The sequence below is a fragment of the Patiria miniata genome, unplaced genomic scaffold (assembly GCF_015706575.1).
Source record: "Patiria miniata isolate m_02_andy unplaced genomic scaffold, ASM1570657v1 HiC_scaffold_7, whole genome shotgun sequence".
NCBI lineage: Eukaryota > Metazoa > Echinodermata > Asteroidea > Valvatida > Asterinidae > Patiria > Patiria miniata.
Genome location: NW_024037074.1, coordinates 14,917,379 through 14,989,467, shown reverse-complemented (window position 1 = coordinate 14,989,467; position 72,089 = coordinate 14,917,379). Strand labels below are relative to the sequence as shown.

Sequence of the window (72,089 nt, the reverse complement as noted above, 5' to 3'; positions counted from 1 at the left end):
GGATGGCGTCCTCGCTTTGATATTAGAGAAGAAAATTATCCTCTTCATTATATTCACGAGATTTGGCTGTATTTTTTTGTAAATAGACATAGAACCCTTCGAAAACAAAACAGTATTAAAATATTGTTTGAGGCATTAAAACGATGTTAAGACAATGGCGTTGGAAGGAAGTTTTGTATAAGATTTGGACTTTGAAAACGAATGAAATATGACGGTTGGACAATTTCCGCATTTGTAAACCAAACATATCACTTCAGTTCAAAGCTCTAGATAGCTCAATATAGAAACACACATTGACGGAGGCACTTTTTCCCAGCAATTATCGGGGGGAAAAAACACTTGAAACTATTAGTTTTCTAAATTTAAGCAAAATCGGAAGTGTGTCTGTTTACTCTTTGGACGAGTGTACTAACAATAATGTATACGAAACGAAATCGTATACCGAGATAATACTAAGCACAATTGACATTTTCTTATTCAGCCTTAAAAAATTCTCCTTTTTTTTCTTGTGTCCTATTTACTTCAAGGGAAAATACAACATTTGCAAACATCGAAAAAAATAAAACTACCAAGTTGTTACGAAATACCTTACTAGGATGTTGGTAAATGACATGCTTAAGCATCCTGTAAAATTATGGCACCTGGTGTGAAGCAATTTTCAAGAAAAATGGTATATTTGTATACATTTCCAACGCTGGTCGGCCGACCACCGTTGGAAAAACCTAACTATTTTTCAATTACTGCACCAAATTTACCATTTTTTTTTATTCTAAATTTTGTTTTGCTAGCTATTGGTTCCATGCTCATGAACGGGTGCAGGCCAGCTAGACTGGTTCCCTTACCTTACAATTTTCCGGTATGTTTGATCTATTTCATCTTTAGTGGAGTCAGGGAACCAGACTACTTGAATATTTTAGTTTTTCTTGGTTTTTCTAGCATTTTCGAACACAAAACTTCAAACATGTCAGTGTAACAATATTTGATCTATTATACTAACCTCTCAAATAGTTCATTTCTGAAAATTACAGCAAAAGCCAATGATGTACATTCCCTTTAAGTACGTACACTCACCCACATGTTTGTATATGACGGATTTCGCTTTCAACGCAAAGCCCGGGAACTGTTTTTGTATGACTCAGATATTGAAACAACCATGTTTATTTCTCTTGGCTTGTTTATGTGTCGGTTGAAAAAGAATCTCGAAATGTATAGCGACTTTTCAGTCTTGAAACAATGGCACCTACAGCGCTATGGGTTCTTGGTTTATCGTTTCCCGTACGCGGTGTTTTTATTTGCAGCACGCATCGTCAACTGATCATGATTATTCAGTTAGTTTGAAGTTTATTCATAAGACGTCACACCATCGCTATCACTCAGTCATGCATGTACATTAAAGCACGTCAAAGAACGGCTACAGTGGCCTAGTGGATAGGGAAATGATCTGTGGATCGCCAGATATGTGGTTCGATCCCATGTCCATTTTCATCAAATGTTTTTGTTGGTTGCAAGGTATAAGTCAAATTGAAGGGAAACACTACCGGTACGAGATCTAACGTCTTCCTTTCACACAGTGTGATAAATATTCATGTTATGGTGCTTGATGTGATTGTTTAAAATACGATGTATGCTGCAAAAAAAAACGCTTCCCGTACCGTACGAGTCATTTTCATTTGAGTCTGGGCAAGTTGGTATTTACCCACGGAACTAGATTATATCAGCGAGAGAGGAACCGCGCGTTTTACCTGTAACCAATTATCACGTGGATTGTCCAGAAGATAGAATCTACTGGGTGAATCGGCCAATAGGGGGCAGTGATAGCGATACCCATGTACTGACATTCTGCTCCGACCTTCGCATAGACATCGACATCGAAAAATATTCAGAGTCTCTTAAACACACCGAAAACGACAAGTGTAAGAGGTACACCTTAAGTCATTTCTCAAGTCCCGCTCCACTCACCGTGACAAACACCCCTCAGTATGCCTGTCAGTGTCAGTCTAAGCAAAGAACTGGGGGCCGGTGGTTAGGGAGAGTTTGGCTGTGATGTTGACCCCCTTCCAGACTCATCTACGTACGTTCTGATGGCTCATGAAGGGAGCAGGCAACCACACCATTTCAATCAACGACGCGGATAGATTCGCAACTTCAGCTAATCGACTAATCATCTCTCCACTCTTCACCTTAGACAACCAATGTCAAATAAGATGCGAGGTTTACCTGTTCCCAAGACTGTGACCTTTTTCACTCGTTGTCACCAGAATTACTTGGTTTCAACCAGTCACATGCGCATGAATATGGACTTTGATTATGGGATCCCTAGGAAATTGAAATACAGAGACTGGTAACGAAAGAAACTTGACGGAACACTTAAAGTCCGCTTTTATTCGAGGTTTTGAGTGTCATTTAGTCTTGCGGGTAGTATCCAATGCAAACACAGCTAACACCCTGTGAGTTTAAATAATACTCCGTCAAAAATGACACTCCAGGCGTTCAAAATGAATACAATAATTACAAAATAAAAAACACCAAACCCTTAAAACAAGTTGTTACAAGAAAAATATTTTATAGTAACAAATTACGAGACTAGTACAAAATGAGGAATTCCTCCAAAAGTTTAAAACTGCAATATTTTGAACTTTGTTTTTAGCTTAAAGCACACACAGGTTTTCAATATTTACCTTCAAATGAGCTTAGATGTACCTGTTTATTGCCTGTTTATTGCATGGGATGGTTTAAATAAATAAGCATTTTAAAAATAGACATAAAGAAAATGTATAGATTTTTCTATATAATCATCAATCTACTTTCATTTTCAATGAAGCATTAAAAGTAATCAATTTCTGAGTGTTGATATTCTGAAAGGTATACACCTGACTCAATTCTTAAACAATTAGGTCTACTTCTTTATATGGATAAACTTGCATATAAAGAGAAATCTAAAACCTGCAGTGGGTATCATGTTTCATTCGGACGGTTTGATGGCAACAATGGCTGTAGTCGGTCTTGCGTTGTGTGTGTGCATTTTCCTGCAAGTGTCATCTGCATCGGATTGGGGGCATTTTAGCCTGAATCCCCAGGACCAGAGTGTGATTGAGGGTGGCTCGGCGACATTCACTTGCCACACCAACTATTCCATTGATTGCCCAAATAATAAGATCTACTGGGCAACACGGCAAAGCGATGGCCTGAAGCCACTGGCCCGTTGTACTGATATCCCCTATTCATCTGATCCTGAGAAATATTCAGTGTACCTGAATAGTACTAACAATGCAACGTTTTACACGCTGATAATAAACAACGTAACATCAGCTGACAGTGTGCATTACTTGTGCTATATCTTATTGTCTTCTTCAGCACAGGTCCTCTTTTCCAGCATCGCAACTCTCAATGCGCCCCGTCATCAACCAATCTGTCGAACACCCCTTAACATATCCATCCGAGTTACTCAAAGCAAATATGAACTCGTTTTAAACGATGTAGGGGATTTTCGCTGTGATATTGACCCTCATCTACACTCAAATTTAACGATTGCATGGACCATGAAGAGAGCAGACAACGAGATTATTTCACTCAAGGACAGAGACAGAGTCGTTACTTCACTCAATCGACTGATCATCTTCCCGCTCCTGGCCTCAGACAACCAAAGACAAATAAGATGCGAGGTTTCTTATTCCCAAGACTGTGAGCTCTACAGTCCTTGGCACCAGATACTGCTGGTCTTGCAGACGGTGGATTCAGCAACCGAACCATCTTGGAGCAATTCGGCAGTGAACTATCCCACACTAAGCTTCTTAAGCAGCACATACGAGCCGACGCAACCTCCTACCAACACACATCAGTCTGTTGGACTCTGGCTGACTTGCGGCATCCTCATCTTTCTAATCCTTGTAGCTACGGTCGTTGCCGTCGCTGTCTACCTACTCAAGAGCAGGAAGCCTCCCACTGTCCGTCAGCGAAGGGTCCGTACTCGGCCAAGACCTGAAGGCTTCCCTACGCTCCGACCATCACCTTCCATCTCAACCAGTCGAAGAGTATCTCCCGTGTACTTTCACACCATTGAATCAGGCACCACACAACCAGTGGGTCATCATTACGCGGAAATCCCCCTCCACGATCTAACGCATACCCGAGCCGAGATTGCCCCCCGGGAGACCCAAGAAAACTTCGCCCATCTGATAGACTAAAGTCGCTGGAAGCAAGTGGTGAGATGAGAGAAGGACTGAATGTAGCCCCTCGTAGCACCACGATGGTTGAAGAGGATCCGTACCTGATATCAAATAGGAGTAAATGTCAACATGTGAACATTTGATCGGTCCTAAACGATATAGGCCCTATATGCTTCGTAATTGTCGTCGTCATCGTTATCGTCGCTTTGTCGTCGTGGTCGTCGTATTTTCGTCGTTTTCGTCATCGTCGCTATTTACGTCATGTTCGTCATTATTGCCGTTGTTGATGCCTGCCCGGGCCAATCCATGTCGAGTATCCACAATTGATGTCACCCCGAATTTATATATAAAAATTTTCAACTTGTTTGTAAAATAGTGTCGACTCTAAGAGCCGTTTTATATTCCCAGCATGCATTGCAAGTAAAAAAAGTCAACGATATGAAGGTTTCTCTGAATTGTATTATCTGGGCTAAACTCTTCCAATTGTGAATAGTTCCTTATTGTCATCGACTGAGTGTGTATATACATGTAAATACAGGTTGTTTTCGGGTTTTGATGTAATAATTCCAAGGACTTTTTTATCACTGGTTCCTCGTTTTGTTGTGTGCTCCACTAGAGAAACTTTCTCAGCACACATTGTCAGATAAGAACTTAGAGATATCGGTAATGTACCTCTGATAATATTCCATTAATATTGCAACATATATTCGCTGTCTCCGTAGGGAACTGGGAGACAGAGTTGTTTTGTTGAAAAAAAAATCAAACGGGAATTTTGGTTGTGGTCGTTTTGCTTATAGTGCCCTATGTATGTGGTGACGGTTCACTTTAAAATTATTGTAAAAAGAAAAAATCACGTTTCGAAATGGTCGGGGTATTCAGTTTAAACTTAAAAGACTACCGGTATCTCAGCATTTTCATGTTCCCTGTAAATATGTGGAATCAAATTAAATTTAACAAGATCCACAATTTACCAAAGGGTTAAATAAAAGGTTTGACTTAGCAAATTTCTTCCAGATTTGGTAAAATAGATTTAATGTAAGGATGGCGCCTTTGCTCTATATTTTTTTGGAAATAGACATAGAACCCAAAAGGAAAAAAACCAGTAATAAAATATTTTTGAGTCATTAAAGCGATGTAAAGACAATGGCGTTGGAAGGAAGTTCTGTTAACAAAAATTGGTTTATGTGTCGACTTTGAAAACGAATGAAATTTTATGATTGGACAATTTCCACATTTGTAAACCAAACATATCACTTCAGAAGCTCTTAATCATAGAAATATACATTGACGGAGGCACTTTTTCCCAGCAATTATCGGGGGAAAACACTTAATACTATTAGTTTTCTAAATTTAAGCAAAATATCAAGTGTGTCCGTTTACTCTTTGGACGAATTTACTAACAAAACAGTGTACGAAACTAAAACAATTGACAATTTCTTATTTAGCTTTTAAAAAATTCTTCTTTTGTTTCTTGTGTCATATTTACTTTAGTAAACACTCACCTACATGTTTGTATATGACTGATTTTACTTCCAAGACCTGGGAACTGTTTTTGTATGACTCAAATATTGAAACAACCATGTTTATTTCTCTTGGCTTGTTTTTCGTGCATAAGTCCATGGGCCAAAGGCCAAAATTTGACTTATTGGTACCACCTGAGGTGGCAAAATCTTAATACAGTTTTTTGAAAGGTTTATGTCAAGGATGATAAATTGATGTGATTGCAATCCCAGGGCGGTAGCTTAGTGGTAGTAAATGCCCACTGTTTAAGCCTAGTCAGAATGAGCTAACTATTTCAATCAGCGACGCAGACAGATTCGCAACAATTTCAGCTAATCGACTGATCATCTTTCCACTCCTCACCTTAGACAACCAATGTCAAATAAGATGCAAGGTTTACCTGTTCCCAAGACTGTGACCTTTTCACTCGTTGTCACCAGAATTACTTGGTTTTAACCAGTCACATGCACATGAATATGGAATTTGAATACGAGATCCCTAGGAATTTGAAATATATGCAGAGACTGGAAACGAAAGAAGCTTGACGGAACACTTAAAGTCCGTTTTATTCGAGGTTTTGAATGTCATTTGTAGAATCTAATGCAAACACAGCTAACACCCTGCGAGTTTAAATAATACTCCGTCATAATTGACACTCAAGTGGTTCAAAATGATGACAATAATTACAAAAAAACCCTTAAAACAAGTTGTTACAAGAAAAATATTTTATAGTAACAAATTACGAGACTAGTACAAAATGAGGAATTCCTCTTAAAGTTTAAAACTGCAATATTTTGAACTTGTTTTTAGCTTAAAGCACACACAGGTTTTCAATATTTACCTTCAAAAGAGCTTAGATGTGCCTGTTTATTGCCTGTTTATTGCATGGGATGGTTTAAATAAATAAGCATTTTAAAATTAGAAATAAAGAAAATTATACATTATTCTATATAATCACCAATCTACTTTCATTTTCAATTTAGCATTTAAAATAATCAATCTCTGAGTGTTGATATTCTGAAAGGTACACACCTGACTGAATTCTTAAACAATTAGGCCTACTTCTTTATCTGGATAAACTTGCATATAAAGTGAAATCTAAAACCTTCAGTGGGTATCATTTGTCATTCGGACAGTTTGATGGCAACAATGGCTGTAGTCGGTCTTGTGTTGTGTGTGTGCATTTTCCTGCAAGTGTCATCTGCATCGGATTGGGAGCATTTTAGCCTGAATCCCCAGGACCAGAGTGTGATTGAGGGTGGGACGGCGACATTCACTTGCCACACCAACTATTTCATTGATTGCTCAAATGATTGGATCTACTGGATAAAAATGCTACGAAATTATGGCGAGATAAAACTGGCCCGCTGTACTGATATCCCCAATCCATTTGATCCTGAGAAATATTCAGTGTACTTGAATAGCACTAGCGATGGAACGTTTTACATGCTGATAATGAACAACATAACATCAGCTGACAGCGGGCAGTACTTGTGCTCAATCTTTTCCTCTTCAGCACAGGTCCTCTTTTCCAGCTTCGCAACTCTCAATGTGATCCGCCATCAACCAATCTGTCGAACCCCCCTTAACATATCCATCCGAGTTACCCAAAGCAAAGAACTCATTGTAAACGATGAAGGGGATTTTCGCTGTGATATTGACCCTCATGACGACTCAAATTTTACGATTGCTTGGACCATGAAGAGAGCAGGCAACCAGACTATTGACATTAATGCCACTGGAAGGATTGCAACTTCAGCCAATCACCTGATCATCTCTTTGCTCCTCGCCTCAGACAACCAAAGCCAAATAAGATGCGAGGTTTCTTATTCCCAAGACTGTGAGCTCTTCAGTCCTTGGCACCAGGTACTGCTGGTCATGCAGATGGTGGATTCAGTAACCGAACAATCTTGGAGCAATTCGACAGTGAACTATCCCACAATAAGCTTTCGCCCAACACGGATCAACACTGATACCAACACGCATCAGTCTGTGGAACTGTGGCCGATCATTAATGGTGTCATTGCCGCGCTAACCCTTGTAGCTTTTGTTGCCATCGTTGTCTACCTACTCAAGATCAGAAAGCCTCCCACAGTCCGTCAGCAGAGGGTCCGTACTCCGCCAAGACCCGAAGAGTCCCCTACGTGTACGCTCCGACCCTCACCTTCCATCCAAACCAGTCGAAGAGTATCCCCCGTGTACTTTCACACCATTGAATCAGGCACCACACAACCAGAGGGTCATCATTACGCGGAAATCCCCCTCGACGATCTAACGCATACCCGAGCCGAAATTGCACACTTGGGAGCACCAAGAAAACTTCGCCCATCTGATAGACTGAAGTCGCTGGAAGCAAGTGGTGAGATGAGAGGAGGACCGAATGTAGCCTCTCGTAGCACCACGATGGCTGAAGAGGATCCGTACCTGATACCAAATAGGAGTAATGTCAACCTGTGAAAAAGGCCACAAGTACTTAAGAGTTGCAGAGATATAACTTATCCAATTTGTATGCTGGTAGCACGCCTCATTTTCTGGAGGGGGCTCTCAATATGTTGAAGCATACCTTCTTTGCCGTCCCCACATTCTGAGTGAAACCAAGACCGTGCTCCCTGTCCCCCCTTCAGTTACGTCACAGCTGAAGAGTTTCACGTGACTGCAGACTCGTAGAAACCTACAGTTCCTCCACACGATGTGAAGGTGTAGTCGATCCGGTGTTGAATGTTTTGACTTTAGTTGCTGCTTTGTATCGATTCTTTTAATTTCTTTTCTCTCTTTTTCGTGTACTTTCCAAAAATCCTTTGCTTATTCAATACTTTATTGTATCCGTAGAGTTCTTTTATCTCTTTCCCCCTCCCCACTCCTCCCCTCCCCTCCCCTCCCCTTGACTGAGAAAGACAACCCTCGCCAACTTTTACATATAAAAGAGTTTTTATTATTGAAGAGGTTGTACTATTTCAGTACTACCATATACTAGCTCCAAACTGTTTATAGTACGGCGGCATGTTAATAATGCAGATTCTGACGGCCTCAATGCTTTGATAAAATCTAAATCTACTGAACATGAGTGTGTGACTGAGGCTAAAACTGTGACATTATTGTAATTACATTGTATACTGAATACTTGATATTGATAAAGCTATCGGATATATAGATTTTGTCGGACACGACCAAATTTCCCAGTTGTTTGTATGAACTATATACATGTATATTAATTCTTATCACGTGACAGTATAGGGTAATGCCGTTGCGTATACACTTTCAGTATAATTTCTTTTGGATAAGATATATTTTGAAACTGTGACTCATTAAAATAGTATGCAGGCCTATTGTAATGTGTGTGTTTCAATGTTGATACACTTTCACATATACTTATGTAGTTTGAAGTGCTTATCATAGTGAAGTAAACTTAGTCTGTGGAAATATCAGATAGAAAACAGCCCTAGACACAAGATAGCGACTGTCTTAAAAAAAGAAGAAGTTGTTAATTAATACGTTTTGTGGACACCAATGTGGATATCTGTTTTATATTCATTCTTATGGATGCGCGTTAATTGTAAAAGTAGGCTGATAAGAATTATTGTACACTCCAAACTCTTTGGAAAAAAAGATTCAAGTAGACATTCTATTAAGTAACCACTTGTGAGGTAGTGGTGCAAAGCTTCGCTTATTTTTGTTTAAGTGCGCCATCTGCTGGCGAGATTTGTACATTCTAAAAATACATTTGGCAACTGTGTTGAATCGGGAAATATGACTGGACACTAAGAGATGTTCCAAAGCGTTTTATATTTGACAGATGTATTATTGGTATTTTTTTCCCGACGGGGCGACATTTTAAATGTAATGTAAAGCATACAAGTGCTTTGATGATGAGTTTTGGCTATTTTGTAATTCGGTAAAAGGGCCACCAATCGTAACTAAAATAATTTCTAAAAGTCCTGCAAAATGTTATCGTCCTGTTAGAGGAAATAGGGAGATACAATTGCATAAAATGCACCCCACAATGAAACGAATGAATCCATGGCTGACGTTTATCAATATTGAATCGAACGTGATATCCTGACTTTGGTTTGTTTTCAGAAGGCCTACGCGTACATATTTACTTTATTTACATATCAATTGGCCATTGTGTAGTGCTGCATGACTGAAATCAAATGAAACTCATTGGAGTTTGCGCCAAGGGTAAGGAATATCTGCACAATCACAATTTTCAAAATTGACTTTATGCATGGTTTCGTAGTTATCAGACGGATACCTTTTGGGGGTCACGCTGAACATCACGTTTAGAAATGGTCGGGTTATTCCATTTGTAGAGTATCTCTGCATTATCATGTTTCTTGTAAATATTTATAATCAAAAACAGTAATCAAAAATATTCCTTTAAAGGGAATATACAACATTTGCAAACATCCAAAAGCAACACTACCATTTTTTTACGAAATACCTTACTAGGATGTTGGTAAACGACAGTCTAAAGCATCCTGTAAAATTATGGCACCATGTGTGAAGTCATTTTTAAGAAAAGTGGTATTTTGTATAAATTTCCAACGGTGGTCGGCCGACCACCGTTGGAAAAACCTAACTATTTTTCAACTACTGCTCCAAATTTACCAATTTTTTTTTCAGTCCAAATTTTGTTTGCTATTGGTTACATGTTCATGAACGGATGCAGGCCAGTTAGACTGGTTCCATTATCTTACAATTTTCCGGCATCTATAAATGATCCATTTTATCTTTAGTGGAGTCAGGGAACCAGACTACTTGAAATTTTTGTTTTTCTTCGTTTTTCCAGTATTTTCGAACACAAAACTTCACACATGTCAGTGTAACAATATTTGATCTGTTATACTAACCCCTCAAAATAGTTCATTTCTGAAAATTACAGCAAAAGCCAATGATGTACATTCCCTTTAATGCATTAAGGCAATGTAAAGACAATGGCTTTGGAAGGACGTTCTGTAACAAAAAAATATAGGCATATATATCGACTTCGAAAAGGAATGAAATATGACAATGTAACAATGTCCACAATTGTTTACCCAAACGTATAAGTTGAGGAGTGCACAGCTGTTAATTAAAGAAATAAACCTTGATGGATGCATTTGTTTAGTAATTATCAAAAACAAAGTTATCAACTTCAAACTAGTGTTCTAAATTTGAGCAAAATCTCAAGTGTTTCTGTTTACTCTTTGGACGAATATATTAACAGAAATGTGTACCAAACTAATTCGTATACCGAGATAACTTACTAGAACAATTGACATTTTCTTTATTTAGTCTGTATAAATTATTATTCTTCATGTCATTTATTTTGCTTACGGTGTCCTATTTACTTAAGTACGTACACTCACCCACATGTTTGTAGACGACTATTTTCACTTTCAATGCAAAGCCTGGAAACTGTTTTTGTATGACTCGAATATTGAAATAACCATGTTTATTTCTCTCGACTTGTCATTCCTGTCTGTGGTATTTATCGGTTAAAAGAGAAATCGAAATGTGTAACGATCATTGTTTCTTTTCTGATCTCAATCTTGAAACAATGGCTCCTACAGCTCTATGGATTCTTGATTTATCGTTTCCGTACAGTACGAGTCATTGTCATTGGAGTCAGGGCAAGTTGGTATTCAGCCAAGGAACCAGACTATCAGCGAGTTTTACCTGTCGAACCAATTATCACGTGGATTGTCCAGAAGATAGAATCTACTGGGTGAATCGGCCAGTAGGGGGCAGTGATAGCGATACCCATGCATTGACATTCTGCTCCAAGTTCTCCCAGACATCGACATCCAGAAATATTCAGTGTCTTTGAAAAGGACCGAAAACGACACGATCTACACGTCAAAAAGCAGAAAAGTGATACTAAAGTAAAGATAACAGCTGCTATTATTATTTGTTTTTACGAAGACGCGCATTGAGCAAGTCTTGCTCCTCTCACCGTCATGACAAACCGCATCAAATACCTCTGAACATGTCTTCCAGCGTCAGTCAAGTTAAGGAACTAATCGTGGGTGACTAAGGCTCATCTTCGTTGAGACATGGCTAATGAAGGGAGCAATCAACCAGAAGCAGACAGATTCGCAACCTCAGCCAATCGACTGATCATCTTCCTGGTCTCAGACAATCGAAGCCAAATAAGATGCGAGGGTCCTTATTCCCAAGACTGTGAGCTTTTAAGTCATTGCCACCAGATGTTTGTATAGTTGCAACCAATCACATGCACCCGAATATGGAATTTTATCCTGAGATACAATTAGAAAATTGAACTATATAAAGACTGAAAACGAAAGGAGATTAACGGGACTCTTAAAGTCCGCTTTTGTTTCAAGGTTTTGGGCGATCAGTTAGTCTTGTGGGTAGTATCCATTGCAAACACAGCTAACACCATGTCAGTTTAATTATCTGCCAAAAAGGACGCGCAAGGCGTTCAGAAGTAACTACAACCGAAAAATAAAAATAACTCCAACAACTTGGTATTTTTTTTCTGAATGTACCTGAATATTGTCTGCGACGGTTTTTCACAGCGCTGTCTTACCCTAAACTAAATAAATAGGCATTTTCAAATTAAAAAAAAAGGAAAACCAAATGCATTTTTTTGTATTACTCAATAATCAACTTTCATTTCCAAACTTCAACGATTACTTCCTTATCTGGATAAGCTTACATGAAAAGAGAAATGTAACCTGCCGTGGGTATCATGTTTCATTCGGACGGGTTGATGGCAACAATGGCTGTAGTCGGTCTTGCGTTGTGTGTGTGCATTTTCTTGCAAGTGTCATCTGCATCGAATGGGGAGCATGTTATCCTGAATCCCCAGGACCAGAGTGTGATTGAGGGTGGCACGGCGACATTCACTTGCCAAACCAACTATTCCATTGATTGCTCAAATGATTGGATCTACTGGGGAAAACCGCCAAGCGGTGAGATAAGTGGAAATGAGATAAGACTGGCCCGCTGTACTAATATCACCCATTCAACTGATTTTGAGAAATATTCAGTGTACCTGAATAACACCAACGATGGGACGTTTTACACGCTGATAATGAACAACATAACATCAGCTGACAGTGGGCAGTACTGGTGCTATATCTTATTGTCTTCTTCAGCACAGGTCCTCTTTTCCAGCATCGCAACTCTCAATGCGCCCCGTCATCAACCAATCTGTCGAACACCCCTTAACATATCCATCCGAGTTACTCAAAGCAAATATGAACTCGTTTTAAACGATGTAGGGGATTTTCGCTGTGATATTGACCCTCATCTACACTCAAATTTTACGATTGCATGGACCATGAAGAGAGCAGACAACGAGATTATTTCACTCAACGACAGAGACAGAGTCGTTGCTTCACTCAATCGACTGATCATCTTCCCGCTCCTGGCCTCAGACAACCAAAGACAAATAAGATGCGAGGTTTCTTATTCCCAAGACTGTGAGCTCTTCAGTCCTTGGCACCAGGTACTGCTGGTCATGCAGACGGTGGATTCAGTAACCGAACCATCTTGGAGCAATTCGACAGTGAACTATCCCACACTAAGCTTCTTAAGCAGCACATACGAGCCGACGCAGCCTCCTACCAACACGCATCAGTCGGTGGGAATCTGGCTGACTGGCGGCATCCTCATCTTTCTGATCCTCGTAGCTGCGGTCGTTGCCATCGTCGTCTACCTACTCAAGATCAGGAAGCCTCCCACGGTCCGTCAGCAGAGGGTGCGTAGTCGGCCGCGACCCGAAGGGTCCCCTACGCTCCGACCATCACCCTCCATCATCCCAAGCAGTCGAAGAGTATCTCCTGTGTATTTTCACACCATTGAATCAGGCACCACACAACCAGAGGGGCATCAATACACGGAAATCCCCCTCGACGATCTATCGCATACTCGAGCCGAAATTGCACCCCTGGGAGACCCAAGAAAACTTCGCCCATCTGATAGACTGAAGTCGCTGGAAGCAAGTGGTGAGATGAGAGAAGGACTGAATGTAGCCCCTCGTAGCACCACGATGACTGAAGAGGATCCGTACCTGATACCAAATAAAAGTAATGTCAACCTGTGAACATTCGATCGGTCCTAAACGGTATAGGCCCTATATGTTTCGTAATTGTCGTCGTCATCGTTATCGTCGCTCTAATCATCGTCGTCGTCGTATTTTTTTGTCGTTGTCATCATCGTCGTTATTTTCGTCATGTTCGTCATTATTGCCGTTGTTACCTGCCCAGGCCAATCCATGTCAAGTATCCACGTGTCTTGTTTTCTTTTGTGATTCATAGTACCTTTTCTTTAAAATTGATGTCATCCCATGATGTAAATAAATAATTGTAAAATATTGTCGACACTAAGAGCCGCATTATATTCCCAGCATGCATTGCTAGTAAAAAATCAACGATATGAAGGTTTCTCTGAATTGTATTATCTGGGCTAAACTCTTTGAATTAATCCTTATTGTCATCGACTGAATGTGTATATACATGTAAATGCAGGTTACCTTTGGGTTAAATACCATCTGTTTGTTGTAATAATTCCAAGGACTTTTTCATCACTGGGTCCTCGTTTTTTTGTGCCCAACTAGAGAAACTTTCTCAGCACACATTGTCAGATTAGTACTAAGAGATATTTGTAATGTATCTCTGATAATATTCCATTTATATTGCAACATATACTCGCTGTCTCCGTAGGGAACTGGGAGACAGAGTTGTTTTGTTTAAAAAAAAAATCAAACGGGAATTTTGGTTATGGTCGTTTTGCTTATTGCGCCCTCTGTATGTGGTAACGGTTCACTTTACAATTATTGTAGAAAAAAAAAGCCATCACGTTTTGAAATGGTTAGGGTATTCAATTTGTAGACTACCTGTATCTCTGCATTTTCATGTTCCCTGTAAATAACATGTAGAATCAAATTAAATTTAACAAGATCCACATTTAAGCAAAGGGTTAAATAAAAATTTAGCAAATTTCTTCCAGATTTGGTAAAATAGATTTAATGTAAAGATGGCGTCTTCGCTTCAATATTAGAGTAGAAAATTTTCTCTTCATTATATTCACGAGATTTGTCTCTCTATATTTTTTTTTGTAAATAGACATAGAACCATAAGAGGAAACAAAAACAGTAAAACAATATGGTTTGAGTTATTAAAACGATGTTGATTTATGTGCCGACTTTGAAAACGAGTGAAATATTACGATTGGACAATTTCCACATTTGTAAACCAAACTATCATTTCAGGAGTTGAAAGCTCTTAATTATAGAAATTCACATTGACAGAGGCACTTTTTCCAGCAATTATGGGGGAACCACTTAAAACTATTAGTTTTCTAAATTTAGTCAAAATCTCAAGTGTGTCCGTTTACTCTTTAGACGAATTTACTAACACAAAATGTATACGAAACGAAATCGTATACCGAGATAATACTAAGAACAATTAGCATCTTCTTTTAGCCTTTAAAAATTCTTCTTCTGTTTTTTTTTTTTTTTTTTTTTTTTTGCTCACAGTGTCCTATTTAATTAAGTAAGTACACTCACCCACATGTTTGTATATGACGGATTTCACTTTCAATGCAAGGCCCAGAAACTGTTTTTGTTTGACTCAAATATTGAAACAACCATGTTTATTTCTCTTGGCTTGTTTTACGTGCATGTGATATGCATTGGTTAAAAGAGAAACTCGAAAGGCAAAGCTATTGTTTTTCCTTTCTGATATCAATGTTGAAACAATGGCTCCTACAGCTCTATGGATTCTTGTTCTCATCGTTTCCGTATATACCGTACGAGTCATTGTCATTAGAGTCAGGACAGGTTGGTATTCACCATTGATCTCCATTATACAGACTGTATAATGGAGATCAGTGGTATCCACCCACGGAACCAGACTTTGAACCTGTCGAGTCAATTATACGTGGATTGTCCATCAGAAGATAGAATCTACTGGGTGAATTGGCCAGTAGGGGCAGTGATAGCGATACTCATGTATTGAAATTCTGCGCCAACCTTCTCCACGACATCGACATCCAGAAATATTTATTCAGATCAAAAAGTAAAAAAATGGATACTAAAAGTAAAGAGTGCAGCTGCTATTATTTTTTTTCCTGATGGTGCGCATTTAGCAAGTGACAAACCGCACTATCTGTCAAGTCAAGTTAAAGAACTGGTCGTGGGTGTATAAGGCTCACCTATACGTTGAGAATTTGCTTATGAAGGGAACAATCAACCAGACTATTAAAAAAAGTTGGTAGCCAGATTTGCAACCTCAGCCAACCGACTGACCATCTGTCCCTTCCTGGCCTCAGACAACCGAAGTCAAATAAGATGCGAGGTTTCTTATTCCCAAGACCGTGGTCTTTTCAGTCATTGCCACCGGATGTTTGTAGTTGCACCAATTGAACGCACATGAATATGGAATCAATCCTGAAATACAATTAGAAATTTAACTATAAACAAAGACTAAAAACTAAAGAAGATTAACGGGACTCTTAATGTCTGTTTTTATTTCAAAGTGAGCGATCATTTAGTCTAACGCCATGTCAGTTTCATTATCTGCCCAAAAGGACGCGCAAGGCATTCACAATGATAAACATAACTGCAACAACTTGTTTTTTTTCTTCTTTTAACTTAAAGCACACACATAGTGGTCAATGGTCGCCTTAAACTGAAATTGCCTCAGATGTGCCTGTATATTGTCTGCGACGGTTTCACAGAACTGTCTTACCCTATCCGCTTCGTTCACACGTACCCCCTCACCGGCAAAGGAAGTACAGTTGGGGGTGACCGACTGAGGCCATATTGCCTGATGATATTCATTTTCCGCGAAACGCGGCCACTGCGTGTATTTAGTACAAATCCCTTGGTGTACGTGCGTCACACACAATGAATAGTGCGCGTCAACCAGCGAAATGTCCCGCCCATGGGACGTCGTTGCTAGGTAAAAGTGCACCCTCTTTCGGTGGCGCACGGAGCTCATACTAAATAAAGAGTCCTTTTCCATTCGAAATAAAGAAAATAAACGCATTTTTTTCATAATCATTAATCCACTTTCATTTTTAATCTAATACGCTTACATGAACAAGAGAAATCTAAAACATGCAGTAGGTATCATGTTTCATTCGGACGGTTTGATGGCAACAATGGCTGTCGTCGGTCTTGCGTTGTGTGTGTGCATTTTCCTGCAAGTGACATCTGCATCGGATTGGGAGCATTTGAGCCTGAATCCCCAGGACCAGAGTGTGATTGAGGGTGGGACGGCGACATTCACTTGTCACACCAACTATACCATTGATTGTTCAAATGATTGGATCTGCTGGGGAAAACCGCCAAGCAATGGAAGTGAGATAAGACTGGCCCGCTGTACTGATATCACCAATCCATCTGATCCTGAGAAGTATTCAGTGTACCTGAACATCACCGACGATGGAACGTTTTACACGCTGATAATGAACAACGTAACATCAGCTGACAGTGGGCGGTACTTGTGCTATGTCTTTGTCTCTACTTCAGCACAGTTATTTTTTTTCAGGAACGCAACTCTCAATGTGCCCCGTCATCAACCAATCTGTCGAACACCCCTTAACATATCCATCCGAGTTACCCAAAGCAAATATGAACTCGTTTTAAACGATGTAGGGGATTTTCGCTGTGATATTGACCCTCATCTACACTCAAATTTTACGATTGCATGGACCATGAAGAGAGCAGACAACGAGATTATTTCACTCAACGACAGAGACAGAGTCGTTACTTCACTCAATCGACTGATCATCTTCCCGCTCCTGGCCTCAGACAACCAAAGACAAATAAGATGCGAGGTTTCTTATTCCCAAGACTGTGAGCTCTTCAGTCCTTGGCACCAGATACTGCTGGTCATGCAGACGGTGGATTCAGTAACCGAACCATCTTGGAGCAATTCGACAGTGAACTATCCCACACTAAGCTTCTTAAGCAGCACATACGAGCCGACGCAGCCTCCTACCAACACGCATCAGTCTGTGGGACTCTGGCTGACTGGCGGCATCCTCATCTTTCTGATCCTCGTAGCTGCGGTCGTTGCCATCGTCGTCTACCTACTCAAGATCAGAAAGCCTCCCACGGTCCGTCAGCCGAGAGTCCGTACTCGGCCAAGACCCGAAGGCTTCCCTACGCTCCGACCATCACCCTCCATCATCCCAAGCAGTCGAAGAGTATCTCCTGTGTATTTTCACACCATTGAATCAGGCACCACACAACCAGAAGGGCATCAATACACGGAAATCCCCCTCGACGATCTATCGCATACTCGAGCCGAAATTGCACCCCTGGGAGACCCAAGAAAACTTCGCCCATCTGATAGACTGAAGTCGCTGGAAGCAAGTGGTGAGATGAGAGAAGGACTGAATGTAGCCCCTCGTAGCACCACGATGGCTGAAGAGGATCCGTACCTGATACCAAATAGGAGTAATGTTAACCTGTGAACATTCGATCGGTCCTAAACGATATAGGCCCTATATGCTTCGTAATTGTCGTCGTCATCGTTATCGTCGCTCTTGTCATCGTCGTCGTCGTTGTATCCACAAGTAAATAATATGTAGAATCAAATTAAATTTAACAAGATCCACACTTTAGCAAAGGGTTAAATACAAATTTGGCAAATTTCTTTCAGATTTGGTAAAATAGATTTAATGTAAGGATGGCGTCTTCGCTTTAATATTAGAGTAGAAAATTATCCTCTTCATTATATTCACGAGATTTGTCTCAATATATTTTTTTGGTAAATAGACATAGAACCCTAAAAGGAAAAAAAAAACAGTAATACAATATTTTTGAGTCATTTAAACGATGTAAAGACAATGGCGTTGGAAGGAAGTTCTGTTTACAAAAATTGATTTATGTGCCGACTTTGAAAACGAGTGAAATATTACGATTGGACAATTTCCACATTTGTAAATCAAACTATCATTTCAGGAGTTGAAAGCTCTTAATTATAGAAATACACATTGACGGAGGCACTTTTTTCCCAGCAATTATGGGGGGGGGGGGGACACTTAAAACTATTAGTTTTCTAAATTTAGTCAAAATCTAAAGTGTGTCCGCTTACTCTTTAGACAAATTTACTAACAAAAATGTATACGAAACGAAATCGTATACCAAGATAATAGAACAATTAGCATCTTCTTATAGCCTTAGAAAATTCTTCTTCTGTTTTTTTTTTTTTTTTTTTGCTTTTGCTCACGGTGTCCTATTTACTTAAGTACGTTTACTCACCCACATGTTTGTATATGACTGATTTCACTTTCAACGCAAGGCCTGGGAACTGTTTTTGTTTGACTCAAATATTGAAACAGCCATGTTTATTTCTCTTGGCTTGTTTTTCGTGCATGTGATATGCATTGGTTAAAAGAGAAACTCGAAATGCAAAGCTATTGTTTTTCCTTTCTGATATCAATCTTGAAACAATGGCTCCTACAGCTCTATGGATTCTTGTTCTCATCGTTTCTGTACCGTACGAGTCATTGTCATTAGAGTCAGGACAAGTTGGTATTCGCCATTGATCTCCATTATACAGACTGTATAATGGAGATCAGTGGTATCCACCCACGGAACCAGACTTTGAACCTGTCGAGTCAATTATACGTGGATTGTCCATCAGAAGATAGAATCTACTGGGTGAATTAGCCAGTAGGGGGCAGTGATAGCGATACCCATGTACTGACATTCTGCGACAACCTTCTCCAAGACATCGACATCCAGAAATATTTATTCAGATCAAAGAGTTAAAAATCGATACTAAAAGTAAAGAGTGCAGCTGCTAATTTTGTTCGTGATGACGCGCATTTAGCAAGTGACAAACCGCACTATCTGTCAAGTCAAGTTAAAGAACTGGTCGTGGGTGTATAAGGCCCACCTATACGTTGTGAATTTGCTTATGAAGGGAGCAATCAACCAGACTATTAAACAAAAATGGTAGACAGATTTGCAACCTCAGCCAACCGACTGACCATCTGTCCCTTCCTGGCCTCAGACAACCGAGGTCAAATAAGATGCGAGGTTTCTTATTCCCAAGACCGTGATCTTTTCAGTCATTGCCACCGGGTGTTTCTAGTTGCAACCAATTGAACGCACATGAATATGGAATCTAATCCTGAAATACAATTAGAAATTTAACTATAAACAAAGATTAAAAACTAAAGAAGATTAACGGGACTCTTAATGTCTGTTTTTATTTCAAAGTTTTGAGCGATCATTTGGTCTAACGCCATGTCAGTTTAATTATCTGCCCAAAAGGACGCGCAAGGCATTCACAATGATAAACATAACTGCAACAACTTGGTTTTTTTTTCTTTTAACTTAAAGCACACACATAGTGGTCAATGGTTGCCTTAAACTGAAATTGCCTCAGATGTGCCTGTATATTGTCTGCGACGGTTTCACAGAACTGTCTTACCCTATCCGCTCCGTTCACACGTACCCCCTCACCGGCAAAGGAAGTACAGTTGGGGGTGACCATTGATGGAGATCAATGGGGGTGACCGACTGACGCCATATTGCCTGACTGCAATTCATTTTCCGCGAAACGCGGCCACTGCGTGTATTTAGTACAAATCCCTTGGTGTACGTGCATCACACACAAGGAATGGTGCGTGTCAACCAGCGAAATGTCCCGCCCATGGGACGTCGTTGCTCTTTTTGGTGGCGCACGGAGCTCATACTAAATAAAGAGTCCTTTTTAATTCGAAATAAAGAAAATAAACGCATTTTTTTCATAATCAATAATCCACTTTCATTTTTAATCTATTACGCTTACATGAAACGAGAAATCTAAAACCTGCAGTGGGTATCATGTTTCATTCGGACGGGTTGGCGGCAACAATGGCTGTAGTCGGTCTTGCGTTGTGTGTGTGCATTTTCCTGCAAGTGTCATCTGCATCGGATGGGAAGCATTTTAGCCTGAATCCCCAGGACCAGAGTGTGATTGAGGGTGGGACGGCGACATTCACTTGTCAAACCAACTATTCCATTGATTGTTCTAATGATTGGATCTACTGGGGAAAACCGCCAAGCAATGGAACCGGGATAAGACTGGCCCGCTGCATTGATATCACCAATCCATCTGATCCTGAGAAGTATTCCGTGTACCTGAACAGCACTAACGATGGAACGTTTTACACGCTGATTATGAACAACGTAACATCAGCTGACAGTGGGCAGTACTCGTGCTATGTTTTTTTGCCTTCTTCTGTACAGTTCCTCTTTTCCAGCATCGCAACTCTCAATGTGACCCGTCATCAACCAATCTGTCGAACACCCCTTAACATATCCACCCGAATTACCCAAAGCAAAGAACTCATTTTAAACGATGAAGGGGATTTTCGCTGTGATATCGATCGCCATCAAGACTCAAATTTTACGATTGCATGGACCATGAAGAGAGCAGACAACCAAAGTATTTCAATCAACGACACGAACAGATTCGCAACTTCAGCCAATCGGCTAATCATCTCTCCACTCCTGGCCTCAGACAACCAAAGCCAAATAAGATGCGAGGTTTCTTATTCCCAAGACTGTGAGCTCTTCAGTCCTTGGCACCAGATACTGCTGGTCATGCAGATGGTGGATTCAGTAACCGAACCATTTTGGAGCAATTCGACCGTGAACTATCCCACAATAAGCTTTCGCCCAACACGGATCATCACTGATACCAACACGCATCAGTCTGTGGAACTGTCGCCAATTATTAATGGTGTCATTGCCGCACTATCCCTTGTAGCTTTTGTTGCCATCGTCGTCTACCTACTCAAGATCAGAAAGCCTCACACGGGGACGGTCCGTCAGCCGAGGGTCCGTAGTCGGCCAAGACCCGAAGGCTTCCCTACGCTCCGACCATCACCCTCCATCCCAACCAGTCGAAGAGTATCCCCCGTGTACTTTCACACCATTGAATCAGGCACCACACAACCAGAGGGTCATCATTACGCGGAAATCCCCCTCGACGATCTAACGCACACCCGAGCCGAAATTGCACACCTGGGAGAAGCAAGAAAACTTCGCCAATCTGATAGACTGAAGTCGCTGGAAGCAAGTGGTGAGATGAGAGAAGGACCGAATGTAGCCCCTCGTAGCACCACGATGGCTGAAGAGGATCCGTACCTGATACCAAATAGGAGTAATGTCAACCTGTGAACATTCGATCGGTCCTAAAGAGTTGCAGTTTCTTAACTGATCCAATTTGCATGCAGAGGACACTTATTAAGAAAGCTTCATTTTTTTGGAGGGGTGGTTCTTTATCGGTTAAAAGATACTTTTTGTTGCCGTCCCCACATTCTGAGCGAGACTCAGAATGTTTCCTACCCCCCTTTATAGTTACACCACAGCTGAAGAGCTTCACCGAGTCGCAGAAACGTGGAGTTCCTTCACACGATCCGAAGATGTAGTCTACCGGGTATTGAATGTTTTGTCTTTATTTGCTGCTTTGTAATCGATCATTGTAATATCGCTTCTATCTTTTTTTTGGTCCACTTTACAAAAATCCTTTAACGGGGGTCTTTAGTGTTATATGTTTTCCAAAATGAGCATTTATTTTGTCTCATTTTCTCCCTTCATTGAGAAAAACACACCCACCTCATTGTACATAGCAATTAAAAATAATTATAGGCCTACTTATCTGTGAAAGGTAACTAGTGATCTGATTTAAGAGGATACGGCTTATTTCTCTGTGCTACCATAGAAGTAGCCCCAAGCTGTTTGTAGTACGATCGCTTGATCGTGTTGAAGATTTGAATTGAATTATCTGGGATAAACCCTGTCAACTGTAATCAGTCCGTTGTTATCAACTGTCTGTGTATAATAACTGTAGATTCAAGCTATTATGCAACGTGTGATTCCAGAGATCTTTTTTATATCACTGTTTCCTTTACTATACGCTTGTGGTAAACTGGGAGACAGTTTCTCCGACCCATTTTTTTTTTACACAGCTATATAATTAGGTTTTGTTTAACAATCAAACAGGAATTTTGTTTGTGCTCGTTTTGCTTATGGCGCCCTCTGCACGCGTAAACGGTTTGCGTCAAAATTATGCATTATGCAAGTTATGCAAACGAGCATTACATCAAGTTTTGAAATGATTGAGATCTTCAGTTTGTAGAGTATCTCCGTATATGCGAGTTCATTATCAACATTTAATTTGTCAAAATCCAAATTTGGAAAAATTAGGTGACGATTTTGCTTTCGCACATTTCTTCGTAATTTTTCTCTTATCAGGAATGGCAACTTTGCTTTAATATCAAGGTAGAGTATGATCCTCTCGAATATATTCACGAGCTTTGTCCGATTTTTTTATTGGACAATTAATTGAGCAAAATCTCATTTCTGTCCCTGCACTCCTTGGATGAATTTATTGACCAAAAGCATAAACATAAACTTTACCTTACCGAAAAAAACGTGACATTTTCTTTGTTATATCCTTTCTACATTATTTTTCTTCATCATGCCATGTATTATGCTAATGGTTTCCTACACCCACCAACATGACTATACTTGCACTTTCAACAAAAAGCCCGGAACCTGTTTTTATATGACGCAAATGGTGAAGCTCACACGATTATTTCTCTTGTTTTTCCTGCTTCTGGTATTAGTCGGGTAAAAGAGAAACTCGCAATGTAAAACGAGTATTATTTCGTTTCTGACCTCAAACTTGAAACAATGGCTCTTACAGCGCAATGGATTTGTGTTCTCCTCGTGTATAGTTTTCCGCACGAGACATTGTCATTGGAGTCGGGGCAAGTTGGTATTCACCCACGGAACCAGACTATCACGAAGGGAAGCACCGCGCGTTTTACCTGTCAAACTAATTATCACGTGAATTGTCCAGAAGATAGAATCTATTGGGTGAATCGGCCAATAGGGGGCAGTGATAGCGATAATCATGTATTGACACTCTGCTCCGACCTTCGCCCAGGAATCGACATCCAGAAATATTCAGTGTCTATGAAAAGGACCCTTAATGACACGATCTACACTTTGGTGATCAAAAACGTCACTCCGGCTGACAGCAAGGAGTACAGCTGCTATGTTTTTCACGAAGACGCGCATGTCTCCTCAAGTCCCGCTCTACTCACCGTGACAAATTCAAAGCGCACCATCTGTAAAATACCTCTGAACATGTCTTCCAGCGTCAGGCAGGTTAAAGAACTGGTGGTGGGTGGTGAAGGAGAGTTTGGCTGTGATGTTGACCCTCTCCCAGACTCATCTACGTTCAGATGGTTCATAAAGGGAGCAGGCAACCACACTATTTCCATCAACGACACGAACAGATTCGCTTCTTCACTCAATCGACTGATCATCCCTTCACTCCTGGCCTCAGACAACCAAAGCCAAATAAGATGCAAGGTTTCTTATTCCCAAGACTGTGAGCTCTTCAGTCCTTGGCACCAGATACTGCTGGACATGCAGATGGTGGATTCAGTAACCGAACCATCTTGGAGCAATTCGACCGTGAGCTATCCAACAATAAGCTTCTTAAGCAGCACATACGAGCCGACGCAGCCTCCTACCAACACGCATCAGTCTGTTGGACTCTGGCTGACTGGCGGCATCCTCATCTTTCTCATCCTTGTAGCTACGGTCGTTGCTATCCTCGTCTACCTTCTCAAGATCAGGAGGCCTCCCACGGTCCGTCAGCCGAGGGTCCGTAGTCGGCCAAGACCAGAAGGGTTCCCTACGCTCCGACCATCACCCTCCATCCCAACCAGTCGAAGAGTATCCCCCGTGTATTTTCACACCATTGAATCAGGCACCACACAACCAGTGGGTCATCATTACGCGGAAATCCCCCTCGACGATCTATCGCGTACTCGAGCCAAAATTGCATCCCTGGGAGAACCAAGAAAACTTCGCCAATCTGATAGACTGAAGTCGCTGGAAGCAAGTGGTGAGATGAGAGAAGGACCGAATGTAGCCCCTCGTAGCACCACGATGGCTGAAGAGGATCCGTACCTGATACCAAATAAAAGTAATGTCAACCTGTGAACATTCGATCGGTCCTAAACGGTATAGGCCCTATATGCTTCATAATTGCCGTCGTCATCGTTATCGTCGCTCTTGTCATCGTCGTCGTCGTATTTTCGTCGTTTTCGTCATCGTCGTTATTTTCGTCATGTTCGTCATTATTTCCGTTGTTGATGCCTGCCCGGGCCAATCCATGTCGAGTATCCACGTGTCTTTTTTTTTCTTTTGTGATTCATAGTACCTTTTCTTTACAAATTGATGTCACCCCAATATATATCATTATGTAAATAAAAAAAAATTGTCAAATAGTGTCGACTCTAAGAGCCGTATTATATTCCCAGCATGCATTGCTAGTAAAAAAAAAATCAACGATATGAAGGTTTCTCTGAATTGTATTATCTGGGCTAAACTCTTCAAATTGTGACTATTTCCTTATTGTCATCGACTAATTGTGCATATACATGTAAATACAGGTTAATTTCGGGTTCAATACCATCTATATGTTGTAATAATTCCAAGGACTTTTCATCACTGGTTCCTCGTTTTTTTGCGTGTGCTCCACTAGAGAAACTTGCTCAGCACACATTGTCAGATAAGCACTTAGAGGCGTGATGTTGGTGATGTACCCCTTATAATATTTCATGAAACATTGCAACATATACTCGCTGTCTCCGTATGAAACCGGGAGACAAGTTTTCAGACAACTTAATTTTATGCCACAATGATTTAATATAAGCTGGACTGTTAGTGAATGACAGTGTAAAGCATCCTGTAAAATCATGGCACCTGGTATACTGTCATTTTCAAGAAAGTGGTATTTTTGTATCAATTTACAACGCTGATCGGCGGATCAGCGTTGGAAAAAACTGGCTTTTTTTTCAAATACTGGCCCCAGTTGACCATCGCAATTGTTTGCAATCGATTACACACCTATGAACGAGTACAAGCCAGCTAGACTGGTTCCCTGACCTTACAATTCCCCAATGTATGTAAACTGCTCTGTTTCTTCTTAAATGGAGTCAGGGAACCAGACTACAGGAAAATGATTGTTTCTTGGTTTTTATAGTGTTTTCGAACCCCAAACCTCAAAAAAGTCAGTGTAACTATATTTGCTATATATTTCCAACCCTCCAATTCCATCCATTTCTAAAAATTACAGCAAAAGCAAATGATGTATATTCCCTTTAAGTAAGTACACACCCACATGTTTGTATATGACTGATTTCACTTTCAACGCAAGGCCCGGGAACTGTTTTTGTATGAATCGAATATTGAAACAACCATGTTTATTTCTCTTGGCTTGTTTTACATGCATGTGGTATGTATCAGTGAAAAGAGAAATATCGAAATGTGTAACGAATATTATTTCCTTTCTGATCTCAATTAAAACAATGGCACCTACAGCGCTATGGGTTCTTGGTTTATCGTTTCCGGTACGCGGTAGTTTTTATTTGCAGCACACATCGTCAACTGATCATGATTATTCAGTTAGTTTGATGTTTATTCATAAGACGTCACACCATTGCTATCACTCAGTCATGCATGTACATTAAAGCATTTCAAAGAACGGCTACAGTGGCCTAGCCAATAGGGGGCAGTGATAGCGATACCCATGTAAATAAGCATTTTAAAAATAGACATAAAGAAAATTATACATTTTTCTTTATAATCATCAATCTACTTTCATTTTCAATTAAGCATTTAAAGTAATCGATCTCAGAGTGTTGATATTCTGAAAGGTATACACCTGACTGAATTCTTCAACAATTACTTCTTTATCTGGATAAACTTGCATAAATAGAGAAATCTAAAACCTGCAGTGTGTCATTCGGACGGGTTGATGGCAACAATGGCTGTAGGCGGTCTTGCGTTGTGTGTGTGCATTTTCTTGCAAGTGTCATATGCATCGGGTTCGGAGCATTTAAGCCTGAATCCCCAGGACCAGAGGGTGATTGAGGGTGGGACGGCGACATTCACTTGTCACACCAACTATTCCATTAATTGCTCAAATGATATGATCTTCTGGACGAGGCAACGTATCGGCAGCGATTACCCTCAAAGACTGACACGCTGCTCAAACCTGCCCAATTTACTTGAATTTGAGAAATATTCAGTGTACATGAATAGCACTAACGATGAAACGTTTTACACGCTGATAATGAACAACATAACATCAGCTGACAGTGGGCAGTACTTGTGCTATGTCTTTGTCTCTTCTTCAGGACAGCTCCTCTTTTCCAGCATCGCAACTCTCAATGTGACCCATCATCAACCAATCTGTCGAACACCCCTTAACATATCCACCCGAGTTACCCAAAGCAAGGAACTCGTTTGGAACGATGAAGGGGATTTTCGCTGTGATATCGATTGCCATCAAGACTCACATTTTACGATTGCATGGACCATGAAGAGAGCAAACAACCAAACTATTTCAATCAACGACACGGACAGATTCGCAACTTCAGCCAATCAGCTGATCATCTCTCCACTCCTGTCCTCAGACAACCAAAGCCAAATAAGATGCGAGGTTTCTTATTCCCAAGACTGTGAGCTCTTCAGTCCTTGGCACCAGATACTGCTGGACATGCAGATGGTGGATTCAGTAACCGAACCATCTTGGAGCAATTCGACAGTGAACTGTCCCGCAATAAGCTTCTTAAGCAGCACATACGAGCCGACGCAGCCTCCTACCAACACGCATCAGTCGGTGGGAATCTGGCTGACTGGCGGCATCCTCATCTTTCTAATCCTTGTAGCTACGGTCGTTGCCGTCGCTGTCTACCTACTCAAGATCAGAAAGCCTCCCACGGTCCGTCAGCCGAGGGTCCGTAGTCGGCCAAGACCCGAAGGGTTCCCTACGCTCCGACCCTCACCCTCCATCCCAACCAGTCGAAGAGTATCCCCCGTGTATTTTCACACCTTTGATTCAGGCACCACACAACCAGATGGTCATCATTACGCGGAAATCCCCCTCGGCGATCTAATGCATACCCGAGCCGAAATTGCACACCTGGGAGAACCAAGAAAACTTCGCCCATCTGATAGACTGAAGTCGCTGGAAGCAAGTGGTGAGATGAGAGAAGGACCGAATGTAGCCCCTCGTGGCACCACGATGGCTGAAGAGGATCCGTACCTGATACCAAATAGGAGTAATGTCAACCTGTGAATATTCGATCGGTCCTAAAGACTTGCAATGGCTTAACTGTTCCAATTTGCATGCAGAGGACACCTATTTAGAAAGCCTAAAAAAAATTTGGAGGGTTGGTTCTTTATCGGTTGAAAGATACCTTTTGTTGCAGTCTCCATGCACATTCTCAGCGAGACCAGGGCCGTGTTCTCTACCACCTTTATAGTTAAAGAACTTCACCGAGTCGTAGAAACGTGGAGTTCCTTCACACGATCTAAAGATGTAGACTACCCGGTATTGAATGTTTTGACTTAATTTGCTGCTTTGTAATCGATCATTGTAATATCGCTTCTATCTTTTTTTTGTCCACTTTCCAAAAAACCTTTAACGGGGGTCTTTAGTGTTATATGATTTCCAAAATGAGCATTTATTTTGTCTCATTTTTCTCCCCTCAGAAAGGCAACCCCCACCTCATTGTACATATAGCTCTTTGCCACCCTTTAGTTATACCACAGCAGAAGAGTTTCACACAGCAGCGTCGTAGAAACGTGGAGTTCCTCCACACGATCCGAGGTTGTAGTCTTCCCGCTATTGAATGTTTGACTTAAGTTGCTGCTTTTATCGATCTTTGTAATTTTTTTTCGTCCACTTTCCAGAAATCAATTGACGGGGATCTTCAGTATGGTATGGTTTCTAAATGAGCATTTATTTTGTCTGTTTAACCTCTCATCTCGACTGAGAAAACAACTCTCACCTTATTGAACATAGCAATCAAATTTTTTTATACATGTACTTAATCTGTGAAATGAAAAGAGTGATTTAATTTAAGAGGGTTGGGCCAATATATGGTGAAGTGTAATGCGTCTATTTCATGATATCTCAGTGCTACCATATAATGGCATTTCAAGTTTCCAATTGACGTTTACTGTAAAGTTGTACGAGATGTATAAGGCTTACTTAAAAAAAAACCATTGTTTTTATTTTGATAACCAGACCCTTTTAGTACAAGGAAAAGTACCACTAAATACTCCAGTTATTTATCAAAATGTAAATGATGTAATCTCAAAAAAAGCTTTTTCCCTGTAAAAACGTCGAGGATATATTTTATATATTTTTATTATTTGATCACCCGTGAGCGATATATTTTTCTGCAGCACACATCGTATTTTAACCAATCACGCACTAATATGAATATTTAGCCTATCACGCTTGGAGGATGGAAGACACTTAGGTTCTCGTAGTATTTTTTTTCCTTCAATTAAACTTATCCCAACCAAGAAAATATTTGACTACTATCCACTTTGGGCCACTGTGGCAGCTCGACGAAAGCCGCTCTTTGACAAGCTTTAATGTACATTCATGACTGGGTCATTGCTATTTCCTTTATGAATAGACATCGAACTAGCTGAATAATCATGGTATATTGACGATGTGTACTGCTAAGACACCGCTACCCGTGAGGGGGTCGCGTAAGGGTGCATGCCTGTAAATAGGCAAAAACATCCGTCCGCCGAGCTCATGAATACAAGTTATACCCTCAAAATATTCTATTTTAGAGAGTTCTGAGAGCCATAACATTTGGGAATTGAAGAGATATGGTAATGAAACTCCGGCCCGGACTTGGGGCTTCCAATTCTGAGCATTTTATATGCTATTGTGCTCGAAAGTTGCGCTATTTTGCCATGTTGTGGGGGGATCGTTTTTTAGATGTTTACTTTTCCGCATGGGGAACATAGGGGTCGTCTTCTTTGGCTGAGAATATCTCGAAAAATTCAATGGTCAACCCACCAAAAAATGAAAATAACAATGAAAATGTAGGATAACATGTTAATCATCATTTTTCTGAGCAGCTCGAATACCCGTGTGAGTTTTGAGTATTTTCAAAAGAATTTTGAAGTATTGGCTTTTAGCACAAGTGTCTATGGGAATTTTATTGCAGGGTTGCACCCGTAAAGCTTCCCTCTTGAGAAGTTGCGCCATCTCTTGGCAGAATTTGTACATTCAAAGGATATTTCAAACAAACAATAACGTTTAGTTGCGTTACCCACTGGTACATCAGACTCAAAACTGTACTGGCAAGCCGTTAGCCGACCCCGTCGATCTCGGTGATCGAGTAGTAAGACGTTCTCAATAGTAAGGAGGAGGTCGTGGGTTCAAATCGCACCTAAGTAAGCTTGGTATTATTTGTTATCGCAGCTTTTATACAATACGTCAGCGAAAGAAAAGGACAAACTCAATATTTTAACAACAAAAAGAGTATTTCAACATATTTTGGTTGCAAATTACCTTGTATCTCTGTATTTTCGAGTTCATTATAAATGTGTATAATAACAATTTAACTTGACAAAATGCGGGACGATTTTTTTTATTATATAAATTTGCCGTTATAGATCTGATATAAAGCATGGCGCCTTCGCTGTTATATCAAATCAGCTAATGATCCTCTTGCTTATATTCACGAATTCTGCATGACTATTTTTAATGGACAATTTCAGCAAAATCCTGTTTCTCTCCATTTCCTGTTTGGATGAATTTATCAACAAATAAAGCATACAAAACTAATACCGAGATAACATAACCTTTTACCTTACTGAAAACACGTGACATTTCTTTTCTATATCCTTTTTACATTGTTTTTTCTTGATCATGCCATGCATTATGCTGACGGTTTCCTACACCCACCAACATGTTTATATTTGACTACACTTCCACTTTCAACGAAAAGTCCGGGACCTGTTTTTATATGACGCACATGGTGAACCTCACATGTTTATTTCTCTTGACTTGTTTTTCCTGCTTCTAGTTTTAATCGCGTAAGAGAGGAACTCGTAATGCGTAGCGAATATTATTTCCTTTTTGATCTCACCCAGGAAACAATGGCTCCTACAGCGCTATGGATCCTTGTTCTTGTCGTGTATTGTTTCCCGCACGAGACATTGTCATTGGAGTCGGGGCAAGTTGGTATTCACCCACGGAACCAGACTATCACGAAGGGAAGCACCGCGCGTTTTACCTGTCAAACTAATTATCACGTGAATTGTCCAGAAGATAGAATCTATTGGGTGAATCGGCCAATAGGGGGCAGTGATAGCGAAAATCAGGTATTGACATTCTGCTCCGACCTTCGCTCAGACATCCGGAAATATTCAGTGTCTTTGAAAAGCACCGAAAACGACACGATCTACACGTTGGTGATCAAAAACGTCACTCCGGCTGACAGTAAAGAGTACAGCTGCTATGTTTTTCGCGAAGACGCGCATGTCTCCTCAAGTCCCGCTCTACTCACCGTGACAAACCGCACCATCTGTAAAATACCTCAGAACATGTCTTCCAGCGTCAGTCAAGTTAAAGAACTGGTCGTGGGTGATGAAGGAGAGTTTGCCTGTGATGTTGACCCCCTTCCAGACTCATCTACATTCAGATGGTTCATGAAGGGAGCAGGCAACCAGACTATTTCCATCAACGACACGGACAGATTCGCAATCATCTCTCCACTCCTGATCATCTCTCCGCTCCTCGCCTCAGACAACCAAAGCCAAATAAGATGCGAGGTTTCTTATTCCCAAGACTGTGAGCTCTTCAGTCCTTGGAACCAGATAATTTTAGTTCCTCGCAGAGTGGGTCCAACTGATCAGACTTGTCAGGATTTTCCCGCAGGCGAATCAACTGCAGCATCAGCGACCAGCAAACAGCACCATCACGACCAGACCACACCGATCCATCGTTCTCCGCAGACCACACCGATCCATCGTTCTCCACAGACCGTCGCTGCTCAACAGTCCAATAGTGTCGGTGTGATCATCGGCGCTACCTTTGCTTTCTTGGTCCTTGTTATCTTCACTATCATCATCACATGTCACATGGTCAAGTCTAGAAGACATGTCGAGGGAGGGCTAGCCGGCAATGATGGTGCTCCCGGAACGATCGTCACACCTCTCAAGATCATCGAGAAGGAAGTCGTCTAGAATCTCCCGGTGTACTTGGTCACCGTCGGATCACACCGAACCGAAGGAATCGCTATTGCCCTCAATTTCATTTTCGGCCGTAAGTGAGGCAATCTTATACTTGGAAAGACAATTGATTTTAAGGTCCTATCTTGGATGCGTGACTTGTGAGATTGTTTCCATCGCGTGTTATATATACTTTCTTCTGTAAAATTTCATTATTAACAATCTTAGAACAAGTGGGCTTTTTGGTACACAGCTACACTTCTGTTTAATAATAATTGCGCAATCTATTGGCAAATTGTAAAATACTGTAAATACAGGATTTCATTACGGAAAAAGCTTTAATTTCCAGCATTGTATATTTTACTCTTAAATGAAGAATGGAGGTAACAATCACGGTAGCATGTAAAATAATTGGTACCGTGAAAGTTTATACACAGGTTGTATGTAATAACAGCCCAGCTACATTCGTTTAAGAACTAATGAAGTAATTTGAAAAGTACAAGTTATCTGTAAGCAATATACATGAGACAAGCGGTACTGTATCATATTGATATACGGAATCCAAAGTGAATTTAAATAGGGGCGGATCTAGTTGGGGATCGTAATGAAGAGGGAGGGGTTGAGTGAAGACGTGCCGAAGACACGCCCTGCTAGGGGGTCCGGGGATATCCCCCCCCCCCAATCATTGTGTAATCTACGATCAAAGCTTCTCCTGCAATATATGGCAATTTGAGAATACATTTCAAAACTTTAGCATTCCATTTATTAGTTTTGTCATTTACTTCTTCCGTCGAAACATAAGTCAGTGTCTGGGCGGGGGGGGGGGGTTGCAACCCCGCCCCCTCATTTTAATGAGAAAGGAGTGAGTGCAGAAGACACACATACATCTTGCATGACAAAATATTCTGCTGCAAGGCCTATTGGTTTCAAAAATGACGTAATGTCCTTTGTAAAGTATGTTCATTGGATTGATCTATAGAGATAATATAATATAAAAGTTACTCAAAGACAAAGTGATTTTTGGCAGATTTGTACATCATGCAAGTTTCGAGTGACTCCAATGTTATTATCATTAATCGGAATTAATTTTACAAGCTCTAACCAAATATAACATGTATATGCAGAAACTCTGATCCCTTTTTCGTGTAACATTATTAATGAGGTTTAGTTCTATATTTTTCATTAGCTACAATTATTGTAAATTTGTTCAAAAACTTGTACCCTGGTCTTCCGTCGCCGTCTTTGTATTATTCTCTTTTTAATGAAGAAGTAGAATTGAAATAACACCATTTAAACAAGAAAAAATACAGAAAGATCTGAGCAGGCAAGTTGCCTCATCGGGAACTATCAGACATCCCTTGACGATGTCGTTTTTGTAAAGTGCACATTTAAAACATGAAATCCAATGTTTTGTTTTTCTGTCAACTTTGAGTCGTTGTTGCTTTTATCTCATGTAAAGTTGCATTGCCCGTGATCTTCAACAAATTCGATTCTATTTTTTATCTTTAAATAATGTTTTCAGCTTGTGTGTTATATTCCAACCACACTACCTCCTCTTTTTGTGGACGTCTACAACCCTCAGAAATGGTTTTGTTTTGTTTTGGGAACTAACCAATCCGCTTTGCGAGTAGACTGACTTCCGGTCCGTACATTATCGATACTGATTGTGGGGCGGGAACCAGCCTACACGGCGAGAATGGCAATTCGTAATGTAATTATTCGAAATGTAATAATTTAATAACTAAAATGACATGGGCCGATTGTTATTCGTTCGATGTCTCATTTAAAAGTGAATAACTTTTGTATTGCTAGACAAATTATCAATTAAGAGAAGAACACTATTTCTTTCGGGATGAAACTTTGAAAAAGTAAGGGGAATTAATTTTTTTTTTCAGGAGTTTTCTGTTCAAATTGTCACCCCGAAAAGTTACGCATCAAAGACATTACTGCATAATGTTTACTCATTGACTTACTGTCACGTACTGAAACAACATTGAATCACCAAAGAAAAACTCCAGAATATTTACAATTGCAGAATTCTTACAACTTTCGATGCTGAAGCAGCTGTAACAGTGAAGTTTTTCGCCTTTAATTGCAGTCAGTTTTGCCCATGAATATGGATATCATAAAGGCAGCAAAACACCCTTAAAAAATTGCGATGTGAAGATTGAAAATGAATTCAAATGGGACGCATTCGGGTGCATTTCATTGATCGTATTGACAAAATTCCATAACATAGGCCCTTAAACATGGAGCTCTTTTCAAGCTGAATTTCATCATCATCCAACTTGGATTTAATCCAAGCACCCTGATAATTATACGTCCAACCCTACCACGAACCCCACCCCAAATCTCCCACGCACCACGAAGCTTTCAACAAGGATTACCCCTCACCCACCCCCCTGCTGGGTAACAATTACGCCCCTTCCCCACCCGACCCCAGCTTTCAAAGGAAAAAGTAAAAGAAATAAGGTGGTACAGACAGGTACATATAGAAAAAAACCGAACAGCAGTGGATAGCAGAAGTCTAGTCTTCCCTAACGTGAATTTAACTGCTTCTCCGTGTCACTGATTCACATCAATAGCGCCCTCTCTAGGCGCAGCGTCTATAGTCGCAGATAAACGTATACAGGCTTTGGACCCTCTAACCATGGAGAATTCCTCCATGCTCGAAGTGCCACGTTTTAACCCACGCAATTTGCGGGAAGATTAGAAATGATATGAAACCCAAACTGTAATACAAAGCAAAACTAAACTAAACTGAACACATTTAGATTTTTTGTTTATAAAACATGCTGGAAACTGATAATTGCAAAACCAAATAAAACTAGGGGCCTAATGTTTACTTTTAAAATAGTGAAAGTAGTGCTCTGTCATGTAGTATAGTTTTACACCTTATTTCCTGATACATGTACCTTATATTACTGCACATAGAGTATCCAGTTTGATGTTTGTGTGACCAATGAAGCAATGGCGCCAACCATTCTCGCATTCTGTTTGTTCGTTTTCCTGCGAGTCTCATCAGGATCAGAAACAGCGTATGTTAGACTGGATTCCCCAGACCAGAATGTGACCGAAGATGTCACGGCCACATTCACTTGTCGAAGCAACTCCGTGGTCAACTGCTCTAGGAATCACATTATCTACTGGGAGTGGCTGCAAATAGGCAAGGAGAACCGTACACTATTATCCCAATGCTCGTTTGTCAAAGCAGCTAATGTCAGGAAATATTCCGTGTCTCTGGAAACCTCCACACACGCGACGACCTACATCTTAATAATCAAGAATGTTACCTCTGATGACAATGGGAAGTATTTCTGCGTTGCCCTGGGACCCAACTTTTCAGGAACTTCTAGTCATGGGGTATTGGACGTCGGCGATCAAATCATCTGTCAAACACCTCTCGATATGCCCATCAATGTTTCTCAAAGCAAAACCCTCCATGTGGGTCGTGAAGGAGAGTTTCGTTGTGATATCGACCCTCATCAAGACTCATCTACTTTGACATGGCTCAAGAAGGGATCAGGGAACCAGACTAATGCCATCAACGATACAGACAGATTCGACCCTCATCCAGACTCATTAACGTTTGCATGGACCATGAAGGGAGCAGGCAACAATACCATTTCACTCAACGACACGGACAGGTTCGCATCTTCAGCTAATCGACTCATCATCTCTCCACTCCTGGCCTCGGACAACCAAAGCCAAATAAGATGCGAGGTTTCTTATTCCCAAGACTGTGAGCTCTTCAGTCCTTGGCACCAAATACTGCTGGACATGCAGATGGTGGATTCAGTAACCGAGCCATCTTGGAGCAATTCGACCGTGAGCTATCCAACAACAAGCTTCTTAAGCAGCACATACGAGCCAACCCAACCTCCTACCAACACGCATCAGTCGGTTGGACTCTGGCTGACTGGCGGCATCCTCATCTTTCTCATCCTTGTAGCTACGGTCGTTGCTATCCTCGTCTACCTTCTCAAGATCAGGAAGCCTCCCACGGTCCGTCGGCCGAGGGTCCGTACTCGGCCAAGACCCGAAGGCTTCCCTACGCTCAGACCCTCACCCTCCACCATTCCAAGCAGTCGAAGAGTATCTCCCGTGTACTTTCACGCCATCGAATCAGGAACCAGTCAGGGGCAACCAGTGGGTCGTCAGTACGCTGAAATCCCCGTGGACGATATAATGCATGCCCGAACCGAAATTGCATCCCTGAGAGAAACAAGAAAACTTCCTCAACTCAACAGACTGAAGTCGCTGGAAGCAAGTGATGAGATGAGAGAAAGACCAAATGTTACCCAACGTAGCAACTCGATGGACGGAGAGCGTCCGTACCTCTTACCAAATAGGAGCACTATCAACTGAGAATAGCCACATAAAATCGGCACTAAAAGTTGTTACAACGTCTGGAAGCTTCTTGAATCTATTGTCATCACAAGATATGACAGTGTGGTCTACCATGGTTGAATATTTCGACTGCAGTTGCAGATTTCTATAGACCCTTGTAATTTCGTTTCTATATTTTTCGTCCACTTTCCTAAACACGTTTTGAAGATGGTCTTTTGCATGGTGTTGAATCCAAAGGGTATTATATTTCCTTCCACATCTTGACCGTGAAAGGCATCCCTCGCCTTAAATGTACATATTGGGCACAAATGTGTAGAGAACCGTGTTACTGTTCAAGTTCTCGGTGCACCTATATTGTCAATAGGAATTGTACACAGTCGGCATAGTTTTTTTTGGCTGAATATCAATTTCAGTTGGATGATCAGGTTATTTTACTACAAGGAACAGTGCCAGCATTGACTGTGGTTAGTCCACTGATGTACAATTTGCTCAACTCTTACCACAGAATCCCAATAATAATGGTTGCACTGTGCCAAAAGAAGGTTTTTTTCCCCTGTAAATTTTTCCGGGACATGTTCTATTATTATCAATCAATTGAGATGCTTTTTTTTTTACGAAACGGGTTCGAACATTTCCCACATTTACGGAACCCGGAGGAATTCCTACCGATGACGTAATATTGGTCATGTGATATTGGTTGCTACCTGAATGGACACATAAATCAGGTCTTGGAACCAGACCATAACAAATATCCGTAGCGTCTTGACGTGAGAGGAGCGCAGTTGATGCGTGGGTGCAGGGCCGTATTGATGATTAAAATGTCTGTCGATAACAGAAATGCTTTGGACTTTAGTGCTGGAGGCGTACTGAAGAAAGGAGTTTATAAGTCACAGATAACATTGTGATAATTTGCTCAACCTTCATATATTTGTCTTGGTAAAAGCGGGAAAAATACGTATTTGTTTGCAACTAGCTGCACTTAATAATTGTAACTGATATAAAGTCACGTGTGTAAAAGACAAGGTTAGCCTATTGTAGCTGATCCAAGAGTCCATACAATGACAAGGAACATTGCAAGCATTGACTGTAATAAGTCCCTTACAATTTGCTCCATTTCTAACAAGGACATTTTAATCACGGAATCACGATGACTGCACTGCACCAACAGAAGTTTTTCCCTTTAAAACTCTGGGACATATTCTATTAATTAAGCACTTTTGTAAAAGTGCGCTCTCTGTTAGCCGGACTTCTATATATTAAAGGTAAACCAACTCGGTATAATCAGAAATGACTTTCAAGAGAAATAGTTTTTTTTACAATGCTGTTTGTAATTGTGTATTATGGGTATTTTTTTCAAGGGCCTGGCATTTTAATATTTGCTGTAAGGCCTAAAATATTTTGATGATTGGAGCTTTTTTTCGGGATACAGTAATAAGGTCTACCAATCAAAAGTAAATAGTTTGTAATACCAGCCCAGCAGATGTTATCCTTCATGTTGAGGAAATAATTGTTTTAAATGCATCACACAAGTATTGTTTTAATATAGTGCTGTAGTTTGTCATGTCAGTGTAATCGAAAGTGACATGTTAACTGTGGTTTATTTCTATAAGGCGATCATTGTGCAGTTGTTTACATGAAGGGGTCATATGCAAATCCGATGTAACGTTTGCAAAACTACTTTTTGTCCTGAACAATTGACATTTACCGTAAATTCGCATTTTAAGTTCATAAAAATAATAGTTTATAAAGAGGTAATAACACGGAAAACTCATTTGTGCATCACTATAAGTAATATTTTAATCAATGTTCTTTCCAAGCTGAACTGTTCATGAAATTAATATATCCCGTGCTGCATCTGTATATATTTGGAGGGTTAAGAATGATCGATTTCTGTAAGATAACGTGAGGGGAAATCAATGTCGGAGTGATAATTTGATTTCACTGTCACATTACTAGTGTGGTGAGCGTTTTGGGGGTTTTTCCTACTGAAAAGGGGGTGTAACGTAGTTAATAACGTACATGATTCCAAATGTGGTACTTTAAAAGTCTTTTTAAAAGAAAGTGTGGGCATACATCACTGTTGTCTGTGAGAATTTAATTGATTCGGTGCACCCATATGCAGGTGCACGCATGTCGGACATAATAATCACACCTATTTATGGTGAAAATGCGGATCGAGCTATTTTTGATTATGCTTGTGAAAATTTTATCTACTAATATTCACGCATTTTGAGTTAATAATAATAAAAATCACAACTCATTATCAAAAAGTGCCTAATGCTTTTACTTTAAAAATATATCAAGCAGCCAAATGTGGAAGTATTAAATGGATATCCCTTTCTTGACTTTTGTCCATAAATTGACCTTCGTTGACCTCCTTGACATTTGACGATCTTGCACATCTCTCTACTTCTCTGACCTTTGTTCGTGTTACGGTTATAACTGCATGAAAATCTGTCCATCTTATAGTTACAACTGGCATTGTTTCAGCGAATGAGGGCGCTGCTACGTTTATTGAAGAAAGTTTGTAACTTTACTTCCATTAACAATAATATTGAAGATTGTTAAAATTATAACTTATAGATGACTGCAACATGTAAGCTGATGTCAGTGACTTTGGATTCCCATGTGTTTGTTACAGCGCCCATTTGCTTAACAAGTGGCCTATTTGTAAGTGGCGTTCAGGTGAATCTTTGCCGATTGATAACTTTGTCAATCAACCTTTTATACATCGAGTGACGCATCTCTACTGGATGATATAACCATTCACTCGGTCACACTTCTCGTATTATCTGGACAGGGTATGAACATCTTCGCAGTAAGGCAATGCCATTCCCAGAAATTGCATTTTCTTGGACATTACATCTCATAATATTTTTTAATAATTATGGAGTCTTTTAGAGAGTGAGGTATATATACTAGCCAACGCACTGATCCCCACGTCTGAATAAAGTGAAGTCTTCGAATTGGTCAGGGATCTGGCTGGTGGCGCTCCAGTGACGCCTGGCAAGCGGTCGGGGAAGTAGGAATCGATTTAGTGTTTTCCACTGAAAAAAAGTCCAGCCGAAATAGTTTCCTACTATTCAAGCCACCTCAAAAGAGGGCGCTTTAAAAGACTGCGTTATAGACGCCTTGCTGGAAATGTAGATGGCGCTTTGCAGCCTAATGACGAGAGATAAGTATGACCATAATTATTTTCGAGCAAATGAGGGCGCTGTAACAACATTGGAAAAACTCCGTTGAAGCGATTTATGGGCTCGTACATATTAAACAGAGGGCGTTTTTTTTTGCCACTTCTGAGAGCTCACTGGGAGACACAACGCGTGCTCGTACTGGTTCGCACGCCTATGGCGTGAAGTATGCACGATTAATTGTATTCCCAATATGCACAAAACTAAAGCGTCTTTGCCAGAGCATCATCGGCATTGCCTTCGAATGTCCCTACAGCGATCTCCCCAAATTCTCCCTTTCTTGCCGCTGAGGGGGTATTTGTGCACGCAGCGTAGTTAACTTTAACTTGAAAAGGTAGAGATTGAAAAAAAAAAGATTTGGTCAGCTGTAGCAAAACGTAAACTGACGACAATAACCCAATTGACGTGCACCGTAGTTAAAACGCCCATGTTAACTCAGGAAGAAGGCATATTAAATGACACACCCAATGCGTGCACTACTTGCGCATGCGATTAACACACACACAAAATAGCGCGCACATTTTGCGAACACCAATGACGTCTTCTTTTCTTGCTTTGAACGAAACGGATTCGAACATTTCCAACATTTACGGAACCTGGAGGAACTCCTACCGATCCTAATGACGTAATATCGGTCACATGATATTGGTTGCTACCTGAATGGACAGAAAAATCAGGTCTTGGAACCAGACCATAACAAATATCCGTAGCGCCTTGACGTGAGAGGAGCGCATTTGATGCGTGGGTGCAGGGCCGTATTGATGATTAAAATGTCTGTCGATAACAGAAATGCTTTGGACTTTAGCGCTGGAGGCGTAGTGATAATGAAAGGAGTCGCAGATAACATCATGGCATTTTGCTCAACCTTCAAATAACGTGAGCGATTGAGAGAAAAAATGCCAAAAATACGTATATTATTCGCAACCTAGCTCAGCTTTCATTATTGATTGTAACTGATCCAAAGCAACGTGTGCAAAAGCAATACATGGTATAGTAAAGCTGGTCCCAGTGCTCACAATATTCTACTCAATTGATGCAGAATTTCTAAAGTCTTTTCATGCCATTTTCCGTACACAATGCACCAGATAATCCATCCATTGACATGATACAGTGCTTTACGATAGCATAACCCGGCTCACAAGTGAGCCAGTAGGTCAGTTAGTGGGTACAGAGAGGACTATAAACTCTCAAACAAAAGTCCCTGCTTAGATTGATCCGTAGTCCGGGTTCGTTTTGACTTGACACTTTTGAGGGTCAAATTTTTTGTCACTTTTCTGGGTCGAAATGACGCTTCTCTGACTCACTTTTCCGGGTCAGTTTGACCGAGAAACCTTGACAAAAGTCAATGTAGGATGCCTCGTCTAGGGCCAAATATTAAAAAAAAAGTGGAAAGAAAAACCGGAGGCAGCAGCAGTGGACAATCAGATGTGTCAAAGTTCTATCATTTGTGTGCTCTAATTTTAATCAATAAATGATGAAAACTGTGCAGATTGTCTTGTATGTTCAACCGTTGATGATGCGCGATCGCAATCTTTTTCTCCGTTTGAGGAACCATGCACGCAACCTAGATCTCCGTTATTTAAGTTGAAACATTCATGAAATGAAGCCAAAACACGATGGTGCCATTTTATCAACAAGTATTTGTTTAATCCAACGCCCAGGCTATGTTTGATCTATATTAGCCACTGCTATATAACAATTCTTATCAGTTGACATTATTTACAATTACTTAATTGTAATGTGTACAATTCGAATATATAGTTGTGGTGATATCTAATGTTTAAGATACAGTGAAGTACGACAACATGTTATGACGACACAGATATAAATCGTTGACAACTACAGTTCGTTAAAAAATGGAACCACTTGTTAATGCCATAATAGCTAAAAACAAAAGCCGGCTCCGGCAAAAATAACTCGTCAAACAGGAATACTAGGCCATAGTGAAGAACATCGCATTGGATACCTCATCCAGTCTGGGCCTTTATTTACATCTTACTTTTTGCCAACAATATACAATCCTTTTTTTCCCCGTTAATTATGAAAATGTCGCAATCCCCTGCCCTCGCCCCCCTCCCAAAGATCGATGTCTTGATCTTTTTCAGTATGTCGGTCAACAAAATGGAAAGCGTTGTACTGTGTCCAAACTGTTTGTCTGTCCAAATCAAGCCTACGCGCAAAGGTTAACAAACGTCAGATTTTTTCTCCATAAGAGTGGAAATTCATTTGCAAACAATTCGCCTTTTCTTCAACTTTTTTCCCCATCCAAAAACTTGTTCTTATATTATCGGATTGTATTGGAAAAATGCTCGATTTTAGCACTGCTGGGCAAATGTGTGAAACAAAAAAAACATCTTTTGTGAAGACGTATATGAAGTTGGAACCATCAGTGTCGCAAGAACCTGTTCAGACGTAACAGCTTGCTTTGAGGAGGAACCTCACCCTTTGTGGCGGAATGGTTCGGTGAAATTGTCTCGTCATTTACCGAGAAAGTTATCGATATTTCCCCTGGATTGGGCGAGGGGTTTGAAATATGAGATTCGTTACTTTATGGCCCTCCGCAGCAAAGTGTTCCACTTGGTCTAATGTTTCCCTCCAAGGACCTCAATGAATATTTAAGACTTCGATTTGGGCAACCTCCAGTCTTGCAGTCCCATTCCCGAGTGATCTTAACCTTTAAAACCCAGCGTACCCCTTTTTAAATTGTGTCCGTTGATGGACAGAAAACGCTACGTGAGAGGCGTGTTACAAAAACACAACGTAAAAAAAACCGGTCGGAAACTAACTGCAAAAGCGCAACAAAAAGCTTAATGTTTGCCACTTGTTCGATCCATAATAGTCAGCACCAGAAAAAGAAGTAGGGAAATCAGATTTTTTTAGTCAAAAAAATGTACTCGTTTAAGCAATCATATTCACAGACCGTCTTTGCGCCGCAAGGCACGGTGTTTAAAATCGTGCAGTTGGATTCCCAGTCGGCCATTTAACCCTTTTCGCGACGGAATTATAATTGACAAAATGCCACGGACGGCGTGTCCATGTTAAAACCCAAGTGATGAGCGAATGAAAAGTGAGTCAGAAACACCGACTGCCGTTTAGTTACAGTAAGTAAAATATGCGCTGTCACCGTTATCGTCTGGGTGTCTGAGACAGGTAATCGTCGGATTACGGCCACAAAAAGTCATGACAATATTGGACAGTATACACGTCAACTCGACTGGTCACGTGAGCAAAGTGATTGGTCCGTCGTGAAAATCGTCATGGTGAGGTCACACGGGCATCGTATGGCTCAAGTTTGACAATGCTGTAGGTTTTTTTTCTGACAGTGATCCATTAAGATCGTCTTAGTTGTAAAAACAATCGTCAAAAACACAGGGAAAACAAAGGCTACGTTGATCGTACGTCACGTCAGTCGGCAGTTTAGGGTCAGTACGTTTGATATTGTGGTCGCTCGTCCTTGGTTGAAATCAGAAAGGGTATCGTTTCAGCCTTTAGATAAGAACCTATGTCAATCAATTAGTCACGTTATTCAGTCACTGTTACGAGTCTGGTGGTCTGCAAGATGTATTGTCTCAGTCGCATGTATCTATGTAATGGCTTATTAATGAGTTTCAACTAATTATAGCTGTGCTGCTTGCATAATGTAGTATCAACTTGAACAGCGTGTTTGCTCAGTTTGGTTCTGGCAACATTCAAAGTGCTTTGGGGACATTCCAGCCAAGCTAATCTGAGAATTATTAACATAATTAAAGTGCCGCCTCATAATTAAAGTGCAACATTCTAGTGAAGTTCCTCCACAGCACAATTTACCGCCATCCTCCAAAATATGTTACGTAGTATATTGAGCCACTTCACATCTAGGTCGAGCCATCTGTCCTATCCGTCATTTGGCATATTCCTTTCCTTTCCTTCCCAAATTGTTAAGTATTCCATACATACAGGGCGGGGAATGAAAGCTTGGTTTGAAGCTTGCCTCAATTTCTGTTTGTCATGTTACTCAGTCTTTGTCCTCATGTTGTCTTAATGTTGTTTCAAATCACATTCACAATCAAACCAATGATTAGTTAAATCATGCACTTTTCATAGAAGCAATACATAACCAAAATGTGCAGGCATAATGGCATGGTCAGGTACATGCATGTCGGTAGTAGTGACTGCTTGGTATCGTTTGTTCCATTTCTGTCAAGTCAAGTCAGAGTAAGGCCGGGTCCCTTTGTATGTGTAAAAGGTATACAGCGTCTCGTACTGTCACTTACATATTCAGATTAACAAATATTAATGTCATTATCAATTAAACCAAATGTTGGCAAAAAATCGATGCATTAAGGGCGTCACAGAGAACGGGTTCCCTTGAGGTTATTGGTACAAAATGTGGAGTGGGTTTTTGGAGTTGAGTTTCCTTTTCAAAAGCATACCCTCCAATGTTCAAACCGACCTATGAGTGCAGTTGGAGGTACTACAGTCTTACACGAGACACTGTCACATTGATTGATATCATCGGGAACTAAAATGTGACATAAAGAACCCAAAACGAAACTGACGTCGCAATAAGAGCCGTTTTGTTATCAGCCGTTTCTAGTCAAATTTCTCCCCTCTGGTTGTATAAACACTGAAACATGATTATTTCAATACAGTTTCCCAGAGGTACGAAAAAAGTCGAGAACCATATCTACTCCTCTCGGCATAGTTTCGGGATAGTGCGTCACATACACCAAAATGAAATATAACCCAAATCGAATTGCTTAAAGCGTAGATTCAGACATGTATCTCAGATTTTATAGATACAATATTCTGGCCAAGACAGATTTTTTTTATAAATTGAAGTGCTACCCATTATTAATGTTCTCCAGTGAAACATTTAATACGAAGTTAAGGTCCAGCATATCATCAGGACTAAAAGGACAGAATAACTATGTTGCAAAATAAAATCAATTAGAATACCAAAACAAACATACCAGAATTGTTTCCTCCAAAGATCGGGAGAGGACAGCAGTGAGCAAGAACGGCTGACTATTGGTACTCTGATCAATTTAAAGGTGCGAAGCATCATTTCCTTTTGGTTTTTGTTTTCTTTTCTTTTTTGGTTCGTTTTACGCAACAAAATAGCTGAAATCTCAAGTAAGATGCATAGCAACTAACCTGCGAAAGTTTGAGAAAACACATACACAATTTGGGGTCTCGTAACCAGACTCCGTAGCTAACGCGCGTAAATGTGTGTCAGCTGGAACACTTTTTAAATCACCTTCAGTGATTTGTTGTCTTTCGAAGGATACCATTTCACACAGAATAATTCATAGGGTATGTGGGGCCAGCCCTGTCCTCACTTTATGCAAGCATTTTGCTATTTAGTCGGTAGATTCGCTTCTTAGTAATTAGCAATGTTCCGACGTGCCTGATGCTTTAACAAATGAGCCTACTAGACCACTGACACTCATACTGGTTACACCAATCTACGGCATTCATTAGTTTTAAGCTATACAGTTATGTGCGCATACATCACTGATCACGTACAAACGTTTTGTGATGAAATATTTTCACAATCTTGCAATGTTTTGGACAATAAGCCCTATTTGGCTGTTAGGTCGTTCGTCATATCTTTTCACAATATTACAATAGCACTCGTGTAATGTTTCACGTACACGTGTCGTCAGTGCGTGAAAAAAATAGTATTTCGATTAATTCCATGTATGTACGTGGAATCGTATTTAAAATGTCACATGAAGATAATTTAATATATACATTTATATACCATTATTTTTTCTTTTACAATCAGCCAACTTTGGGGCATTAAAAGAAAGCTATTTATTTAAACAAAAGCTCACAAGTTGATTACAATTCCATTCTTTTTACATTTTTCAGCGACGGTTACGTTTAAAAAAAAAAAGAACCACCGATTCAACACTGAAACTAAACAAAATTCACACTTGTTCCAAAAAAAAAGTCCTCTAGTAAATACAATAAATCGTCATCTATATACATTCGAAAGTTCATTTAGGACCAATATTAATGAGTGGATACTTCGTGGAACGATGCTACCGCGATCACAAATTCTCTCTGTCGTCTCGAAGCGTTGTCTTTCGGTAACAAATATATTTCCCTTGCTCATAAAAAAGTAACCTAGCATCTGAATACTTATTTCAGAATACTTACACTTTGTCAATGTAAAAAACACTTTGCCCATTGTATCCTTCAAAACGACTTGTCCAAATGCAGAGGTAACCACGTAGTCAAGCATTAATCCGAGGGACATATACCACAGGAGCTACAACAATGAACTATATTTATTTACATTCACAGATGGTTGTATCGTGAATAACCCTCAACAATAATCGCATGGTTGTTTTCTTGTGGTTCATCTCCGGTTTTTCAATATGTTTTAACTTTTACACAATCAGATTACGGAAAGTATTGATTCAGTTGGCTTTATGATGTAAATGCGAAGCCTGAGCTGTCCGCATAAAAACTCTGATTTGGAATACAAGACCGATCCATACTCGGCGCAAAACTGAGCGCGAACGCTAGTATAATGTAATGCGACGGACTATAAGGTTTTGTATACAGGGAGGATGCGTTGATCATTTCAACTCTAACAAACATCGCAGCACTGCCGTGACAATGCATATGCTTCGCATTAACAGTCGCGTGAAGTATAAATCGGCCTTAACAGAATCTGTTTTTGTTTCTCGACTGTAGTCGAAACTACGGCACCAAGTTTATACCGAGGTACATTTCGAAGATTCATTTGGTTTCCGCCCACATACTTGCCGTGTATTTGGTGGTTTTCCTGTTACAGCTTGACTGCTCGTGGTTGGCCTCCCCGCGTTTAGGTAGACAACAGAGAAACGTATCGTGGAACGCTTGGCGATATCTGTCGCTCATTATGTTGTAAATGATCGGGTTGACCGAGCAGTTTGTGTACAACATGATGCGTCCCACGTTGACTAACACCCACTGGGAGTTGGGCGGTAGCTTAAAGTTGTAGATGTTGAACAGGTTGAGGATACGGAAGGGTGTCATACATATGACGAAGAGTGTTATGGTGACTATCAGCATGCGTACAACCTGTTTCTTCATGCGGGTGGAGGAGCTGCTACCAGTACCCCTGATCATTGTAGACTTGGCAAGTTTCTGTAGCTGCAGGACAATTAAAGAGTACATGACCATCGTGATGGGTATGACCATCAGTAACATGATCTGGTCCAATGTCAGCGATTTCTTAAACGCGTTGCACATGTTGGACTCCTCGGGATAGCAAAAATAACAGGTGTAAATAGAGTCTGGGTACGTGACTGTCTTGGCTGAGATCATCCACACGATTTCTTTTTCCACCACAGTCGAGAAGCACAAGGTAGGTATCTTGTAACCCAGCGCAAACACCCAGACGAGGGTGCAAAGCAACACCGCCCGCGGCTTCGTGCTCAGTTCTTTGAATTTGTGTGGCCAACAAATGGCGACGTATCTCTCAAACGTGACCAAGATGACCGTGAAACACGAAGCAATGATACTGGACTCAGTCAGGTAAATAGTCAGTTTGCAGTAGCCGGACTGCAGGACCCGGTAGTCTCCGAAGAGCGGGGAGGTCGCGTACATGACCCAGAATTGTGGCACCGAGAGCAGGATGAAAGTCAAGTCTGCCACGGCCAGGCTGACCAAATAATGATTAGTGACCGTTCGCATTGATCGTACGCGTACAAACACGGCAATAACGGCAAGGTTTCCCAATACCCCGATGGTGAAAATAAGCGGCATGACTGCCGTAACTAATAAGGTATCTACAGTGGAGTACAGGAACAAGTGAAGATTTGCATCCGTCACATTGACAGGTGACATGGCTTCGGCCTGGTCAGGGTTATCAGGGATATTTATGATTGACCCACTATACGTGGTGTTCATAGCGTGGTCCTGGTCATCCAGAAGAGTATATCCTTCCGTGCCCGCCATAGTGTTGTCTCGACCTATCAGTCACTTACTTATTACTATCAAAATCTGTGAACAATGAAATGGAGAAAAACCTTAGAAGTTATTTAGGTTTTCGGTGGAAGAACAGAATATATATTATGACATGTATATTATGAAATGTCCACTCAAGCGTTTACTTACTAACCTGATTGATTTTTACATTCTCGTAATTTATAGCTTGAAATTATTGTGTACTCTGCCTCAGTTTCAAGTCATGTTAGAGAAAACTTTTCTTCATATGAACAAACTTTTCGGAACAACCAAGCCGCTTGCCAGATTTAGGGAACTTTTGGTTAGTATGCTGGAGCTTATAACTTTGAAATGATTTAAGCATATTATATATTGCTATTTTAAGCAACTTTTAAAAGCATGACGGCAGATTCAACTCAGAGACAGCGAACCTGACCATTTTAAGTGGATAGTAGAGGATAGAAGTTATTAAAAACCATGAGCATGAATCATCCTTAACTTAAAAATAAATATATTATTCCGGATTATAAAGGGAGCAGTAAGAATCATTGGGCAGATCACGTGGTACTCTTACCTTTGCTACTGAGTTTAACTGAGCGCCGTCGAAAGCGTTTAACAATCGTCTACTTTAATCTCTTGTAATCCTGCTCACGTTTCCTTTAATCCGTGCATTTTCTGGAGAGAAAAAAAAAATAAAAAAAGGTAAACGTTAACATAATATGAGAGTTACCTATAGGTAATGCACCGCACCACCTTCCTTTGAATAAAGACGTTTTGAATACGATCCCTCTACATTTCCAGATGCCCCAGGGTTTGGGGAGATTCATCGCCGAATGCCGTCTGAATTATGATAAAGGATACACAGCTGGTTGCTACGGTGTCTGAAAACACGAGCCGTGCCTGCCTCCTGCTAGAACGACATAAAGAGACAAACATGATCGAGCGAAGGGTCCGCATGAAACTTCAGAAGATGCAAGACCTTATATATACGGCAAAAGCAACGTTACTTGCAGAAAGACATGTGTTTATGAATTATTTTATAAGATTGTTGTATTAAATATGTGTCAGCCCTCAGCACCCTATCTTGATATGTCGTAAATTGCTTCGGCTAATGACCAATGCAGATCAGTGTTTAATTAGAAGCATTATACAAGTTACAAGAACCCGAGGTGGCGGTCCTTCGATTATATTACCGGAATTACTCTATTTGAATATAAATCTCTGGCGATTTTGCATTTGAAATAACCTAACCAATTCATTTCGTAGTGTCTTGACCTTAATTCAATTTGTTTCATGTGAATAATTCATTAAATTTCTATTCAAACAGAAGAATAGGAAGGACCGCGAAGGAGTATGCATGTTATATGAAGTACACACAAGTACAACAAATAAACACAAGTGACAGGACACTTCACAGCGAGTGTATTTTGATGGGGCAGTTTACAACTTGATGATGTATACCCAGAGGTCGAAAATTCCCGACTGCATCATCATCATAATCGCTTCTCTCTTAGACAAATTTAAAACGTGAATTCGAAAGTCGATCCTCATCGTATATGGATGCTAATTTTTTAAATACAGACATCATTCCTTGGTACGGAACTGCTTGTTTCTTTCTTTATGAATTTTAAGACGTATAGCTGATTCAATTATAACGGAGAATTTCAACACGCCTTTGTTCCATTCTTTACCTCAAACAATTGTCTAAATAATGCCTACACTGGGTTAAATAAATGCAACCCAGTACCGACTGAGCTGTTTCGCCGTACACCGGGTATTCTTGGGTGTTTACACAGAATCGGAAAATCAAATTAAATCATCCGCTCATGAAAGCACGGGTCCGCTCGTCTTTCATCTCACACATCGGACGGGTCAAATTCTTGGGGTGCCGTCCACAAGTCCTGTTTCAATACATCTCGCGTTGACGTGTTGCCTAGTCCCTAATTGTTTGATCAATAAAAAGCAATTAAGCTTCGATATTCAATTTGCGCCCGAGGTATTCGGTTTCTTGCCCAGTTTTTTTTTGTGCCCTGCTATCAGAAGTCGCCGGTGAACTCTGGAATGACAATATCGCGACCATCCCGACCCAGGAATTTGTCTCCTGTGTGTGCTTCACCAATATGGAAATGTCATAGAAACACCTATGATAAAAGCTTTTATAAATAGGGTATAAGCGGGTCAGAAGGATTTTTAATATTGGCTTGTTGTTGTTCATTGGCTTGTTGTTGTGAAGGACCTTATATTTAAAATCATGTGCCGTGTGAGCTTGTGAGGGAAAAAACAACAACATTGAGACTGGAACCCGCGACTTCTCGATTACTTGTACCGACTTCTTATACACTCGACCCTCATTTTTTTCCGGGATTGGTTGGCCGATTTGAGCCTTATTTACCATCACAGTGGCTGATCGGGGGGGGGGGGGGGGTTAACACCTCCTCTTGGGCCGCAAAAAGGGAAATAACAGAGAAAAGACTACAGATGCCACTTGAACCCCCCCCCCCCCATGACAGCTAACAACCCTCCTTGATCCAAACCTGGATCCTCCCCCAGCAGCGGGTATCGCAATAATTTTCTCCATGAAAGTTATATCGACGCTAAATTCCATCAAAGAAAGACCTTTTTTTTTTAACTTCACATGCTTCAGCACGTTTTATAGCCTGTGAGTATAGCAGGTTCCTGCACTCTTCATATATTTACACAAGAAATGAAGAAAAATAGACATAAAGCATAATATGTTAACACTTTTTCTTAAAAAAATATCCCCAAAACGAAACAAAACAAAACAAAAGCCAAACCAAACACCAAAACGTCAGGCAAACATCTTAAAAGTGCCGACTACATTAATTGACATTCCCGTTTCAACACAGTGTGGACATCTATACACATCCCTGAAGGGAGGCCGAACCGAAACTTGATTTTAAAATCATTTTGCTTTGAAAAACAACAAATTTTGATTCATCAAAAACAAGACCGACAATCAGGAACATAGCATTGTGCCGGCGGCATTTCTTTTACTTTCTTGCCGCTCCGGTTTCAACATATGGAAAGCATTAATCATCAATAGTTTGCGCTTGAATAACATGTTTAAAAGCGACGATTTGGCATGGGCCGCTGGGAGTGCTATTCGATCACTCAAATCTGAATGTTTGACACCTTAGCTTCTGGTGATAACATCTTCAATCTTCATAATTCCTGAATGCAGGTCTCCCGGTCGTTAATCTTGCATCCGGTAAACTGATTCAAGCAAAGAGACGTTGCATACAAATGTTATCTTCATGTATTCAATAGTGTTGTTTTCGTTCACGTTTTCATAATTGCATTTTAATTTTTTCCATCTTCATTTCACATACCTCAATTTGGTTTTCTCTCATTCAATAAAATATTGCAAATCTTTTAAACCAAAAATATTTATGGTGTTCTCCTTGCTTGAATTTTTTTTGGTATTTTTTTTACATGAATGATATGTTTTCACATCATTCAAGAAAAAGAGTGAAAACTTTAATAATGAGTTTTAGGATTTGACACAGATTAACGGCTATAGAAGGTAAGCTAGGACGAGAGAGGGCGTCCCCTTTGCAAAGAAACTAAGCTTTTCCCAGAAAAATGCATCAAGACATGAAGTAAATATCAAACTGAAATCAAAGCGATTTCAAATGGAACTTTGCAGAAAGCTGACTAAGTACAACTCGATACATTGTGTATCAGTTCGTATATACTAAAAAGACTTTATCTAGTTGCTCCAGGTTTACATTTGCACATACATGTAGCAATATATTGTTAGTTAGGTATCAATTTGTATTTTATTTCTTATCGAACATCGGGGTAGTAATGTAACTTACTAGTTAACAATTTCACCTCTCACTAATACAGAAGCTGGGTCAAAGTACATGATTGAAAAATAGAATATACATTTCAGTACATTCTGCGTTTTGTTTTATCTCTGCATTCTGTTCTATCATTTAGTGGCCGTCAATATATCGACCTGACCTTTCCCATCCATTCACACTGTCGCTTGTCCATTCATCTTGTTTCGTACAAAGTCGCGGCATGCTGGACCCGGCTTACTCTCTGTGTACATCTTGGCGAGTATTTCTAACCTGCCACCATTCAGACTCCTGAATAGATTATGTACGTAGTAATCGGAGCTTTCTGCTTTGGCCCTTACACACAATTAAGACGGTTGGGATCTTTCCTGTTACCCGTGGAGACAGGGGAAGCCGGGACTACACAAGGCATCCAGAGCCACGACGTTCCCTTTTCAATTTCGAACACAGCAAACCTGTAACACTAAACCCCTCAGGGGATCTCGGTATTTTTTTCTTTCATCAATGGTTATTAATTTAACATGGGAGTTAAAAATATCTTCCTATATTTAGCGCCATTCATTTAGGCCATGTTGCCCTGTGCATTCAGCGCTGAAGCGAAGCCTCTGTTGTTGATTCGGATCCACATCATTCCAAAAATGTCACTCCCAGAACTTGTAGAGTCATCAACAAAAATCTGTCCGAACGAATCGTTTTCACTTTACGATGAAGTGTTTATAGTGTGTTTTCGCCAAGACAAATGATTCGGCTGAGTTTGGTTTCCGGTAACGGAATTTGGTATTATTAAATTATTGTTTTTTTTGGTCTACGTCCGTAATGTGGGATACCAAACTTTGACCATATCATTAGGATACGGCTTCCACAACTGTAAAGCGTTTGCCAACACCTTATCCCCGTTACTAAGTTGTAGGGATTCATACGAATTTAGTGCAGAAAATGAGCGCGGCGTGTAATGAACGTCGGCAGGCGCTTTAGTTCATTCCAATGCGACTTTGAGTTGTGTGCCTAAATCGAACAACAAATGGGAATATAAATAAAAGACACTTGTAGACTGCCTTTCCCCAGAACCTGCTCCTTTTCATCAACTTGATTTTTGGTAGTGGGGGATGAGATTTAATCTTTAAATCTCCCCTCCCTTCCCGGCGCCCGAATGCTGTGCAACTCGTTAATGAATATAACATCAAGGAAGATTTGCAACTTCTGAAAGCTCGATTTCTTCGCCATTTGACTTCACAATGTGGCAGATTGTTGCACTTCGGGGACAGATTCTAGGGAAGAGGTGGATTGTTGAGAGGCTAAATGAAAGTTGCATTATGTAATTACCGTTCAGCGACCTGTCCATGTCCCTTATCTATCGCGGTGAGTTAGTGACCGTTCTACCCCCGCGGCCAAACGATTTCGAGCCATTTTTTTCTTAACCGAACACACTGTACAACCAAATATTGCTATAATAATTGCATCTTTACAGTATTTCTCCTTTATTTCCATCATCAATTCATACTTTTTTACAAAGTTACTAAAAGCTTAAATACCGTGGGAGACGCGGCAACAAAACGTCGCCATTGTCTGCCCAGGGGACTTTCTTTGATATATATTTCCCCCCAGTTTGGCTCGGTAGCTTATGATATCCGTGATATTGATAAACGTTTGAACGGACACATTGAGCTTTACTGACCCTAGCGGTGAATCTGTTCTAAGTGGTCCCACAGGTAGCCTCAGACGTTAACTCTGCCTGCAGGTGATTACACGTTAGCCGATGACTGTGTGGAAGCTATAATGGAACATTTAGCTCCAAGCCAACCATGCAGCACAAGCACGACCAATAGAGACAAAAAAAGCCGTTTAATAGTCTTCTAGAAGGGAAGTGAAAACCACGATTAATCGATAACCAGTTAATAGCTTGGCAATGAGACATGTTAAGGGGAAGAGAATGGATTTCAGATATCAGAGTCGACGGAGACATTCGACTGAAGGGACTTGATCCTGTCATCCCGCAAACTTGTAGGACCACCAGTGGTTTAATCGAAGTAAAGGAACAATTTCAAATCAGCATCCAGACAGCATCCAGAGGCTGCCTGTGCCATGTCAGACCCAGGCTGCTAGTGCCATGTCATTGTGTGACGCTGAGGAGGTTTCTTTTTTTTTATCCTCAGTTCCTCACTAACTAAAGCAATGATGCCCTCGGTTTCGGCGCTAATTCGAAAGTCGTCCAAATGGTGATTGCCTTTGAATGTAGTTATGCAGTTAGCGCTGTTCCTAATTTTTGTTCACCCGTTTCATGAGGAGATGTAACCAGTTATCGCGATGTACATAGCAATAGATCCCGAAAAATAGTAATGGAGGATTACTCGCGGAGGATGCCAATTGCTTAATCTTGAATTATTCATTAGATGGAATTTTGCGCCGGGATGATGTAAATCATTAATATGTTTTGCCCTTCACCGACGTATAAACACTGTATACTCAGTGTGTTAATTTTTTATATCCAACACACATGTTGAGTTTCTCCCTTTATTATTATTATTATTATTATTTTATTGCTCTCCACTATATAATGATTTGAAAAAAAGATTGTCCACTTTGGAACTATTTTTTAGTTGTTTAATAAATCACTCATAAACCCGGCTTGTTTGTAAATAAAAAGGTTTTGTGAAAATGCTTATTGCTGTAAACAAAGGAAGACTGTAAACAAAAGACTGTAAACAGTATTGACTGCCTAACTATCCGAGACAAAGATGTTTCTTGATTGTGTTTTATGCTTTCTCCGATATACCCCATGAGACTTGTGAAACAAATATTTTTTGGGCATATAAAGGGCAAGGTTGCTGCAAAAATACCTGTGGGATTATCAGGGTAAAATCCATTTTATAAATAATTTTCAATCATCGTGTCAAAAGAACTGTATTTGTAAAAATTGCAGCCTGGTTCCTTACTCGCTACGGCCAAAATATCTATGATTTAAGGACATTGATAAGTTATATAAGGGTCTAAGCTCTTTAATCTAAATTGAAGAGCAAAACAAAATCGTTTAGCGTTAAACGGTCTTACTTTTCAACAATAATTTAACCTGAAACCGATATCAGTGACAAATATTGTCCGTTACAGAGTCATCAAACAGCAACAGCGGCATTTTCAAGGAGAGAGAAGAATGACTCTATTACTCGTTTACATCTCTCTCTCTCTCTCACTCTAAAGAACAGACGGCTGTTGGATGTCTCGAGGACCAATCGACCTAACTTCAAACAAACACTGCCTCCACATTGAATTATACAATGTACTTCACTTTAGAAAAGAAACTCAGTGCAATCTCATTGCTAAGGCAAATCAATTCCAGATGTAGAATCGTTCTGTTTTTCTTTTTCTTCTAACAAGGTCACGAATGACCTAAGCATGCAACATGTGGCGCCACATTTCTTATTTGTTTCTGAAATGATTCGCCTCTGTTTCATACCTGTAGAATGTTGATAATAGCGCCCGCTGCTCTATGCAGGCAATTGGATCCGGATGATTCGCCAGTCTATTTATAGATTGTCAATCACTTAAGATGTATACAGGTGCGCCACAAAAAAAAAGCTGCTGCAGTTTAATACCCATATTCCCCGCTAGGCTATTATCATATTATAATCATACGTCATTGGAAAACAAATGACAACAGTGCAGGTTTTTGAGAATGCAATTTCGTAACTTATATAATAATGGTAGCATCACACAAGTGGAGAATCGTGAATTTTACATCCTTTATAGGTTTCTTTATCATATAAATATACTTATTTTGAAATGGTTATTTTTTAAACGTGATGCACGTTTTGAGGGTAATATTATTCTAAGCAGCGCACAATACATCATGATTTTTTTTCAACAAATATACTTCAATGTTTTGCGCCAAAGACCACTGAATAAATAAATGGTTCGTATGACGACTTAAAATTAAACACGATACTAGAGTGAAAGTTATTAATAATCTATATTTGTTTTGGCAAAGGTTTGCGCCAAAGCAAAATACACATATAAATTATAGCCAAATTATTTATGCGAGGCGCGACGATGTTAAACCCAACATAATAATTTAAGAACGGAAGTTGATCATGATGAATTTATGGTTTATACACCGATTGCCGATGACGGAAATTAATCCGACTTTATCATTGGAATTCTCGGTCGCTGGTGCATTTCTATTTATGGTGGGGGGGGGGGGAGCTGTGCCAGTGTAATATTGGCAAAGCTTATTCATATTTGTCTTGAATCTTAGTGTATTTAGTTTTTCCTAATTTACAATTTCAAGACGCTCCGTGTTCTTGGCACTATGCGGCGCATTCTTGGTACATCTTATATCTACGTGTACGATAACAAAATATCATGAACGTTGGGCAAAAAAGGAGGAAAAAACCGGCCTAACAGAATTCTATTCAGCGGGATGTTGCTATCACGAACCTTCCACGGGGGTCTTCGACAACAAGAGGGGGGGGGGGGAATCTATCAAAATACGAGGCGAGAACGAGGAGAAACGAAGCCAGAAAACCCCACGAGGAGAGAGGAGAAAGATGCCAATGAACCATAGAAAATACTCGTGGCCCTAAGGGACAAAGCTGTCAAACTAAGACTGCATGCAACCTGGCCCTCCCACCCTGCTTACTTAGTCCCTGAGCTCACTGCTCACCGTACATCTAGACCGAATAGGAAACAGTCGTACATGCAGATCCATAAACTCCATATTGGGGAGATTTCGGATTTAAAAACATGGGCACGCTTCTAGGATTCAGCCAAACGAAGGGAGAATGTTGGCGGAATACGGGTTACTAGCTTTCGTCTCTGGTGTAACACTAACATCGCTTACGTTGCCAAGTCACGGCTATTCAATATTAGTGAGGCATGCCTAACACATAATCGACACTATACTTGACAGAAACTATAATGACATAACACACACCCACACGCCGATGCTTAAAATGGAAAGCTATTCGAGATCGACAGACCCATAGAAAACTGTTTACTCATTGCATTTATCACAATTTTAGATGATGACACAAACCGAAACCAGATGTTATGTATTAGCGCAGTCCAGTATTTTTTTTATCGAAGAACATACTATCATTATCGCAGGGATGCATCTTTCAAATGACGTCCAGGTTTATGTCAATCTGTCAGCAGACATTTTTTATGTCATCTTTCACTAACCATTGGCAGGCCTATCTTAGTTCGAACTACTGCGGCCATATTAACCACGATTTGAAAGTCGTTTATGTTTTCCTCAATATTAGGTTCTGCCACCTCTCCCTTAATTTCCTTGAAAAACTTGTTGTACAGAACTGAAACCAGTTGTGACCAAAAGCGTCAAAGCTATCGACGCGCTTTGTTGAATAAATCTGCTATACTCACGACTGCGAGAACTAACCAGCAAACATGTTTGCTTTACATCAAGGAATTCATCGAATCAGTTGCCGAACCCTATCGGTGTCATCGCAAGACGACGATCCCAAAGGGGACAAATAACCGTCTAATGAAGACAACAATCCTACCGCCTGCCGTTTCCCTTTCATTAACCGTCACGATCCCTGATTATTGGAAGATAGGCCCTGAAAAATTGAACATTGGGACGGGATGGACTCTCGCCTAATCTAAAGATATCACATGACGCGAAAATCTAATTACCACCAACTAATCTCGTAAAGCTCAACCCTCTTCTGCCATCGATCTGCATCCAATTTCAAATGAGATGTACTTTGTTGAACTCAAGGATAAACAACTAGTGACCTAAGAGGAACTGATCAGCATTTTGTTCATCGCTGAAATACTTGGCTATTGGTTTACATAATTCTAGGAGCCTTGATTCCTCTTCAGGTCAGCCACTCCTTTCATTTATTTGGCTCCGCTCATTAAACCATCCTCTACCTCAGCCATGACAGTTAGCACATCGCAACGGCAACAGACAATTCTACCATCAATATAACATTGATGATATAACGCGACATAATGTATCGCTTAGGTAGATTTTGAATACACTGTGGATATTAAATTCATGTTGACTTAGAAAAGAACTCATCAGCTAAAGCCTGACAATGTCAACATAAACCATAACAACTCTTGACATTTAGGAATACAAAAATTTCAATCATATTGCATGTTATGCAAACCAGTATAACTCTACCATAACGAGTAACATCGTGTGAATGGCGCAGCAGGCAGATAAGTATTGTTTTTTTCTTTCAACTTTATGGCAATAAACATCAGGCTTAACGAGATTAATTTACCATCAAATAAAGCTAGAAAACGGAAAGAATACTGACAATTAATAGTTTCTGTCAGTTGGTAATGACCATTAATAATGCACCCCGGACAGATTTGTCAAGACATTTTGGTATAATTTGTGCGGAACGGATATTCAGAAGCGTCTGCGATTCGGGGATGCGTTTAATACTTTCCCCGTTGGCGCATATGGATGAGATGATTGATATGAAGCGTTATCTACAGATATACCCAAGGGTGATATCAAGCCAGCAGGAAAATCACTCTAATATCCTAACATTCCGCGGAATCAATTCAAGCAGGGATTCCTGAGGTCTGCTGAAGATTTATGAAATTCAAAACGATTCCAAAAGGAATATTAACCGACAGGAGATATATCCTGGGATATATATTGCTTATTTCACTGCATTAAATTGCTCTCCGGGGCGTTCCATAGCTTAAGATAACGTGGTTTTCTTCCAACCCTCATGCATAGTTGATGAGTCTAGTGTTGAACTATTGGCACCTATTTGCACCGGTCATCGTTGCAAGCACCGCGGGTATAAATTGTTCCTCATTAATTAAAGAAAAGTAGGTTCTTCTTTTGTCTTATAACTGACAAGTGTTGATATGAACCTAAATTGAAAGTTGAAAGTTGAAACATAGCGGGGCTAAGGATTGCCAGGTCTTGGTACATTAATCGAATCATGGATGTATCTTTTTGTATTCGCGATATCGCATTATTAAATATTTTGGTCAAGTTTTTATATATGACGCGTTGAAGCTTGAAACAGAAAGCCCCCAGAACTGAGACATACAATTTTCATATCTCGACCAAACATCTTCCACGCGCTACAGCTGCTGCATTTGTTAATATTAATCGTCCCGGTCGTGCTAACCTTAGCTGGAGTGTGATACGAGACTAACAGGTGCACATGTGACAGAACCTTTCGCAACGAAAATGTAGCCATTAATCAGTTCAAAGAAGAAACCAAATTGCGCGCATTATTTTGCATGGCAGAAGCTTCGAATGCATGCAGCTTTGTTCGCAGACTGGGGAACTTTAGCGAAACTAAATGATATTCAGACACAAATACACAAGTAAAACAACATATCAAATCCAATCGAATCGACTGTATCGAAGCCAGAATCACAGAATTCAAATCGTCTAAACATTTGAAGGAAAAGGAATAGTTCTTAATTTAGGTATGCTAATAACAACTTGGGCAACTATACGAATTAAGTCGACGGCACGATAAACTTCAGTCAAACCTCGCTGTATGCAGACCATAATGTCGCAGTATGTCAACACGTCGACGACCCAGCTATTTAACGGGAATGTACCTAATCATTCATCGCAACTCACGGTTGGCGAACAGGTACAAGACTCGATGTTTTGACAACTACCCCGAATACATCACTTGCTCGTCAGGTAGTGGCATTTGCTCCCCAAAGTTTTAATCAACACGACTTTGGTTTGTTACCTCTGGAGCGTCTGCACTCCTCCCTTCACGCTCCTTCATCTTGGAATTTATTGGTCTGGCGATGAGTCGCTTCAGATCCAATCACTCGTAGGCCGAGTAACTTGGCAGCACGCCGTTAGATTATTTCCCGGCATCTGAGTTAGCGACCGCATCTGCCATGAGTTGGGTCAGACTATACAGTCCGTCTGCACGAACTAGGAAGTTTACTAGGATGGTGACCTAGGCACGTGCAGATATAGATCTTCATATCTCCCGCGTCTCACGTCTATCTTTCAGTGATGTATCTTCGTCGGCGCTCCTTCGCTCAACTCCCTACAGATTGGCAACCTGCTGTAATACACATGGTTAGGGATAGATTACGAGCCTTGACGTCGACGGCAACTCATTCAAATTGTGGATCCCAATAGATCATAATCTTGCCCACCGCAAATTACCCGCAGAAAAAGAAGCTTACAGATTTGCTTTGGAATCAAGGCGTACAGACAGACAATTACTTATATCGTTAGATACCGTTGCCGTCCGGTCAAAGACCGTTTTATACTTGCAAGACAAATCCTTCGAGTACAAAATTCCCCTGGTTAGATCGCAAGAGACGAATCCAAACCCATAATCATCCCTTTTTGAAATTGCAATTTAGGGACCCTCCTTTTCAGACAGATTCTAATGAAAGATAACCATTAGTATAGGTGTAGCATGGAATTTGTCGCAAAATTGGAAAGGAATGAATTTGTAAAGTCAACTTAACATTAATTTTCATGCTTTCCGGGTTTTTTTGGAAGAAACAATCATTAGTAGGAAACGGCATTTCTTCGTCTTGAACTTGACTTTCGTGATTTATGCTTGGGTTTCAAAGATTTAGTTCTCGGAACCATAATTTTTCCAAAGAGAAACTGTCGCCTATCAATCCAAGTAATTAATACCATAATAAATTCACAATAGTATCAATTTTCGATTTTTATATTAAAAATTCGAAACCGACACCAGAAATATCTCGACCAAGTTACCGAAATCGATAGTATGGATCATGTTTCGGGCAATGTCTATGAGATTCGAGGGGGCGTATCAAATTATCTTCCTCGGTTGCTTGAAATTCACATATGATCAAAATTTCATATTCAATACATGCTTATGCAGCTTATTTCTATTGCGACCGTGTCGCCGTCGGTTGTTTCATATTCTTGGTTGGTTTCATTTTTTTCATCAATTTGAGATTAAACACGAACGGTTCCAATTCTATAATCGCATAATCTTGAAACGGTGTGACTGTGTGGTAGGCATGACTGTAGGCTAGTGAAGTATCAATTTTCATACAATTCCAATCTTATACAAGGATTTAGCCGACAGGCAGCAGTTGCTGTTACAATCCTCACGCTATTACCTTTACTCGTAACCAAAATCTCATTTTCTCTCCACGCATGCTCCTCCACAGGGAAATCATACACGACAAACATGAATTTAAAAAACCAAACAAACAATCCGCATTGATGGCACACACGGGGTTCCTAGACAGACCATTGATTCGAGCTACATACAGCTAAACAAACCGCATGCTAAAAATATTTTGAAAATTGTAAATTGAAAAATAAGCAATCTAAATTCAACCGGCCATTTGTTCCCCCGTTGACGGTATATCCTTGTGAAAATGTACTGCAAAACAGGTTTTGTTTATTAGATTATATTCTTTATCAGAGTAATGTCTACATGCGCGCATACGTCTTCAACGCGCATGCGTATGGCTCTGATAACAATGACCTGGACGGAAGCACGCGCGTCTTCTTAAAATAAAAACTTGATCCATTGTCACTTATTCGCCGCGCACATTGAAAGAGGTTCATGCAAATCACGAGCCGTGATCAAATTAACGGACGCGGACAAATATTTAATTATGTTACAGTGGTGTTATTGTCATAGACCGAATCACAATATATTGAATTCGTTTGTTTATGTGTTTGTTTTTAAATAGTTGAAAACACAAGATCATTTTCAAGACTTTTTACTATAAATTAGTTATTAATTTCGTGTGCTTTATCCAGAGTAATTTGGCAGCTTTCACGTACCTATTTTTGTTTTGAAATAATAGTCCGCGGTGAAGGGCATGCATATTCAAGTACCGAGAACATGGACACGGTCGTAATATGAGATATTATATTCTCTCAACAATTGTAAATACAATGGAGGGGAAAAAGGCTTATGTCTCCTCGAGAGCAGAGTTTGTGCTATTTTTTTTAGTGGTGGCAATTATGCGGCTAGGTCATATAACCCAACCATTATGAAGAGTCTATCTTGCATTCACTGTCGGCCCTGAAAAAAAAATCAATGTAGATTACTGGTCCAATATCACCACTCTACCGCAGTGAGGGAAAAACCTCAACGAACTGAAAAATATGTACCAATACTTACTAACCATTGTAAGGTGACGTCATAAACGTGAATATAGGCTAATTTATTGCAGGCCCTGTTGTAGGTATATTCAAATATACCTGCAATATTCATAATTTTGTGTGAAGCTTGTTCTGAAGGGGGATGTGGAGAATACACGTATGTAATATTTTACATACAGCATAATTTAAAATCTTGATACTTATGAGGCTTTAAAAAACCTAGTGCCCAAATCATTTTTACCTTGCAAAATTATCATCAACGTAACCTGAACAAGGTATCAACAACCGACAAATACACATATTGCCCCGAAAATGACTAGAGAGCCTGTCACTGATAAATATTTCACCAAAACAGAGAGAAAAATTTTCTTCTTCATCTTTAATAATAATCGAGATACGGAGAGCCGCGGTTTGCATGACATTTGACTGTCGCACTTGAAGTGCCTTGTAAAGTATGATGGTGCTGATATGTAATAAGTTGCAACCTAGCAATGTTGAATTTGCGCTCCAAACTACCTATTTTCGTCAGTTGTCTACCAAACACTAATCAGGTTTTTTTTAAACTCTCTGCCAAAACTTTCTTTAAGCAGCAGTTATCCGTGTTCCTACTTAACCCATTAAAACAACATAACATGTCCACCATCCAGCGACAAGCTGGGAGCGACCAAAACCTCCACCACCACGCTGTCACCATAGCAACCAAGAGATTCTTCATCTATGTCATTATTAAATCAAGCACCGTTATTAATTTACGAAGTCTTGGAATCAACTCCAACAGTGGTTTCCAAGTGCCCATGTCATTTTCCCCCTTGGTTATCGTTGCAATTGAAGCAACGAGTAAGTTGCGACACGAACTTTGATATCTGCGAGTGTATGCTCTTCAACTTAAAACGCACAGGAAATGTCGTCTCCGTAATGAAATCAATCTTCATTGATGTGAACTGCCGAATGAACCCCTTTTAATCAGACAAGGGAAGCATAGTCAAGATGGTCCGAGGACGTACAACATTCTATTTAATTGATTCACTTGCAGTCTTTTTATGCATCTGGTGTACGCAATGGGCCACAGTTAGCCCTTTCGTTGGTGTTACGAGGTAATCCTATACGATAGCACCGCCCGGGTGAGAAGTAACAGTAATTGTTGAGTGGGGGAGTGGTTCAGTCGGTCAGTTAGTCAGTCGGGGAGTCAGTCAGTCGGTCAGTTACAATGAGGACACTATAGGCTGTCGCTGATCGTGAAAAGGATTGTTTTATAATTATCTACTGAAGAATCAATGTCTATAATCAATATATTGTTCCGTCGAAACAATTGCAAAACATTCGTGTCTTCGTAAGGTTAATTTTGAAACACAAACTATAGTTAGTATATAGTAACTTAACAAAAGGATCGTACTTATCAGGATTTATTTTGCCTCAAAAGGCGTGTGTTTGGCATTGGTTGTGCAGTTTGTAAAAATCAAAGCTGTCGTTGAGTATTCCAAGTTGGAGGGCTGTGATGTAACATTAGAGATTAATGGTTTTATAAGATTATCGTCGATCGTGTCTGTCCTCATCGATACTTTAAAATTAAAAACCGATAGGCGTTAATATTCAATGACCTCGAAAATGCACATGATAAAACTATAATAACTTACATTAGCATTATCTTTCACTATTATTTCTATTTTTTCCCAGTTCATTTTGTGAAGTCGAACTTGGAATAGCAAAAGCTAGATAAATGACGATACACGTCCGTCTTACATGTACAAGTACCTGAATGCTGAGAATAAATAATTTAGTCTGCGGAAGACACGCTAGACAGAAAACAGTCGTAGACATGTCAGCAAAGGTAGCCCCATCCATCACGTTGAATATCAGAGGCGGCTTCGGCCGCTATGATATTTTTAAGCCTTGGCGAAGGTAAACAGTGCGTAAACAATTAACCAGAGAAACGGGGTTCGCTTCCAACGGTTAATATTAGAGTAGTTTCCACTAAATTTGTTTGAGAAATAATCACTTTGATGGATGAAACGGGTCAATTAAGAACTCCGAAACGACGAGAGGACAAAACACAATACCAAAAAGAAGAAACGGTTTTGCATTTTGAGCGCTTTGAGTCAAAATAATTAGTGGAGCTTTTTGTTACTATTATGACATTTGCTGCGAAAGATTTTGTTGGGAGCACGAATCGGTCAACACGACGTATATATATCAAGGCGTGGGCTGGTTTTATTGGCGCGAATTAGAAACACAGAAAATAAGTGCCGTTTGCCCTTTATGGTAAGTTTTGCACACTTTGTGTGGTTTGTACCAAAACTTGACAATTTACCTGTGACTTAATTTATAAGGCTGTTGACAAAATGGACAAAACACAATTGAAGGGAATACTGAGTGAGGTATAGCAACTATTTAATAACAATAGGAGACTAGCAGTTAACATGGTAACGGCCATAGAAACAGCAAATACTTGGACGTGCAGATGAAAGTAAAAGCAACCACGCACCCATTAATTATTTATCAACAACATTTGCAATTGAAATTTCAAGCTCAGTTTATTATTGTTGATAGAGTTGAGGCTTGGTAGTTTATTTTGATTCACTCTCGTGTACGCACCGTGGTTTTCATATAATCAATACACCGGCTGATAAGGCAGTCCGTGCAGGCCTCTTTCAAAGCATATCAATCAGAAAATGACGTCGAAAGAAACAATGCAGTGTGCGATTGTCTGTTTTTGTCTGGAATTTCACATTTGATGACTGATTGTGTTTGTCAGTTTCAATGCCTAAATTCAAGTTTAGATTAAAATATTGTGTATTTAAGTGAAAGGTCGCCTTATGGAGGGAACAGTGAATATATGCTTCTGAATGACTTGTAGTGCAGAGGGGGTGGTTAGTAGATTACAAGACAGGTCATTTTTCGAACAAGATAAAGACCTAGATATTGATGGAGACATTTGAGTATTTTTTCATGTATCTCTTTTTGTAGTTGTTGTTATTTGTGTTTGTTTTCTAATAGCCGAACAGTTTACCGTGCAACCAAACGTCTTTTTAAAAATTCAACACAGACAAAAAACCCGATATTTCCATTGACACTATATTAATGATCACAATAAATTCCGGGTCTTTTTATTTGATAATGCTTCGATTCCGAAAAAGCGATGAAAACATGTAATAACATTTAAATACTGCTTTGTCGATAAATACTCAATTACCATTGCGGCCGAACAAGAAAAAAAGAAAGGATCTTTCATTTTCTTTTAAATTAAAGGTTAAAAAAATCTGTTTACCAAAAGTATTACGTTGTTTACATCTTATGCATTTCCCAACAGTAAAATGAACACAGGCTAATGCGCACCTACAGAGGTATACTAGAAGATATACGTACGTATTACGTGGCGGGTATTTTCTCCAAGGAATAGTGAACACTTTGCACGCGGGAACTTTCTCAGCACAAAAGAGCGCGTCTCTATTCAGCTGTTCGACCATTAGTTCTCCCTCTAGATTCATATTATGGGATGCACTGCGGGCACTAATCCGTTCAGAATACTATTGTTCAAATTATGTTAATGTTTGATATAAGAATAATTGTCATGTCAGACGTTGGAATTTGTAGTTATACAGCTTTTTTGGTAAGGATAGATATCTATATAGCAAGTCATCTCCCAATGATGTCCATGTGCCACAATTTGCAGAAAATTATCTGCGCTCAACTTTTCTTGTAATAATATTTTCACCCTATTATAACATTGTTTTGTTATCATTATTTAATAAGTGTATTTTATTTTATTTACATAGACTTATAAATGCCCTTCCATGTTTAAAAGACAAATTTCACTTTATTTGACGGAAAGAGAAGATAAATTATCGAACTTTGCCCACTACTTGACGATTAAAAGGTCAGCAAATATCATTTTTCAGAGCCCCGTAGTCAAAGAGCAGTTACAGACTCCTTTAAGAAAAGTGAACTTGTCTCCTGCAGGATTCGAGAATGCCGAGAGTGGGCTCCTGTTACCGTCACCGGAACGCACGTATTTGGCCCCAAACCTCTTTTAATAGGTTTGCAGTTTCACCATCGGAAATCCTTGTTCCGGAACGAGAGTCTTGAAGAAACAGAGCTTCTTGACTTACGGTGTGAGGGGTAGGATTCTAGACTTGGTCACGTCAAGTCCCGGAACCATCTTAGCTCAGTAAATATGGCAAGCTTTAGCAACCCCCTCGCCTCCACCTCTCTCTTTTCTCCTTTGGAATTATTTTATTTCATTTTTTCCCTTGAATTCATCCTTACAGTACCCGTCCCTTGACAATTTGTTATTCTTCACCGTACTTTATTATAGTGCAAATTCTCTCGGTATCGATCAACGCTAAAATCCACATTGACTTTCAAAGTGGACTTATCTCAATGTTCTTGTTTCATTTAAATATGAAACTAATGTTCACAAATTCCCTTACAGAGACTCCTGATGCGAATAAGAAGGAGTGTGCGAATTTATATTCAAAATACAAACTATTTAACACATATAACATAACGTTTCTACTGAAACAAAGAACAACAACAACAACACCACCCCTAAACAAAAATTCTCAGTGAAATGAAAGTGTTGGGACCCATTCAACATTTTTTTTTAATCACACGCGATGTTCTCAGCGCAACTTAATGATGTGTCAGTTATGTGACTCTCATTTTTCTAGCGACGACAATAATGAAGTGCATTTTCCATCAACTCAATCAGACCATGGAAAACAGTCAAGTTACGACAGAATATTAATTATGTAATCCATTAACGCGAACTTGTCTCCTTTGATGAGGTTTCCCAGCGGATGCATCTCCACTTGATGAGAAGGACCGGGGAAAATCCAAGCATTTTTGCCATAATGCCCTCAGGAATTACAAGCCATACAGGATTTCTCTAAGGCACCGAATCAACGACTGTTTTAATGATCTAATACGAAATTAAAAATAGAATCAAGTGAAAAAACAAACAAGCGTAAAAGCAAAATGCACGCTCCGTCGCAAGTCGTGAGAATCATTGTCATGTAAAATGTTTACATGAAAACGTGAGCCTTTTTCTCCTAGCTTGATCATGCCATAACTGAGATATGTTACGTGCGTGGAATCGAGTCACGTACAGAATAACAAACCACATGAAAACAGAGTAATAACCTCTTAAGATAATTAATTATTTCAATTTGCAATATAAGTCGGTACAGGCAGTGTGAGTCAAAAAACGTGGAACCCAAACCGTAAAAATTATTTTTCATATTACAAAAAAATATGTAGCACCAATAATAATATTAATGACTGGAAAGCCAATTTCATAAGCTACTTTTAGATGTAAAAAGAAATACTGAAATTGCCCAATCTGTTCAAAGAATATCCCCATTTAAACGCAATGACCCTAAAACCTCTTTCGTCCAAAAATGCAATTTCAACAATCGTTGTCACAATTGTCTTCAAACATCACCAGCGATAAAACCTCAGTTTAAAAGTTAAAAATATTCAACAAAGTCCCTTTGAAGGCCCGTCTTTAAAAAACCTGTGGATTTTATAAATCAGATTCGTTGCCTAACCAGGGTTGTTAATCACGATATTGTGTAATATAAATAACCCTAAAAACGAAACGGTTTTTAGGATCATTGCGTTTAAATGGTGGTATTCTTTGAACGGATTAAGCAATTTCAGTAATTTTTTTCATCTAAATGTAGTTTATGAAATTGTCTTTCCAGTCATTGTTTTTTTGGGTGCTACATATTTTTTTTAAATATGAAATATATTTTTGGGGGTGTGGGTTCCGCTTTTTTTTTTACTCACCCTGTACATGTAAGTTATTTAGATACATTTGTTAAATTCGACTGCTGCATTGAGTGTGACACAGTGTATCCTGTGCGCACAACGCCAGTCATTCATTTTGTAACCCCAAGTTTAGAAACGGAACTATTAAATTACTGAATTCATGTAGATTTCTTTACCAATATCACAAAAGCATCACCAAGTAACACTGGCATACCCATTTGGAATATTGCAAGTCAACCTGCCATTGTATCTATCCAATCCCACGTCTACAATTCTACACAATGCATGTGCAATATGTAATTCGATTAATATAGCAAAAGAGTGAATCACTCCTTGAAAAAGGCAAAATGTTATGAATCTTTTCATGTCATGGTCGGGTCAATAGTTGAATAGCTAATGAATTGCTATGAAGAGGGAAGAAGACAATCTACATCAAGAATCTAATTGGAAAGCACTGGGCGGGTAATATCACCTATACGACCCGACCAATGATGAAATAGGTTGCACTCAACAATGGATGCTCTATGCTCTTCCTGTTCATGGGACCCCGACACATTTATATTTCATGGCAAATATCAACGCAGCTCTATTTATCATGTGGGTCAGGTCCTTGCCTAGCTAGTGGACGAGACAGTAGTAACAAATTGGATGGATTGATTGGCCCCGGGTGGTTTGTAAAAACGAAAGAGAGAAAAACAAAATCAATAATTTAGACCGAATTTGGAATGAATTTGCAAAGGACGTTGTTGAATTGTTGGGCATGCGGGGGCGTGAAACTAATAATCAAAGTTTTAGTATAAGGACTTATGAAGGTCGGGCTGGGAAAAAAAGTTGGTAAAAACAAATGATGTGTTGGATAAAAGAATAAGGTTTTTAATATTACGAACAAATCTTTAACCGATTCGATAATCACGTCATAACGGACATTTAGTCAGACAAAAGATTGGCGCACACGTAGGTATTACGTGGTGACGCAAACATTCCATACGGCATCTTTTTCTCAGCAAAGTTTAAATCTAATTTCCTCTTCAAAAGGTACATGAGAAATACGTCATACTTTTCAATTTCTTTCTTATTTCTTTTTCCATGAAACCTGAGTTTAGTCGACATTTTGGCTGGGCGTAGGTTATTGCGTGGACACAATACAGAAGTAATATGAGAAGACTCGGGAAAGGGTAGAACCTTTGAGAAGTCTATCTCTGCATAACAATGACTTCGGCACAGCCGCGTCGCCACTGTGCATTTTAATCAACGGACTTTGGAACATATTTGTCCTCAGTTCCGATCCGAATTTCTTTAGCGAGGAAATTAATAAACACTTTGTCTTGATTCACAACTAGTGGCGCCGACGAAGAAAAGGCAAATTCTGAAAATTAATGGAAATCATTTTAGCAAGTACCGAGAAAAAAGAAAAAGTTGCCGTGACATCGTGTAGCTCATTTATTTTTTTACTATTACCTGGCTGATTTTGTGAGCTTTGGGGGATTAAATCTACAGCTTTCCCAGCACGTTTTTGCGTCGCCTGCCGTTTTCAATAAATAAATCAATAAATGATATTTCACTTTAATAAAAGTCTCATTTTCTGCAACTACGAAAAGATGTGATCGGCAATTTCAGCTTACGTTTCTACTCTTGCACAAAGGCCTTCTAAACACAACGTCATGAAAAAATATAAAATAAAGTGTCACACGCAAAAAAAACCCAAAAAGCAAATTCTACTCACCGATTCACACTTAACTCCAACACAAACTAGAGCTACAACTGTCTCGTCCACATTCCATGGGAAAAAAACATAGCCCACTCAGAGCGGTGGAGAGATGTCTTCTTGTAATGCGAACATGGGATGCGTACTCGTCTCCTCGCTGGCCTCGACTGCACGTCAGGCGGCTAGCGCGCTAGGTGTCAATACTACCTATCGCGTGGAGTTATGGCAAGAAGATGGGTGATTGACGTCACACGTCTACATAGCAACCAGCAACTAGTGCGGCGCGCGCACAAAAACAGAGAGCGGAAAACAAATCGTGACCACCTTTTATTATATACGAGTATTCTGAAATACAACCTCTTTTTTCATAAATGAATGCCAGGAACTTTTGAAGGATTTTGAGGGTCGATCGGTAATTTATACGGTTGGATAAATGGTGATTATATGTGTGGGTATGGAAATATACATTGGTGTGTATGTCAATACTTTAGATATTGTTCTTTCCTCGCGTGTCAAAATCAAATTATAGTTTCAAGTATTAATGAACAGAATCATTAGCACTGCCCTGGTTGTCATATTCAATCATCAATTCATCACGCTCAGTTATTAGTCTCATCTCCTAAATAGACTCTTCAATATCACAATATGACTGCTGCAACATTTATTTTATGATTAGGCTCCTGGTGTGAATGAAAAATGAATGTCTTCGTTCCAATATTCGTTTCCAATTATTGCAACAATGCCTCCATTTTGTCCCAATATCAACTTCAATAGTTTTCAATGTAATTCGGTCAGATTGGGTTTTTCACATCCCATACAAAGGAGGCTGCCATCGCGACTGCTAGACATTTACCATTTCCTAATCTTCCGGCACTTTTTTTTTGGGCGAGGGAGAGTTTCAGAATTTGTATGAATGATAAGATTTTATACGAAAAAATAATCAAATTTGCATTATAATTTCCTATACCTAAATGAAGGAATCGATCAGTAAATGCGTTATCATTTACCTATACGAATTTACCGTAGTGGAAATGGTTGTGTTTTTATATTCCATATTACGAGTATTATGACAGAGCCAGCAGATGGTTATACTCTCTTAATCTGCATGGCGTCAAGGCCCTTTAATTTATGTGAACGACATTTCTTTACAATGAAAGAGTCGTTTGATGAGGTTCAAGATAATTTCCTATTAATACACAAATTAGACTAGGTTCAGGAAAAACAGCAGCATCTGGGCCTAAAGGGTAATTATTTCTCTTTCATATGCAAATTTGGAGAATCGATTCAATGTAGCATCTGCATATAATTCAGTTTTTTTTAATGATCTGCTGTTATGATTTTTGTCGTAAAGCCAACACGTGAACTGTGACCGAAAGGTCAAGAAAGAACGCAGCCTTGTAGAGTCACGTATTACCAGTTTCATCATAAAAATTCTCTCAAGACTTATGACTTTTTTTTAATGATATCTTCAACAAAAAGCACACTAGCTCGTAATTTTTTTTAGGTGATCTCCACGAGATAAACATTTGATACGTCTCTGTATTGCTTAACCTGTCTGGTACACTGTTTCTTTTGATGTAAGACATTTATCCTTCACGAACAAATGATGTGTGAACAATCATTGTGATGTGTTGAGATATACCGGTATATTTTGTCAAAACGGCTAATGAAGAATATCGCATGATATGGCGTGGTTTTATTTCGCATCAAAACACCAGAAACCGCGTCCTCGGAAATCTTAATTTTGTACAGGGCGGTGATAATTGCTCTTTTTACGAAACTGGTAACCTACATTATATATGCCTTTTGAGAGACCAAGCAATGCATTTACTAATATCAATACTTGCATGGCAACGTAGCGGTCTGATACATCTGATGCAATTAAGCATAGGTAATAAAAAAAAAAAACCCAGCTCGAAATAAAACAGAATCCAGGAGCGGCGTGTGTTTAAACCTTTTATCCTAACCAGAGGCAGGACAAGCAAAGTACATTTCAATCTGACTCGCCTTCTTTTGGGGGTCAAATTGAAAGTACCTTTTTGTATAACACGTCTCGGGTATCGGAGTAGTCTTACAAAGAGGTTTCCGCTAATCAAGCTATGCCCAACGTGGTGGAAATGACACGTGACCTGGTCTTTGTGACACCTAAGACTTAATTTCACGGGACTGCTGAGCATAAATTCTTGCTTAGAAAATGTTAATGCGCCGAGCAAAGGTTAGTTAAGATGTAGTCGCAAGCAATGCCAATCATTGGGTGTATAAACCAAACCGGGCACGCTGTCAATTATATCACGAAGGCCCCCTTCAATGGCGAAAGCATTTTGCTAGGTATATCCGTCACGGGGGCCTTGTGTGTACATTGATCCGGTTTCGTCCATAGCTAAAAACTTGTTTCTGCTGAGCGAGATTGTTTAACAGCAAATATCTGAGTTTAATGTTCAAATCATGATTTGTAAAGAGTTTCGAGTGTGTTTTTCGGCTTCAACATGACATTCATAGTTCTCATTTTTATCACTCGGAAACTCGCAGAGATCCTTACGGAAATCATGAAACAGCCAACACGCGTCGAAGTTATTGTTCTAACGATCACATCAGTTCCTTAAATTGCCCTTCTTGTTATTTTTTGTCCAATCAGACTGCGGAATAGGGAAACTGCGTCATTCCACGTAGCAACTAATGGAATCTAGCCAACCTTTACTGACGCACTGTCTTTCCTCAAAAAGTCACTTTCTCCTTCATGCAGGACTTCGATCAACAATTCCTGACCCAGCCCGACCACTGTTCTGATCAGAGAGTGAAAACACTTGAAAATTGACACCTGGAATTTTCTTTAGATAATTCAAAAATCACAGTGAAAAGCAATATACACGCACTGTGTGTATTTTATATTTAATTAGTCATGAGAAAGTGCGGGTTTTTTTTCTCAAGTTTTATAATATTACCGATCGAAGTTAGGACTATGCAGGAATACTTCGTATATATACGCCCAGCCCCGGCCCAGCAACTTGATTATAGTCGCGGCTGTTTGACGTTCCGCATGTCTTTTGCATCATCAAACGACTGCGCAGCAAATTGAATCAACCAGTGAAGGGATATACGGCTTGTTTATGCTACCAACCTGCCCAAGGCAAGAGGGGGAATCTAAGATGGGGTGAAACAGTGCGTGTGGTGAGACGACCCCCCCCTCGCTCCTCATCATACCAAGACACGGAGAGCTAGCTAGAGAGGTAACAAACTGACCTCAAGTCTTGAGAATCCATGAGCATTGCCGATGGCTTAGAGAAGAGTTCGATCATGCGATGAATAATACCTGCAGCCGCCCCTGGCAATGTAAACAGATGAAGGTTTTCTTGTTTTTCCATTTTTTTCGCCCAAATATTAGCTTCAGTGGATTAACAAGAAGGCTTAACCTGTTGCGAGGAGCGCGGTATATGTAGGCCACTGAAGAGCACAGATTGCAGAACGCATCCATTGCAACTCCGGATATTACTTGCTTGCATTGTTCATCCAATAAATCCGAACCGGACGCC

At 39.9% G+C, this 72,089-nt stretch overlaps 1 protein-coding gene across 1 annotated transcript; it reads right to left on the bottom strand.

Annotated features, from left to right (window-relative positions):
• Positions 1-42,119: 42,119 nt before the first annotated feature.
• LOC119746216 (QRFP-like peptide receptor) lies at positions 42,120-68,737 on the bottom strand. Its single transcript, XM_038223031.1, has 3 exons — positions 68,578-68,737; positions 47,749-47,849; positions 42,120-47,231 (listed from the first exon to the last, which is right to left on the bottom strand). The coding sequence occupies exon 3, from the start codon at positions 47,184-47,186 to the stop codon at positions 45,984-45,986; it is 1,203 nt and encodes a 400-aa protein (XP_038078959.1). The 5' UTR covers positions 47,187-47,231; positions 47,749-47,849; positions 68,578-68,737; the 3' UTR covers positions 42,120-45,983.
• Between the last annotated feature and the right edge of the window lie 3,352 nt (positions 68,738-72,089).

Coding starts and splice junctions, on each gene's coding strand:
- LOC119746216 (XM_038223031.1), bottom strand. CDS start 47,186: ATGGCGGGCACGGAAGGATATACTCTTCTGGATGACCAGGACCACGCT.